Here is a 72,089-nt window from a genome sequence, read left to right on the forward strand (position 1 = left end):
TTCTAGTCCTAGCTCAAGTGGTAAAAATGGCACTAGGGTAGCTGCTTTGTATAAAATGTACAGTCACTAGCTACCATATAAATTAATAGAGTGACTGCCCTCTGCTGGAAACAAAAGAAATACTTATAATATAATATATATAATATTTATTTACTTTTTATACCAGGAATGTACATTTTGGGTGATTTCAACTTGAATAAAGTCATAAAGCAATTAAACTGAAGGCAAAACAAACAAACAAACAATAAAAATAAGTCTTGGATAATCCTTAAACAGTGTTGTAACACCAGAAAATTAGTTGTGTTTTTTGTAGACTGACTCACACATGGTCCGCAATTTAGCCAGCAGCTCGTAATTACACAGCTAATCTTGTAATCAGATTAAGAACGAATCTCATGTCTAGAATTTAAATCTTAGTGTTGTAAGCTACAGTCTTTAAGCTAGTTCACAAGTTCACATTTTAAGAATGACTTTGATCTAATTAAGTTGATAAAAAGCTGATATGTATATATATATATTGTATTTTTAAATATATTTGACCTGGGCTTCCTGCCGGTCTGTACAGCCATTAGAAGGATGGGTCTTGGTGCGAAGACCCCAAACAAAGTGACGGACGTAAAGTAGCTGGCGGTATATACTGTCCTCCACACAATCACTCTCCAGGTCCACCTTAAATCCAGCACTCGGCAGCACAATAGGAGGGTGGTTCTCAAAACTCTCCAGTAGATCAACTATTGAAAAGACACACATTCACAATGTACACTAGCATACACAAAGTCTCTGGAAATCAGATCGAGAGTAATCCCATTCATATACATACCTGTTCTGTAGATATAGGCCTCATCTTCGCTGCTGGGTTGCCAGATTGGTAGAGGACCGAGCTCAGCCATAAGCTGGTACTGTGTGAGGATTCTGTGTAGCTGGACAGGCTTCAGGGACGGGTGCTCGGCACACAAAGCTTTCCAACTCATCTACAGACAAAAACACACACAAGAGCAGTTAATGTCCTCTGCATGGGGATTGGTGTTTGATAATGCTTCTTTTAAAACTGTAGCTTGTCAAGCAACAGTCTACACGGCAAGCTACAACAAAATGTACTATTTATTCATTTATTAAATAATTTTTTATTTATATCTCTTTACTTGTATAACCAGATAACAAAATAATAGAATCAAAACATGTTACTCTAAATATTATACAAAAAATAAATATATGCAACCAAATTTTTAATTCAAATAAATAAATCAAATCAAATCAAATCAAGCTTTATTTCTATAGCACTTTACAGCAGCCACCAGGTGTCCAAAGTGCTTCACATGGTGTAAATATCGCAACATCCAACACAACACAACATTCGAAAAAAAAGGAAAATGTAGAAAAGAAAACATGAAGCATAAATGTTACACAACTACTGCGTAACAAAAGCCTTTTTAAACAAATAAGTTTTAAGTTTTACTTTAAAAAGAACAACATTTGTTATAGTACGCATATCAGGGGGGAGCTTGTTCCAAAGTTTAGGGCCAGCTACAGCAAAGGCCCTGTCGCCCCACTTTGTATACCTCGACTTAGGAACCTGTAAAATGCGTTGATCCGAAATAAATAAGCTGGAACTTCCAGACATACTGCCTGGTGATTTTTTTTTTTAACATGAACACTGAAATTGACAGATTGAAAATGAATTTAAAAATATTTAAAAAGTCTATGTTTGTTTAGTTTATGTGCCTCTGTAATCATTAATCAGAATAACTAACACTCAACAAACTTAGCCAGTTCAGATATTTCAAGTGTTCTAGCTCAAGCACACCTGGTGCAACTAATGAAGCCCTTGATTCGTTGAATCAGGTGTGCTTGACACAACACCTGTTTTGCAGAATTGTGCCGTTGTGAGGGATTCTATTCAGGGGGTTGAATAATTTTGAGACAGCGGAAGATACATTTTCAGTTAAATTTGGGGAAACCGCTTGAAACATTTGTTGTGTTGAGCTGAAAGTCTGTACATTTTGCCAATAAACCTGATTTGCAATGGGGCTTGAATAATTTAGAATACAACTGTACATTACAATAGAGAAGAAAAGGCTATCACATTCCCCATTTTTTTGCCGACTCGTGCGTTTCATGCCGACTTTAATAGGTACACAAAACCTATGTAAACAACATCCCAACACACCTAGCTTCCCTGCATTACCTGTGAGAGCTGTTGTGGTGTTGTGGCCAGGATGCTCACAGCACTACAGGCCTTGGCAAAGAATTTCTGTGCAAGATGATTATGTCCCACCCCTTTAGCCCAGTCCAGTAGCATCTTCACACTAGCCTGGATCTGCAGGACCCGAGAACGCTGAAACCAGCCACGTGCAGGGCCTAAGAACATACAATCACAACAAACCCCTTTTTCAGAATCATAATATAGCAAATTGTAATACTTGTAATAAGACTATGATTAATTATTGTACCTAATTAAAGTGAAGAGTTTACTGCAGTACTTGTGTGCTATAGTACTAAGTCAAGTCAAAACCACTCTTCACACTTTGTGTGAGTATATGTGCATGTTTGTGTGTAAGACCAGCTCTTATCCTCTGTCTGTTATGACATAAAGAGGATTATGGGTGTCTGAAGAAATAATCTTCACCTGACCATGAGTAATGCGCACATGTACACGCAGAAATGACATGTGTCTCGCGCTGCCCTTTAAAAAAGAAAACTGATGGTAGTTTTGCAGCATGCAATACAAAACAAAATATTTTAAAAAAGCAACTATGGTTGATTGGGGTCAGTAAGATTATTTTTTGTAAGAAATGTACACACTTACACAGCAAGGATTTGCATTAAATTGATCAAAAGTGACAGCAAATACATTTATACTGTTTATACTGTTTTCCATTTCAACTAAATGCTGTTCTTTTGAGAGAAAAAAATTATTCATCAAAGAATCCTGAAAAAATGCATCAGTTTTCACAAAAATATTAAGCAGCACAACTGTTTTTAACATTGATAATAATAATAATACATGTTTCTTGAGCATCAAATCGGCATATTAGAATGATTTCTGAAGGATCATGTGACACTGAAAACTGGAGTAATGATGCTGAAAATTCAGCTTTGCCATCACAGAAATTAATTACATTTTACGATATATTCAAATAGAAACAAGTTATCTTAAATTAAGCTATTTTGAAAATCTTCCCTAATACATAAATCAGTAATTGAATTACATTGAATAAAATTCAAATTAGGCACGTTTTTCACTGAACAATGACTTAAAAGCTATCTTACAGCTTTAGTGGAATATATAGGCTACTTGGAATATATAGCACACAAGTTGTAATTCCTTGTACCTTGAAAAAACATAATTTGGAACAAAATGAAGTAAATATGTATTCCCTAAGAAAAGAACCGATGGAGGAAGTCCATTGGCTCAGTCAGAGTATATCCAACACTAGAGGGCAGAAAAAAATACTTTGCTCCAGTTCATCAGTGTCTCCATTCTGATATCTTGTTTCAATCTTTGTATATCTCTCACCCCTTTTTTCTTCTGCCTGCAATTGCTGACACATTACCTGTGTCCTGTTGTTGCCATAGCAGCACTGGCTGCTTAATGAAAATATATCAAAGGATGTGTGTGTGTGTGTGTGTGTGTGTGTGTGTGTGTGTGTGTGTGTGTGTGTGTGTGTGTGTGTGTGTGCGTGCGTGCGTGTGTGTGTGTGTGTGTGTTTGTCTCACCTTTATCGATGAGTTGATTGAAGAGTGAGACATTGGTGAAGAAGAAGAGGTAGGCGAACATTTGACTCTGAATCTCTGCATGAACCTGGTACTGCTGCAGCAGGTCTGATGTAGTCTGAAACACACTCACCACCCTGCGAACCGCCTCTGGCATCACACACACAGCACACACACACACTCCAACACCCCGCCGGCACTGCTCTGATGAAGACTCTGTCCCAAACGGGTTACAGTCCAACAGGCCAGGCATCACAACGTACAACGTCTGAAATGCAAACAACAGACATTTGTTAAGACATGGATAACCAGACACCAACAAATATACATTAATTATAGGGCTGTCAATTAAAAAATGTATTAGTGTTATTATTTTAAAAGTGTCACTAATGAAGGATTTAGGACCATTTCCTTTTTTTTTTTTGTTGCCATTAGTGTAGGCATGTTCCTGTGGCTCTAGGGGTTATTACTTATAGTCACATGGCAATTATGGCTCAGCTGATTGGCTCAAAAATGCAAAATGAAGCACCTGAGATGTCGCAAAACTACATGACATCTTGTATGAAAAGAATCACTGACAAACTTGTCAATAAGTTGGGATAGGTATGATTTTCTTACGTTTTTGAAAGAAATCTCTTATGCTCATCTTATGCTTACAAAGGCTGCATTTGTTTGATTAAAAACACTATTTTTTTTTCTATTTTAAAATGTAATTTATTCTTGTGATGCCAAAGTAGAATTTTCAGCATAGTTACTCCAGTCTTTAGTGTCACACATGATCCTATTACGCTGATTTGCCGCTTTTTTCATTATCTATATTGAAAACTGTTGTGCCGCTTAATATTTTTGTGGCAACTGTGATCTTTTTTATTTTTATTTTAGGATTCTTTAAAGAATAGAAAGTTCAAAAGAAAAACATGTATTTGAAATAGAAGGAGGTAGAGGAGAGGAAGACCTACAACACATACAAGAAGCCACACACACATTAAATAATTAATTCCCAGCAGCCCTGGTAACATCTTAGAAAGGTGGCGCCACACATATAACGTAATACTAGCCTTTACCTTAGTGATGTAGTAGACACACTGCTGAAAGGTGTACATGATCACTTCCTCCAGTATGGTCATAGCCTCTTCATTTGCTGATATTGTTGCTGAGAGGAGAGATTCTTTAGATCCTGCAGCAATTAGAAACCCAAAAAATAAATAATTACAATTAGACCACATGTATTGCATTTAACATTTGATGTGTCTTTTATAACCTCTAATCCTCCTGTCTAGTTAATCTTGTTTTTCATTTTGTCTATATTGGGCCCCGTAGACCCAATCCATAATGGGCATTGCAGCTTTGAAAGTCTAGTCTAAAAACAATTGAGAAGGACTTTTCACACTGCATTTAACCCCCGGGTTACCGTTGTTTTAAACCCCGCTTTTAACGTCTGATGGAGGTACGTTTCACACTTAGCACTGCTTTTTACTCAAGGATATGAAACCCTGCTCCTGAGCTTTTCCAGTGTTAACCAGTGTTGCTAAATGTGTGTTGTGCAACAATGTGGTGTTAGAATGTTATGACTATAGATACTTTGCAACTGACAACCAATCACGTGCCTCATATTCATGTGCTTTGGACAGTCACGGAGATGTATAAACAGTCGTTTTAGCATTTGATGAGGAAAAATGTCAAATGCAGATGGAAGACGGGTCAGTTACAGTGAAGAAGAGAGCGTTTCATTCTTAACTTTATAGTCAGAAAAGTCCATTCAGGAAAACTTGATAATAGGCAATGCATGAGGACATCCAACTTGTAAATAAACAGGTTGTGCACTGCGCTTGTCCAATCAATGACACTAACACCGCAAATAAGAATGCTTTCCTGTAGCTCAAACAGTAGAGCGTGGTTCGATTCCCAGGGAAAGCAAGAACTGATAAGAACGTTAATGTGTACCTTGAAATGCAATGTAAGTCACTTTGGATAAAAGCGTCTGCCAAATGCGTAAATGTAAGAACATTCACCAAGGCTTTAGGAATGTACAGTGTGAAACGGCAGTTTATGAATACACAGGATTAAAGGCAGGTTAGACGATTTGTTCCAGAAAAGTTTTTTTGTTATGCTGGTTGAATGTTTCATCACATCCAGATAGCAATCACTAAGTTAAGTGGTCTAAAAGTATTTATATGTATATCGTCTGTGGAAGGCGTAGGACCATAAAATGTTCGTCCAATCATTGCATTCGGTTCAAATGCAATGTTACGATGTCCTACCTGCCTGTCAACTTATGTATTTCCATACAATCGAGCACCTGCTCGCGCAGACATCACATCAGTGTGTTTCATGCTATGCATAGTTAGCATTCACCTTTTACAGTTCCTCCTAATACAAAACAATGAGCTTATGCTGCGTTCATGCCATAACTACTGTAATTAGGAATGGAAGAGGTTTCCATACCCGTGACATTATATTTGGAGTGGTTTGTGACTCCAATTTAAGTGTTTCAATGGCAACACTATCAATGCGGAAATGAATCTGCAGCAGTCAGGTGGTACAGGTCAGTGCTCTTTAAGTTGTTTATGTTCATTATTATTGTAATGTTATGTGCTTTGAGACATGAGGTAGTTTAACACCGTCCCTCGTGATGCTTTTGTTTGCTCCCTGCTGTAAGTGTTCATGTGTTTTGGAGGAAGCGTGGCTTTGGAGACGCTCTGAAGGGAGGATGAGATCTTGCGGGCAATTTCCACCAACTGCGGAACGGCTGCGGATCCGCTCCGGTACGGCGGCGGAGTCAATAGGTTTCTATTAAAGTCAATGTGTGCATTTTCACTGACTGTGGAACGGCTGCGTTCCGACTGCGTCCCAGCTCCGGCGATCCGCAGCCCTTCGGAGCAGATACACAATTTTTGCCGGATGCCGGAGAGCTCTGCAGCATTTCAGCACAGGGCAGATTGTGCGGGACAGGTTATATCAGGCGATCATACGTGACTTCGCGAGATCTCGTGGGTCCTCATGACTTCAGCTGTCAGTCATGGCCGCAGCCGTTCCGCAACAAATCCGGACCTGGTAGGCATTGAAGGACGGCGGAGCATGGAGCCGATCCGCAGCCGTTGCGCAGTTGGTGGAAATCCGGGGTTATGCTTTCAAAAATAGCTCGCTATTGCTAGCCTCTCCGAAAATTGCCTATCCCACCTTTAAATTGTTAATCCTGGGTAAAGTATGAGCAGTGTGAAACGTAAAGCACAAGAAAACCCAGAATTCCGTTAACTGTTTAGAAACTATTTTAAGTGGAAAAAGCCTAGAGCGTTTCATACCTTTATCGTCCATGAGCTCAATAGTCTGCATGTATGCAGGGGACTTCTGCTGGATAAAATACAGTATTTCTATGGCATTGGACATCCAGAAGAAAATGAACTGGAGATCAGGTACTAGGTCTGAGATGCTGAGCAGAGACAGGGAGGCAGGATCTTGACTGTATAACCATACAAAAACACACACACAGACACACATTCAATGGTTTGACTCAGTGGCAATGCTTTCAGAATTGGTGACAGCCTATTCAGCGGCAAGTGACCTTAGAGTGTCACACATTCAAAGTGCACGCATGTGCGTATTATAAGGGGGAACATGATACTCACTGCTGAGCTTGCTTCTGTGCCAACTCCTTTGTCTTCTCCTGCGAGACACAGACACGGACGGCAATTAATGTCATCAAATTTTGAATAGCTGCATGTGGGAGGTATAATACATTGGAGTCTTTTTTTTTCAACCTTTTCTTTCTTGCTCTGTTCTTTGGCTGGTTAATATTGGGGCTGATGGTTGACCTTCTAAAATTGGATTTTAATAATGAATGAGTTCAAAGACGGTCATTAAATGCATGGTTTCATTGGGGCAAGATTAAAGGGACATTCACATATTTCTGTAGTGTTGAAATCAGCAAAGGAAAATGCATTTGTCAACAAAGACAAAAGGCCATGTGAGGTGAATACAGTACTGACCCTCACAGCAGAAAATCAATCAATGGGTCTTCTGGGACTGATCCTCTTCATGCAAATGCTATTGCTATGCATTTTGTATAAAAGAAACACGCTTGCACTTGGACATTGTGCACATGCAGAAAACTCAAAATTGTAAAACAAGAAATTTTTCCATCATTGCATCATTTGATGCCATTCCATCATTTTCTTCTCCCATACTGAAACACAATCTCAGTGACAGTGGGAGGAGCCAGAGGAATTGTGGGAAATGTAGTTTGATGGGTGACAAACAATTGGATTTATGCCCAGCTGCACTACTTCCTGAACTTCAGCCAGCTCCTTTGTTTCCTGTCTGCCATTATTGGACAAACTGATTAATCCAGGTGTGTCTGATTATTGTTACTGAGGTCAGGCACACCTGGATTAATCAGTTTGTCCAATAATGGCAGACAGGAAACAAAGGAGCTGGCTGAAGTTCAGGAAGTAGTGCAGCTGGGCATAAAGCCAATTGAGTGGGCCAAGTATGCATGAACCAGGGTATCTGCTGCATGAAATGAAAAGTTTTAAACAAGACTTCTCTTAAAGGTAGGGTAGGTCAGAATTGTCTAAAAAAAACTTTTATTCAAATTTGTTTAAACTGTCTTTATATACCAATGCATAATTAAAATGCAAGTACTCTGAAATAGAGAGTATAAAAAACAGAGTGGCTCTAGTGTATTTAATCTTCAATAAACACAGCTCATTAATTCCATTCACTCCCACCTAAAAACGGGTGCGCGACTGCGCGCACGTGGGCAGAGCCAGTAATAGCGGCGGTAGTCATGGCGACGGAGAGTGACAGTCGCGCAAGCCAATCCTGTGATTCGTCCCGAATGGAAATAATGAGCTGTGTTTAATGAAGATTAAACGGTCTAGAGTCACTCGATTTTTATACTCTTTTTATCAGAGTACTTACATTTTAATTATGCATTGATATATATAGAAAGTTTAATCAAATTTGGTAAAAAGTTTTTATATAAATCCTACCTACCCTACCTTTAAAGGTAAATTGTGTAATTCCCTAAAAGCTAAAATCAAATGTTTTAAATACTACAAGTGAATTTAGAAATCAAAACATTAAAATGTACGGTGAAAACGTTACATTTAACATTATTATTTTATTTAATTATTAGAGTTTTTAAAGATTCATTTTAAGTTAGCATTAGATGATAGCAAAGGTAAGATATTGACAGATATTGATTAATTAAATACCCAATATGGCACCAATATATTGCACATCCCAACTTTGTAAATTAAATATGCAATCTAAAATTGGGATAGAAGTATTTGCACATGGAAAAAAAATGCATATTTCAGCTTTAAATACATCTAAACTGTTGACTTGAGTACTAACCCATGCGATGGTTTGAATCCTCTTGGACATTTTCAGCAATAGTTTACCAAAGCTGCCAGGTGGAAATGTATTAGCTGAGTGCTTGATGCATAGACAAAGCAAATATGCTGGTGTCAGCTTGTGGTCATCCCCGCTCGGCTCAATAAGTGTCAGCACCCGGTTCACCAGCGCATCCTCGTGAGCCCGCTCAAATTCCAACGCGAGCTTTCTCTTCTGTGCACCTCGCGCTGGAGCCTTAGAGCTGCGCCGAGACGCCACTGGTTCATGTAATACGGCCCCACACATACGACATGCCTCTCCTTTCTCAGGCACACCCCCCGACTCGCTATCGCAAAGTCGTGCCAGCGCCCGAAGTCGAGTGAGAGTTTGGACAGGAAGAGGTTTCGCACTCAGTGGGTCTTTGTACAGGAAGATGTAATGAGCACCAAAGGACAGCAAATCCCCATGACGTAGTGGAGTGGGTCGCTCAATACGCATGAAGTTAACCAGAACATTGCCATGGGCGACAGGTTCTAGAAGTAACCGCTGGTCCGAGGAAGAACGCCGTTGCACAGCACGACGTATTCGGCAGTGAAGTGGAAGCACATCCGGAGACGACAGGCAGATATTTGGCCGTGCTGATGCTGTTTCCTGACCAACTGTGTGTTGCTCTCGATTCAACAGGTAAACCAGGCAATCCTGACAAACAAAAGCAAATCAAACAATAAATACAACTCCAGTAGAGTAATAAAATTAAACTATGTTTTATTATATCATGTTTTCACTTATGTTTTCATGTTATATGTACCATTCAAAATTTGGTTAAGATTTTTTGATGTTTTTGAAAGATGTGTCTTCTGCTCATCAAGGTTGCAGGTATTTGATCAAAAATACAGTAAAAAAACTGTAATATTGTAAAATATTATTACAATTTAAAATAATAGTTTTCTAACTGAATATAATGTAAAATGCAATTCATTTATGTAATGGAATACATACAATGAAATTTCAGCATTATTCCTCCAGTCTTCAGTGTCACATAATCCTTATTAGACATTATATGCTAATTTGGTGCACAAGAAACATTTCTGATTATCATCAATGTTGAAAACAGTTGTGCTGCTTCATATTTTTGTGAAAACCATGAATCTTTTCATATTTCTTTCCTGATGAATAGGAAATTCATAAGAACGGTATTTATAGAAATCTTTTGTAATGTTATAAATGTATTTACTGTCACTTTTGATCTGCTTAATGCAACCTTACTGACTAGAAGAATTAATTTCTTTTAAAAAAATGACTGACCCCAAACTTTTGAATAGTATATACATTTTATATTAGTGATTTTGCTTACCTGTTGGTTGTACCCTTGAAGGAGAAGCAGGTGTGGTGATTGGTAGAGAGAGTGTTTAACTCCGCCACCATCTTGTTCTTTACGGATCTCAGCGCCTCGTGCAGAGCGTGTTCTGATTGGCCCTGGGAGGGTGGAGTAGTACCGTTTAGGTTCCTCACCAGGCAGTCCCACCAAGTTAAGGCTGGTTTCACTGAGGCTGCGGCAAAATGAGGATCCGTGCTGGAGTGTCATTGTTCCTTTAGCACGGTTTCTTTGCAGCTTCCTTGCTTGAGCATTGATATCTGTTGTAGAGAGAAAACCACTTAGGCAATAGTCACTCATTGTCCTTAGCCACAAACTAACCTTATCTGGTTTAAATGAAATGACAAGTTTAGCCAAGTAAATGGACTAAAAAAAATAAAAAATCATATATATAACTGGAAATTTCATAAAATACGTTTAACCTTAATTTGTGCTCTCAGAGGGTTGCAGTGATCTTAAATCATGATACAGCCAAAATGAAAACACACAAGTACACTTCGTTTCAGGCATTAAAAGACAACAGTGGATATGGAGGTGAAAAATGCAAAGCATAACAGAGATAAACATGTCAATTTTGGGTTTTATGCCATGCTTAGTAACCTCAATTTAAATTCAAACAAAGCAACTTGGAATATAGTGAATAAGTCATATTGACTCATTTTATGGTACTTTTGGTGCTTTTTGGGTAATTTTTCAAGCTCAACTGCCCGCATCCCCATTCACTGTATGGAAAAGAACAGAGCAAACATATTGCAAAAACTTCTTAATTTGTGTTTCAAGGAAGAAAAGAACAAAGTTTAGAGGCATGATAAAATAAGGGTATTGTGGGATGAGGGATAAATGGGGTAGTACATGGGCATAGGAAGTCAACACTTGACGGGTGCATGGAGGAATACAGTAAATTATGGGTCTGCAAAATAATGGTACTGTATATGGAGGTGGGGCTGGTGGCTGACACCATACCTGAGGACAGTCCCCACCTTTTACAATAGTTGTACAGGGCTGTATCAAACGCCAGCCCCGGGGGGAGCTCCGATGGCATCTACCATGCCCGCTTCTACTCAAGGTGGAAGATAGCACAGGGGAGTTTGTGTGGGTCCCTGGGCATGGGTAAACACCACAACAAATATAAATCACCAACAAAACCATGAAAATACACACATAATTCTATTTATTCACTCACTCACTCACTCACTCACTCACTCACTCACTCAAGTAAGCTGTTCAAGCAAATCATGCCATTATCCACCATCTAAATGTTCCTGTGATGCATAAAAGCATAGATGTAGAATATGAGCCCCATTATGCTTTTTTGGATATTACCTTTCATAAAGTGTGTAATATAGCTGTTTGTGAATGTAAAAGGTCTGCAAAGTTTCATAGATCAAAGTGCACGATAAATTAATGCATGAGTTATTGTTTCCCAAAATAAATAACAGATTCTGAACTGCCTGAAACTAGTCGTCAGTCTTACTTCCTGCACAAACCTATGTAGGTTTGTAACAAAATCGCATAATGCCAGCCTATGGTCTTCGTTGGCTGCTGGCAAACAAACTTTGACCCGCCCTCAAATACTGTAGTTGTAATTGGGGCCTGGAGTTTGGTTAGCGTTGTCGACATGCACATCCAAAGGATGAGGACTTGGGCTTGAATTGACACGGTAAAACCGACGCCATCATTACTGTATGTATCACTGTGTAGCAAGAGCTGAGGAAGCCTCCAAAATTAAGATTTCTGACACTCTGTAAGCAGCAGACCAATCACAACAGACTGGGCAATCCGAGCAATCAGAGCAGAGTAGGCTCACAGAAAGGAGGGCTTCAGGGAGACTGAATCCTCTATCGAACCGTTTCATACTGTAAAGAAAAAGAAGGTAATTCTGCAATGTATATTATGAGAAAATTAAAGTGTTTTTGACTTTGGATGCATGTGAACCTATTGTAGGAGTCTTCCAAATCAAAATTAGCAACATTTAAAATAGTATAAAAGGGGCACTTTAACTAGCATTTCATGTGGTTGTGGTTGTATAATAGATTCTACATTTATTTTTTTACAGGTTATTCAAGAAACTGTGTATAGGACTGGACTGGGAAGAGTTAAATTTAAATACAGTTCTGCAATATTCTGACATGGTGCTCATGCAGACATAACTGCCAATTCCAAACCTGCCATAAAACGTGCATGTGTTGGTAAATACCTAGACACTATCCATGAAGCCCCCAAGTAGCATCTGTCGCTGAGTAATATGTGTGTGTGTGCAGATGGTGGTGTTGACTTGCAAATGTAATCCCCCATCCCTTCTTCACCTTTTCTCATCCATGACCTTCCTAAACCCTTGATCTATGTATATGCCTCCATCTTCCTTACCATCACTGCCCTTTTGAATGACTATGAAAAGCACTAGACGCATGCATTTTTGAGAACAGTCCCAATGTGAGCGTCTCTTCTCATGAAGATACAGCAGGACGCTAAACCAAGTTTAAGAAGACCACTTTGAACATGCTTAAGGACTAAGATCCTCTGATAAGCCTGCCACATTTTCATTAATTAAAATGTAACCACATGTAGACAACAACTACAACAATTGTACATACACAACATTGAGAAATTATGCACTTAATAGCACTGTAGCAATCTCATATACAAATTCCAAAGATTCCATAATGCATTACTTGAGAATATGATCTTTCCAATAAGGCAGATTAACTGGAGCTTCTAGTTACACAGTCCAGACTAGTTTTAAAGCTAATGGGTGTAGAGTTTAGCAGTAAAGCTACACTTATAAGCACACCATGTCTATTTAGCAATCAAAATTAAGACATTTGAATTTAAATATAATTATCAATCGTACTAAATAATGCATTTTGCATTTTAGACAGAAAAATGCATTATTTTTTTTCAATTGAGAATATCCCCAAAGGAAGGTTTGTCAGATTAACACACTTCTGGGGATATTTTTTCCCCAAATACATCTACACTTCGAATCCAATACACGCGTACATTCTTTCTATCCCACCAGGAAGAAAAGCAGTTCAACCTGAGGATAAATTATCCTGAGTAATGTGCCTGCTGATATTGATTTAACTTCCACCCTGTGTTTTGGCTCAATGGCCACCTTGTTGAATTTGTAATTTAGTACAACAGCATTCAGGCACAAACAGAAAGAGCGAGACAGTGAGGGAAAGATGTTATGACTAGTCTGCAATAAAAGTGCACAAATAAAATAGTGAAACTGAGGCCTCAATTCAACTACTGGAGGCCGGCCATACTACGGCAGACCCAGTCGTGCATTTATCTCTGGCACTTGCTCTGACATCTGCGTGCCGGCATTGGCAAACCTGAGCAGCCCTGAATGACAACGAACAATGAAGATCTAGTGCCAGTTATCACAACATCTATACCACAGTGTTGATAGGAGTGATACGTTCAGCACAACTTTTATCTTCAGATAGCACTGAAAAGGAGTGATGTGACACTGATAGCTGATTTTAAGCCTCTGTTTCGCAAATGTGGGCAAACAAATGTTTAAAAACATGATAATTCAAAACAAGTAAGGCAATATTTCATTTTTGTTTTCATTTTAACAATTGCTACGTTCAAAATCGCATACTGTATAGTAGGTACTACAACTGGTTTGAAACTAGTGCACTATGAATGTGTACTACATTCACCATGTTGTCACTGTCATGTGACCTACGGCGGCAGTTGCGCCGCTTCACTGCCATTCACAAATCCTCTCCTGTGGCTTCTTGGGATAAAGTGTCCATTGGATGCACACTACCAAATCTCTCTGGATAGTTGTCATTGGAGTACTTTTCCCCAACTATTTTATGAATACTAAATTGACCCTCATGCTTGAAAATTATGGGTGCTTCTCAATACTCAAATTGATGCTTCCTCGTTTCCTCGCTCCATACGTCCTCAAGCCCGTGACCCGGGAAACCAATTGAACTCAGCCAACTTAGAGGACATCTCAATTCTTTAATTGCACCGCGAGGAGGTGAGGAACGAGGAAGCTTCCTGAGGAGTCATGAGCGAGGATACACAGGTTTATCCTTCCGAGGATGCACAAATAAGAAATGAGAAGAAGCACCTTATGACTGGAGCGATACTCAAAGTCGGAAATCCATTCAACCCCGATCTCAGAGAGAAGTGTCAATTGACTTTATATCAAAGATGGTGGCGACTGAAGGCCATTCAACAAAATTAAATTTGTAACGTAATATATAACGATACCTTACTTTTTGCTTTTTAGGCTGTTTTTAAAACTAATGCAAACATTTTGAGTTCACGACTTTTGTCTTTGCCATAATTGACATTATAACGCTAGAAAAATGGTACCATCTTGTGGCGTAGGTCAGGAGATCACATTTCGAATGTCCCACTTCCGACATTTTCTGGAATCGGCCAAAAATATCCAACAATACTCAACAATTGAGCAGTCAAACCTTTTTGGAAGCTAACAGTTAGCTTAATACTGATCTGATCACGACAGTCATGCTAATGCTGCATTCCAGCTTGGAACTATAAAATCTTGTTCTTTGAAAATAATGACTGAAACAATGCTTGAAATCAGACATCTGATTAGCGCAATGCAAAAAAAATTTTTTTTAATTATAATTTATTATATTAAAATTTGTTGTTAAAATTGGTTTATTTTTTATTACAGTTACAATTTTTATAATTTGTATGTATTTATTTTAAAACATCTATGAACATTCCATATGACATCAAATGATCAAATAGTGAAATGTATTTGTCATTTGTCATTGTATTAGTAATTGTAAAATTTAAAAAAAATCATTCAGATGTCTGGAAAAGGTAAATAAATACTGAAATAAGGTAAACACTGATAAAAGATTACTTAAAGGAATAGTTCACTTCAAAATGAAAATTCTGTCATAATTTACTCACCCTCAAGTTGTTTCAAATCTGTATGAATTTCTTTCTTCTACTAAACACAAAGGAGGATATTTTGAAGAATGTCGGTAACCAGACAGTTGATGTATGACTTCCATAGTAGGAAAAAATAAATACTATGGAAGTCAATGGGGTCCATCGACTGTTTGGTTACCGACATTCTTCAAAATATCTTCTTTTGTGTTCAGCAGAAGAAAGAAATTCATACAGGTTTGAGACAACTTGAGGGTGAGTAAATTATGACAGAATTCTCATTTTGAAGTGAACTGTTCCTTTAACAGAAGGAAGAGTGTGCTTTCATGCCTTTTTTTTTTGCCCTGTTCAATTCAATTCCCTGTTCGATTCATTAGGAAATAAAATCATGTGACAAGAACATCCTCTCCTGTTTCTCAATGAATGCATTTGTGCATTACCTGCCGTGACTGTATCCTTCTCTTTTGCTGCCAGTTCCTCAACCTCGACTCTTCTCCTGAGCTCAAAGCGGCGAGAGAAACCCTCCTTTGGCTTCCAGAGGTCCTGCAAGAGAAGAGGCTTTTCGTTGTTCCCTAGCGCCCGAAGGCACTCAGTCCGCCACCGTCGGTCTGGGCCCTCAAACCGTCCAATCACATCACACAACACATAGCTACAGACCGAGGCCTTGTTTAGAGAATAGCGATCAAGCGCCTCTTTGATCAACTCTTGGGCGCTGGAACGAGGTGTGGCTAGGACGCTTTTGTAGTTAGCGCCAGCACTGATTTCATCACCAAATATCTTCAGCACACCTGGTGCAGATGATTGGGTGGAAAGCTCAGCTGGATCGTCCCGTACCTGCTCAGGTAGGTCGGTCACAGAGCGACGATCCCGATAACTCAGTGTCCGGTAAAGAACCTGCGTAAAAGTGCGACTCTGTCGCTTCAGGCGGTTCTTGGATGGCAGAGACATGCTGGCAGATGAGGAACCGTAGAACATGGTGCCGGAAAGTGCATTGGTTAAAAAAACCTAGAACTGAGAAAACAGCAAATTGTAACAAACGGCAACAGTGTTACAATTCACAACCTTACATGTGTATACAAATATATATATATATATTGCATCTAACATAAATGTGTGTGTGTGTGTGTGTGTGTGTGTGCTTTTGTTTATATTACATTGTGGGAACCAAATGTCCCCACAAGGATAGTAAAACCTGAAATCACCTCCATTGTGGGGACCAGCCAGCGGTCCCCATGAGGGGAATAGGTTAATAAACATACTAAATTATATTTTTTCGAAAATGTAAAAATGCAGAATGTCTCCTGTGATGGGTAGGTTTAGGGATAGGGGCAGTGTAAGGGGATAGAATATACAGTTTGTACAGTATAAAAACCATTACGCCTATGGAATGTCCTCACAAGGGTAGCAAAACACCCTTGTGTGTGTGTGTGTGTGTGTGTGTGTACACATACATAAATTATATAAACAAACTTTATATAGCGATTCAATTGATTTGACAGCAGATATATAAACAATTGTATAAATGATATTATAATTATTATAATGCTAATAAATTATTATTATATAACATATAATAATATATAAATTATAATGTTTTAAATATAAAATAAAATAAAAATATACATTTATATATTATAAATTTTTATTTATAAATATATTACAGTTAGATAAGCAATAAAATATGGCAATAAATTCAACTCAATTATATAATATTGGTAGCAATTAGAGACACATGGCAATATGTATAACTGGAGATACAGATGAGTTTACAGTAATATACACAGAGTAAGTTTCAGAGAGACAGACAGAAATAGACAGGATGGGCAAGGCTGAATTTTTGAGTAAAGCAAACAGGGATGTTGGCAAATGTATGATGGAAAATACGACGAATAGTTCTGGACAGCTATGATACAATAATTTATTTTATCAATAACCCCCATATTAATTTTCAATAACCCACTATAGAACAAAATAATTTACATTACACAGTGGTTAGAGATTATGGATGGCTGGGTGGATGAATAGACAGACAGACAGACAGACAGACAGACAGACAGACAGACAGACAGACAGACAGACAGACAGACAGACAGACAGACAGATAGATAGATAGATAGATAGATAGATAGATAGATAGATAGATAGATAGATAGACTGCAGAGATGAGTGTCTCCAATCCTGCAGACATGAGAAACACCTTCTAACAGTAGGCTGTGTGAGAGAGAGAGAGAGAGAGAGAGAGAGAGAGAGAGAGAGAGAGAGAGAGAGAGAGAGAGAGAGAGAGAGAGAGAGAGAGACTGCATCAGCTAAAATCCCCACTACTCGGCAGTCTAAACGGAGACCATCTGCTCGTGCGTGAAAATACTTCACCGTGCTCCTGAAGCCTATTCACAAACTGCATGCAGTTGACATGCTGCGTCTTATTGAAATAATCTATCAGTCTACAGGTACTGTACGTAGGCCTACATCTAAAGTGTTCGTATGTTTGCATCCTATGCGCACAATTATTTAAACAAAACGTTATATGATTCTTAAAGGTACAGGGCATTAAAAGAGAATGAATAATGTAACCTTCATAAACATTTTACACTATACTGTAATGTACCTGCGCGTGCATAAGATCAGCACTTTTTAACTGGCGTGTATAGCCTGCAATAAAGTTTCTTTTTGGTTCTTAAAAAGGAAAAACAGCAAACACAAGGTTGCAAAATAGTTCTTACCTGTCAAGCACGTTTTATTCCTCGTGTGCTGAAGAGAAGCTCATTTGAAGGCATTAATTTTAAAGGAGCGCGTCGGGCTACTGCGGGTCTCCACTAGCAACGGCGCGAGCCAACAAAGGCACCTGCTCGCGAGTCCTAATCCGCTTGTGCGTCTTAACGGGTCTCCGCCAGCCAGTCTCAGTCAGAGCTCTGATCCCTCACAAGCCGCTCGCCTGACTCCTGTTATTGACATTTGCCAGTATTTCTTCTTGTTCATAGGTTAAATTAGCTCTACGGGCCGGTGGGATACAGTTTTAGGTTCGCCCAGTCACTGTCATGGAATGCGACAACGTCTACCTGTACAGTAATAGTGAGGTGTCAAACATAGATTTCAATGTAGAGAAATCTATTGTTGGTATGCTCGGAATGCCTTACCTGCTGGGTTTATTTTTCGGCGCTGCTCCTGGGTAGCCGTCGGAGCTGTTTATCCCTTTCCTCTTCTTTTATTTGCCCGTCTCCACTGACTACACTATAGTCTGCTTGCTTCGGTGTCTGCATTCCCTCAGCCGACTGCAGCCGGAAACAGCCGAACCGAGAAATTGAAGCTCTCGTGTTGTTACGCGTGGACGTTTAGGCAGGGTGTAGGCTATGCATGCCAAATAGGCTATGTAATATTTCGCGAATTAAACCGAGGCTGTATGAGATAGACATACAGTCTGTGTGTTGAATGGGTCGTAATTTAACTTTATTTTCGAATTGAAATTTAGCCACGAATTGATGCATCTATCCGTCATCCTCGTTTTAATTCTTCTTCTTATCCTGAATACGTGCTATAATAAAGCCACCTCTAAGTTATTTTATTTTTCTAAATATGTGTTTTTTGTAAAAACAAATATAGGCTAGGCTATAGGCTAGGCTACTGACTAAAATTGTCAAAGTTGAGTTGATGAACTACTAGCACTTGGGGTCCTCGAGAATAGAAGAGCACTTATTTTCTTTCTTTATTGAATGTAGTGCAGTTCAAAACTGTGCATGCAAATTATAATAATGCTGAAATTAAAGTCCACTAGGCAATAATTTAAAGAGGGTGCACTTTGGTTTCACTTTTTTAAAAAGTGCACTGTAATAATGCAAATTAAAGTTTTTTTTTAACTTAAAGTAGGCTACTGAGTAACATACTAAAGCACATGTAGCTATCATGATTAATGTTGTTATTTTTTAACAAAAAAGCGCTCTTAAATTCAACTAATGCATTGTAATATGAATACAAATTGCAAATAACATGAAATTAAGTGTCAGTATCAGTTCAGTATGCTAAAGTGTGCTTAATAATTTGTTACATTTATAACACTTCTCCTCGACCATGCACCACCAATGTGCAGCATCCATCTGGAAGATGCGCCAGAACTCCCTGCACACACCAGCTTATTGGTGGAGAGGAGACAGAGTGATGAAGTCAATCATATGGGGATGATTAGGAGGCCAATGGGCAACTTGGTCAGGAAGCCGGGGTTACACCCTACTTTTTTTAAAAGGACATCCTGGGATTTTTAATGACCACAGAGTCAGGAACATCCGAAGGATGGGGCTTTTTGACAGTATTGTGTCCCCATTATTGTATACTGGACCCACACAGACCACAGGGAGAGCGCCCTCTACTGGTCTCACTGACACCTCTTCCAGCAGCAATAGTTTTCCCAGGAGGTCTCCGTCTCCCATCCAGGTACTGACCACCAGGCTCAACCCTGCGTGCTTAGCTTCAGTGGGCAACCAGTCTTGTGAGAAGCTATCACCCTGTAGCCAAAGGGGGACTTTATACATCATCTAAAAATGCACACCAGTTGATGAAAATTCATTGCAATATTTGGATATACTTTTTTTTTTTGTCCCTGTGTGCATATGAATAGCTTAGTTCAGCTCCAGTGAGCTATATTCAGATGGCAATGATCTATATTTTTTCTACACACTGATTCTGAAAAAATAAGGCGAGAACACCCATGAAAGAACATTCATTCAGAACATTAACTATAGCCTAGCCCTAGGCCTACTAATTATAGGAATACAATGCATTTTAATATCATGTAGAATGTTAGAGCCGTACCCATTAATCTTTCTGGGGATTGAGTTAATGTAGGCCTATTTATTTTGTATTATATGACAGTTTGTTTCTAAATTTATTTTGGCTATAATTCTTGGTTTAAGAGAAATTGCAGTTAAAATAATGTTCAATGCTTAAAAAATAAATGTTATGCAAATGTTCGGGGTGACTGGGAATAGCAATTTAATGTAATTTGGGCACTTTACTGATAATCTCTGTTAAGAACATGGCAGATCTCTATGAATAATTAATTCCAGAGGAATGACTAATAGATCTGAAGTCTCCTGAGGGTGTAAAGTGGGGGCCTCTACTGGGACATCCGGCAGCTAAGAAAGAGGCATACACTCATTCAAATCCCAGGATGTTTTTGGCTCACATTTGTAGGCCTACATTACAAATGTCAGTGTTTAAATCTGTATTGGTATAATGGATTGATCCATGGCATAACAATGAACGATCCTTGAAAGTAGACAGCTCATTTTGTACATTCAAAACATTCTTTTAAAGCCTGTACGGAAAAACAGAAAATGATCACAAAGTAAAACCAAACTAGAATTGTGACATCTGGTGGTTTGGTGGTGGAACTGATGGCTGAGAAATACTGACAATGATCTAATACAGCCATTTGTTGGTTGTAAATTCCATTTCGAATTTTGTCTTGACAATTAAAACGTGACTTAAAGCCAAATCTATTTGTATAGACAGTAAAGAGCATGCATTTTATATGGAACATCTTAGTTCAAATGTGAAAACTGTCCTGCAGCATGACTGTATTCAACATTAACTGCAATTTCAGTAAATAAAGCAATACATTAATGAATAATTGGGTTCAAAATGGTGTTTATTCTTTTGTGTGTATTGATTAACCCACAGACAAAAGAAACTGCACAATGCAGGACTCAAATTATGCTTCAGAGAGAAGGAAGTTTCCTTGATAAAAAGCATTGGTATGAAATAACATGTTAATACAAATACAAAAACTGGGGCAATACAAACGTTGCAGCGAAATCACAATCAAAAATACCTTCATGTGAAAGGTTCAAAAGACATTTTTATATGCAGAATGGCCAACAACACAAAGCCTTGAACTGTTCTGAAACACACCCAAACTAGAAAAGGCACAAATGATATTTACAGCGAGGTCAGGGTTAGGTTTCAAGTGGATTTAGTTAAAATAGAGGATCCAGTCATTTTACTGAATTCATATTTTTCACAATTCTCCCCAGAATTAAGGGCAGGTATAGGCAAGCCTGATGTTTTGTGAAGTTTGGTGTCCGATATCATGAACAGACGCTAAATTCTACATTATTTAAAGGTTTAGTTCACACAAAAATGAAAATTATGTTGTTTCAAACCTCTATACATTTCTTTCTTCTGCTGAACAGAGGAAAACATTTAGAAGAATGTGGGTAACCAAACATTTCATGGTAGCCATTGTCTTTTTTTTTGTCGTACTACGGAAGTCAGTGGCTACCGTCAACTGTTTTGTTACCCACAATCTTCAAAATACTTCTGTGTTTAGCAAAGAAAGAAATTCATACAGGTTTGGGTGAGTAAATGATGACAGAATAATAAAAATAAAAAAATGGGTGAACTATCCCTTTAAGAAAGATTTGTCAGGGCAAAATAGCATTAAATTGTGTGATAACTATTTTATAATTTGGTTTGTCCATTTTCGGTTGGCTTTGAGTCAGAGGTAAACTATAAGCTTTCTATCGTTTCAACATGTTAAAACACCATAATTAATCACAGCATTTATCAAACATCTGCCATCCAGCATATTCTAGTGACTTTGTGAGAGGAAGGAGATTTTTGTACATTCAATATGCACACAATATAAGTTATAATAAATAGTGTTGTTTTCATTCAAGGTCAAAGAAAATCTAAATGTATAATCTCAGGCTGAGTGGCAGTGAAAGCTGTGGTGGATGTAAACTGTAACTGCTCCTTTTAGTAAACACATTTGTCATAAAGCAGAATACACCAAACAAAGATTTGAAAAAAGCAGTCAAAAGCAGGGAACACTTAATGAACAAAAGTCATTAACACATTTTAAAATAATTTAGAAACAGTTAAACTCATTCTACAATTGTGTTAAAAAAGGTATAGATTTAGATATTATACTGAACATTAGAACTGAACATTATAGGAAACAGCATCCGTAACATCAACACTTACTTGGTTAATAAAATATCCTTAGGGTCTCATGTATTTACAGAAAATTACATTGTCAGTACAACTCAAAAGTCTCGGTAAAGCAAAAAAAAAAAAAAAAAAAAAAAAATGAGAGCAGAAGCAATTTCAAGTTCAAACTGAAACCTTAAGTCACAAACAGCCCTTACTTTCAACTAAAACCCTGCAAGGGTGTAAAAACGTACCTGACAGTCACTGTGTTTGCAAGGTCACAGTGATTTTGCCAAGTAAGACATGTTCCTGGATCAACATATTTTGTTGAATGAATGTGAATAACATTGATGTAGAAGCACCTGGTTGTAAGCCTAAACTTGACATTAACTGTAAACTTATCCTTCAAATCTGATTGGTTGATTTGAATGTTGTTCCAGGACCAACAATGATGTTGATCCAGGAACATGTCGTACTTGGTGAAATCACATTCACCTTGTTGGTCCACTAAAAGCGTAAATCTTCACTGACTAAGGCGATGTGTTTCAATAGCATACACATTTCAGCTGAAATTCACTCATCATGAAATAAAACTTAGAAGAAAAAAAAAATACTTTTCCAAAAAACACTAATGAAATCCTTATGAAATGTATAGTCTTAACAGAGCAAACATAAATATCAACATTAGAATGCATTTATAGCTAAATATGATTATGTACATGTGGAATACAACTATTGACTAAACACTTTCTATATTCATAATACATTAAATATCAGTTATTTTAAGATGTAAAACAATAACAAATGCACATTTTGGGAAAAATTATGTTATTCTGACATTTAAGAGCTTTACGTTATTGTAAAGGCCATATTTAAATACTTTTTAAATAGACTTTAGTTTATTAGTTGGAGAAATACGAAGCAGACTGTTTGTGTGTAAGCGTGCCCATGTTTCATTTTACTTGACAATGGTTGTGACAGCAAGAGTGCCCCTGATCACCTATTAGCCCTGATCAACATGACAATAAACCAATGTTCAATTTATTTTCAACGTTAAAATGTTATTAAAATATGAATGGGCTAAGGGAGCGCAACAAAAATGGATTGTGATTACCAGCCAGTGATTTAGCAACCCTGAGAGGAAGAGCTTTGGCTGATCAGTCCAATGGAAGACGGCTAATTTACAAACCTTGACCATTGGGAATCAGAAGTTGAAGCTGAGATGGTACTAAAAACCATCTTATATTATGTCTTATATGTGTCTTTTGGATAATTAATCCAAAAATGAAAATTCTGCCATTATTTACATCCTCATATTGTTCCGAACCGCTATGATTTTCTTTCTCGCATAGAACAAAAAATGAGGAACCTTTTTATGGCATTTTATTGTTGCAGTTTTAGTATTTATGAAGTTGGAAAGCCCATATTTAGACTGAAAAATCTGCATTTAGTAATCTACAGAAGAAAGACAAAACATAAGAGTTTGGAACTAAGGCCCTGTTTACACCTGGTATTAAGATGCGTTTTGGTAGATTGGAACACAAGTGGACAACACTAAATACAGGTGTACACAGGATTTAAAACGTTTTGAGCTTGTCCACTTTCAACCACTTCTAGAGGTAGTCGAAAACGCATTTGACCGGAATGTTTTCGTAGTGTAAACGTTCATGTGGTCCAATGTGTTCAAACAGATTGATCAGATCGCAAGACCATCTACTCTCCGCCTACTCACCTAATGCGTAAACATTATGGGAAGCGTGCTAGCCAGACGGGATTTAAACTTTGTCGGCTGTCGGCCCAAGTTTGGTTTTAAGACAAAAAACGTACCAAGCACAATGTTCTCTCAACATTCCTGATATCTAACACACACTCACATTGTTTACAGCGTGGTCTTGCGGATGTCAGAGCAGAAACGAAAGCTGCTGCTCTCCGTATGTTTTTCTCTCGTCTCCGGGGGTGTTCATAAAAACTTATTTTGTCCATTAGATAGAAATATCTGGAAAAAAAATCATACATTTACCCGCCCATAGACCCTCCCTTCGAAGAAATCAGGACAGAAGTGGTTGAAAATGGACAAAAGAGACTTCCTTGTGATCCAATCAACCAAAAGTATCTTAACACCAGGTGTAAACGGCCTAAATAATGACAGAATTTTCAGTTTTTGTGTAGCCTAACTGTTCCTTTATTGAGTTAAAAGAGATCAAAAGGTGAACCTAACCAAAAATCTGTGTAATTTTTTCTCCTGTTCATGAAACCTTTAAATGATGAAGGCAAATAGCTGGCGATTTTCAGTGTATATCTGTTTTTCATATCCTGTAAAGCATGATTGTAATATAATATCTACAACAGCTGAAATTTTTTATAAATAAATAAAATAAAACATTTTCACTGGAATTGAGAGCAGTAAAATGGGCAAAAGCCTTTAAAGTGCCCCTATTATGCTATTTTAAAGGTTCCTAACTTTGGGGCTCTCCTTCAATAGATTTACATGCATCCAAAATTAAAAAATTAGACGAAATTTTCAGACGGCCCAGTCTGATGTGATTGGTCAACAGCTTACAGCACATGTCGGAAACGAAACGCCTATTTCAGCTTTGTAGGCTTCCTCAGCGCTTGAATAAACAGTGATACGAAAGATGTAACAATGTCGTATCAATTCCAGCGCGAGTCCTCATCCTTTTGTGTAAGTGCATGCAAAGTGGATTCGCAGCGCTGAAAACAGAATCTTTTCGACATGTCGACAACACGAACCAAACTCTTCCAGGCCTCAGCTACAACTACAGTGTTTAAGGGCGGGTCAGACGTTGTTCGCGAGCAACCAATGAAGACCATTACATTGTAACACATTTTAATGGAAGTGAGCCTGGAATCGCAGACGACTCGTTTCGGCAGTTCAGAATCAAACCTTTCTCAAAGAAGACAATCATTTTTATTTGTCATGCACTTTGATCTTTAAAACTTTGCAGACCTTTTACATTCACAAACAGCTATGTTACTCGAAGGTATTATTCGAAAAAGCATATAGGGGCACTTTAAAATCCCATGCAAGTCATGAAACAGTGAGCTGTGACCTAACCCTTAAATTGTGTTGTTGTTGCTGAAACCCTATTGTAGTCGAGTTGATTAAATAATTGTATATTATTTAAAATGTTGAATTCTATTTTAGTACATTAAATTAAGCAAGTTTTGAAAAACACAATCATAATGTGGTATGAGTAAAAAAAAACTAAACTTTTCCTTTAAGCCATGAGATCTTTAAGCAAATCTTTCCCTGGACATTGTCATCAAGCACTTGTGGCATTTTCCAAAGACATTACACATCCAAAAATGCAACAAACTTGCACTAGACTAGAAGCATGGAGAATCGATACTGTGTACAGTAATAGGAAATGTACTCATATTTCTGACAGAAATAAGAATATCTCCCCACTGGCAGTGGCAGAATTGGCAGAATAATATTACATCAATTTAAAAAAAACACTACAGAAATACCTTTAAACTGTAGTCAAGTAATTACTATCCAGGATGAGTGTTTTTACAAATATCTGGCAGTGATTTACATTTGCTCAGTATATACCTTTTAAAAAATTGTAAACCGTCATGTAATACGTCCATAGACTTTTCCAGAAATATTCATGTTCTGGATCCTTTATCAGTCACAGGATTGCACACGGCTTCAGGTCCAAAATGACCCCTGCTGTCTGTAGTCTCACAAAGGCTAGTTGTAATTTCTGTGCTAGTTAAAGACCTATTAATAAGTGACAAGAGTTACATCAGTCAAACTGTTCGCTAGCCAAAACACAAGAGAAAAAAACAAACAATATTGTTTATGCTTTAGTCGAATTTTAGCACTGTAGTGGCAAATATATATTCAAATGATATTATTCAAATGATTTGTGGTTAGGTGTATGCATAGGTGTGTCACCGGGCCGTACTGGTTGGTTGATTGAGAGGTGTGTACAGGTACTTCCAGATGGCATAGTAATGGATGCTTGCTCCCATTGCAACAAAGAGATGCCATATAGCGTGAGCAAAGGGCACTATTCCATCACTTTTAAAGAACACAATGCCCAACACATAACACCCGCCACCAACCAGCAGCTCACACAGACCTGACCTGTCTGCCTATAAGGAAAACAGACAGATATTTCATTTTTATTCTAATTAGTCTGCCATGACATTTTCACCTGAAAGCGTTCATTTTCTTACCATAGAGAGGATGACAAGGGCGGGAAAAACACCCATTGCTATGTAACAAATCAGCTCTACAACTTTAAACCTGTAACACAAAGGACACAAGAAACATCTGTAGCACAGAAAATGTACCAAAGTGAAAATGTAAGTAGAAATAAACACTATTTGTAATTTGTCAAACACGTGCTCACCTTTCATGGAAAAAGAATACATAGGCAGTTCCTACAGTGGCCATCACCCAGACAACCCAACGCATGTGGGCAGCCCATGGACCAAGCTCCCGCAGCGTCAGCCTGCCATAAAGCCATTACATCCTTAATTAATGGTGCTTCGGACACCAACTATCTGCGAAAGTCTCACAGTTTGATTCCCAGGGAATATAAACTCTAAATGTTCATTCAGAATGCACTGTAAATCCATTAGGATAACATAAATGTAAAAGTACAATTGAGATTCATAACTCAAGGCTATGCACCTGGGTCACAAATAGGAAAACAACTATACTCAAAGCACTGAAAAGACTAATTCAACATCTGACTTCTTAGTAATTGATCAAAACAAGTACATTATTTTACTATAACTAAACATGTCTGTTGAATAAAATGTGAGTTGGGCTGAGAATTGTTTTCAGTTATATCAGTTTAACATACTTCAGAAAATGATCGCTATTTCTCCGAATACTTGTTTGCCTTGAAATTAAATTTTAAATCAAGTCAATACAACTAAGTGTCAAAATATTGCAAGTTTAAAGTCGGCATGATATAGAATTCGCGACCTTCTTTACCCTCGTGCATCAATAAGCCTTGCCCAACACCCTGTCGCCGGTTTGTGGTTTGTTCCTCCTCGTAACACTGTTGGTAAATTCTCACCACTGCTGACAGGGAGTAGCCTTGCCATTTCAGAGATACTCTGAGCCAGTCTCCTTGCCATTACAATTTTGACCTTGTCAAAGTCGCTCATATCTTTATTCCTGCTCATTTCTCCTGCCTCCAACACGTTAATTACAGGAACTGATTGTTTGCTTACCATCTAATCTACCCAGACCTTAATATGTAGTCTTATTAGAAGATGATAGACAATATTCTCTTCATCTGTGACTGGTCATAATGTTTTGGCTCATCAGTGTATATCAGAGTGAAACAGGTTCTTGAACAAGAGAAAATGTAGGTCCAGTAAATTCGCGCCAGTAAACATGTCATCAGAGAACAAAAATCATATAATTTTGTGACTTTAAGCAACACATCCTTTTATAGAATTAATGCTGCTCCAAAATAAGGAACATTTTTCTGTGTTAACAGAATCTATGGCACCATCAGTATTTCTGCTAAAACAGATGCGTTTTGGTCGATTGGAACACAAGTGGACAACGCTAAATACAGCCTACAGGTGTAAATGGGATCTAAAATTTCTTGAGCTTGTCCACTTTCAACCACTTCCAGAGGTAGTTGAAAACTCATTTGACCAGATTGCTGTAGTAGTGTAGACGCTCATGAGGTCTAATGAGTTCAAACAGCGCAAAAGACCGCTCACTCACTGCCTAAATGCATAAACATTATGGGAAGCGTGCTGGACAGACAGGATTTAAACTTTGTTGGGTAAAGACCCAAGTTTGGTTTGAAGACGAAAAACGTACCAAGCACAATGTTCTCTCACCATTCCTGATTTCTAACACACACTCACTGCGTGTCCAGGCATGGTCAGAGCAAAAACGAAAGCTACCTACTGCTCTCCGTATGATTTTCTGTTTTCCATGGTTATGTTCATATGTAAATTGTGTGAGCTAATTTCGTTCATTACATCGAAAGATCTGAAAAAGTCCATTAATTTACCCGCCTATAGACCCTCTCCTCGAAGAAATCAGGACAGAAGTGGTTGAAAGTTGACAAAAGAGATGTATTAAAACACCAGGTGTAATCGGGAATGTGTTTCCCTCGTCTACTTGTGATCTGATCGACCAAAACACATCTTAATACCAGGTGTAAACAGGGCCTCAGTCCTGTATTTGAGTCCTTAATACAGTTACGTTCACACAGTGATTAATGGGAGTGACAACCGCATTCTATAACCCGCGCTGTGTGAACACAACCGGACTGGACAACTACTCTGTCACATCACAGTCCAAGTGAGCCGCTCTGCGCTGCACAAACGGGCATCTACCGTATGTTGTGGGTTTTTATGTGTGGTTTCGGTATCTTACAGCGACAGAGATATACTTGTAACACACGGCACTTTTGCCTGTAAATAAATGCGGTTGACAATCCCAAAAACTGACAGTGTGAGCGTAGCCCTAACTACCAACCTGCACTTCTAACTGTGTCAATTTATGAAAGCCAACAACAAAACCATTAATCCTTAATGCAGACTTAAAACTTTAAAAATTAAATTGATGCATAAACAACATTCACTCAGTACATGAGCTCACCATGGTGTGTAGGATGCAGCAATGAAGAAATAGATCACCATCCTGTCGCACATGTGGAAACAGTGTTCAACCGATCTAAAAAAGTAAAGTAACATATCACTTCTCAAGCACATGTGTATATAAATATTAAGATGGATAATCAGTTAGGCCTAAAAGGTTTTTCAAGCTACACTCGCTGGAATTCACAAAATGAAAACGAAATCACATTCATGTTCAAGTGTCTGAATTGACCTACGGCTAAGCCACGCCCCCTCCACTCACTCGGACAAACAGTCCACACTCGGCGACAGGCGCTATGGCAGCTGTCACAGTAGGAGACATTTCACAGGAGGCAATTGATGATTTTTGGACACAGAAAGATAAGATTATATATCATCTCGAAGTCACCAAAGGGGCCTTAACTATGCATTGGAGGTTTATATTAATAATTTTATTGTTGAGAAGGACGATGAAAACCTTCAGCTCCAGGCAAAAATGTATAGGTCACAGTGTAAACGTGATAAACCGCAAAAAACACAAAGTTCCCCAGTTGTTTTGGTAGAAAGTTGTCTAAAAATGTTGTGCTTCAATATGTAATTAATGGTTCATGATCAAATAAAAAATGCACAGGTATAAGTTGCATACGTTTCCAGGACAAGCCTGTTTACCATCTTTACCAAGAGTAGCTTACCTCTCCGTTAGTTTGGTGCTTCAGTATTTACATGAATCATTCAGCACAACATTGCTAACATTTGTTATCTCGGTTATTTACAGATATGTTAATGAAGCTAAGTGACATGATGTACAACGCAGCTAGAAGCTAACGTTAACGTTTTCTAATGTTAGGCTAACGTTACATTAGAGATGTTAAAGATAACGTTCAAATACGTTGTTGACTTTCCTTAGAACAGATGTAGACATCCTTGTTTAATTTATCCACGTTTAGTTGGTGTTGTGGTCTAACGTTACCGCATAACTTAATCCAGAGCAGACACTTTACTCGGAGATGTGGCTTGGGAAAGGGTAAAAAATACACACCATCTCCCAGCCTCTCGGGATACCTAGTGTTGGAGTTGCATGTACCCCATGCACACTGTTTGACCATTTTAAACTTAAAATGACAACAACAACAAAAAACATATAAAAACGAATTAAATGAATGTGGAAGCAGAGAATGTTCGAGTGTATTGGGTTAGCTATGCGCACTGTGATTGGCTCATCGCGTTTGGGGGCGTGGCTTAGCCATAGGTCAATTCCCAGTACACAAATTGAACAATATTCTAATAAAAAAAGTGTATTTAGCTCATATCAAAGTCTTACCGGAGATGACTCTTTTTCCAGGAGACAGTATGGAAAACTGTGGATATGATGAAAAGACTTGATAGTCCTGCCCCATAAAGCCATGCTGAAATCTCCTCCCAGTGGTCATCAGATAAGAAGTACAACAAGATCCCACCCACAATGCTGGGAATGATCCAGAGCTGAGAATAAAATATAATCACAGATTATTTAAATAGAACAATATGTGCAGTAAACTATAGGAAATAAATTCAAAACAAATGTATGGCATTTATTTAGTATATGTATACTCATGCTCAAGTATGGACCTCTTGGATCTCTCCTCTCCTCCATATACACTACATCACTGGGACCCATTATACAGGCACATGGTTTCTCCAATCATTGCTGATGACACACAGCTATTCTTTTCAGAGCTTCTCGTCTTCCCAGCCACCCCGTCAGTACAGCACAACTTTATTATCCAGCTAGCTTCAACAACAATAATCACATCAAGTTCGGCCAGGAATCTTGGGGTAATCTTTGATGACCAGATGACCTTCAAAGACCACATTGCTACTACACCATGATCATGTAAGTTTGCACAGTACAACACCAGGAAGATCAGGCTTTTCCTAACTGAGCATGCAACTTCTCACCCAGGGCCTGTCATTTCTAGGCTGGACTACTGCAATGCTCTTCTCGCTGGAATTCCAACATGTGCAATCAAACCCCTACAAATGATCCAGAATGCAGCAACTCAACTGGGGCCGTATTCACAAAGAATTTTAAGGCTAAAAGTAGCTCCTAACTGGCGAATTTAGGAGCAACTCCTAAAAATAATGGGCGTGTCACTCCTAACTTTAGGACTCCTCATTTTTTTCACTAAGAGTAATTCACGAAGCATTTTAGCCCTAAAAGTAGCACCTAAGTCTGGGACAGCTTAAAAGAAGTCGAGAGGACTCCTAACTCACTAAGACCTATTCACAAAGGATCTTAAAATCGCCGCGCGACACAGTGTGTTGGAGACAGCCAATGACACGGAGTTATTACAAAGACACCGCCTTAACCGTGAGGGGATACTGATTGTTGTGGATCTTGTGAGGGATGCAATAACAGCGCCAACTAATCGCAACAACCCAATCAGTGCCGAATTTAAATGTTTGATAATACTTCGCTACCTGGCAACGGGGAAAATGCAATTGTGTAATGCCGACGATCTAGCGATATCCCAGCCATCGGTAAATATCCACCAAACCATCAATGCACTCTGTAGACCCCATATTATTCGACAGTTCATAAGTTTTCCTTTGTATTGGACATTCGCCAATCCAAAGAAACAAAGCCAGCTTTATGGATATTGTCGGTGTGCCCGGAGTGGTCGGTGCTATAGACACATATTAAAATAATTGCACCACGTCAGGATGAGGACGTGTTTGTGAATAGAAAGAAAACCCACTCCATCAATACCCAGATTGTGTTCGATGCAAACTTCACAATTCTCGATGTTGTATCCCAGTGCCGAATTTCCCTTTTATTATGTTTTTTTTTCCTGCACCAACTGGGCCAGCAGCAGTAACTGATCCTGCGTCCAGTTGGGGTTGCTTTTCCGTTTTGGCGAGTTCATAATCCAACGTCATTCAACTATTACATTACTTAATAGGAGCAATATTTCCTTGCTTTAAGTAGTCTATTTAGGCTAATAGGATGTCAATTAACCAAGCAAGTGTTAATGCAAGTGTCGTTTTTCATTATTAGGCAAGTGGCGGTTTTCATTAGGGTATTAGGCTACCTTGATTTAATTTAATTTAATTCACAACTTTTCTCTCTCTCTCTCTCTCTCTCTGCCTTTTTAGAATTACACTTCACTGGAGCCTGCACAAACATGTCATTATATATGCATTTCGATGACATTATTATTATTATTTTGTGTAGGACACAGACATATTTAGATGTCGTAATTCCATGATTTGGTGCGTCTGTGTTATGGTTCGCATGATGGCCCTGTCATCTCACAACCAATCACCGTGATCATTGCGAGGAAGCTCGTGCATGAGAATTGACGTCATCCATAGCAACGAAGACTCACTCTTAGTTTAGGAGTTGTCATTTTTCCTTACTAAGAGTAGGTCTGAAAGGCGTTGTGAATAACTTTTAAGAGAACACTCCTAGCTAAAATCTTTTAGTGCGATTTAGGAGTACTCCTAGTGATAAGATAAAATTCTTTGTGAATACGGCCCCTGGTCTTTAACAAGCCCACGTCACACCACTGTTTATCTCTTTGCACTGGCTTCCGGTTGTGTCTCGCATCAAGTTCACGACATTGGTTCTTGCCTACAGGACGGCCACGGGCTCAGCACCCTCCAACCTCCACTCTCTCTTATGAGTGATGTGCCTTCAAGGAGCTTCCGGTCTGCAGAGGTGGAAAGTCCAGGGGTCAGAAAGTAAAAGTCCTGCCATATGTTTATTCCACCCATGAACTCAGTCAGCTGATTTCACTAATTAGTTCTATCTCCTGGCTGAAAAACTGTGCTAATTAGCAAATCCAGGTGATTGGAACAAAATACTGAGGAGGACTTTTACTTTCTGAACCTGGACTTTCCACCTCTGCCGGTCTGTAAGTGAACATTGCATGGTACCATCACAGAGAAGCACACAATTAATCTCAAGAACGTTTTTGTTCACTGTTCCTTGCTAGTGGAAGGATCTTCCCAACCCTCTTCATTTGAAGGCCACATTTCTAGCATCTGTAAAATATTTTTCCATCTTAAAAATCTATCTAAATTACGACATATGTTTTCAATGACAAATGCACTAAAGTTAGTTCAGTGTTCATGACCTCAAGGATAGATTATTGTAATGGTCTATTGGGTGGTTGCCCTGCACACTTAATAAACAAACTCTGATCCAAAATGGACTAGTTCTTCTAGAACCAGGAAGTATGACCATATTAGCCCGGTTCTGTCAACAATGCATTGGCTGGCTCCCTATTAAACATTGCATACATTTTAAAATCTTGCTAATTACTTACAAAGCATTAAATGGTTTAGCTCCTCAGTACTTTAGTGAGATCTTAACACATTAGAGTCCTTCACGTCTATTGCAATCTCAAAATGATGGCCAGTTGATAATACAACATCAAAATCAAGAGGCAGGAGTTAGATCTTTTTCTTATTTAGCACCCAAACTCTGGAATAGTCTTCCTAGCATTGTTTGGGAAGCAGAAACACTCTGTCAGTTTAAATCTAGACTAAAAACATGTCTCTTTAACCTGGCATACATTTAACACATTATCAATTTCTATTCTATTTCTATTCAAATCAGTTAAAAGATTTTTAGGCTGCATAAATTAGGTAAACCCGAAACGGGAACATTTTCTATAACACCTGATGTACTTGTTACATCGTAAGAATGGCAAATACGCTAATATTAGTCTGTTTGTCTCATCCTTATCCCAAAGTTACCGTAGTCAGCTGGATCCGGTCCATATCCAGATCAGATGGTGGACCTGCACCTAGACACGACCAAAACGCAGCCCTGAATGTCAGCAGAGACCGTGTCTACTAGACAATCCCCTGTGAAAGCCTCGCCGACATGACAGCCATCGGCACAGATCCTCAGCAAAGACCACAAGAACCAGACAGGTCCTCCTCAGAGACCCTATGGCCAGCTTTGGCTCCATATTGGCGTGATGAATCCGATCTTCAAGCAAAAGGAACGGGATGAATATTTGAATGCTACAGATCCCGATCTGAATTGTGACTTGTGATGCAGCCTGAATCATAATCACACTGTGTTCGTTCATTGGCCAGCGGAGCACTGGCCCCTGGTGCCTGGTTTCTCCCAAGGTTTCTCTATTCTGTCACCTAATGGAGTTTGGCTTCCTTGCCACTGTCGCCTATGGCTTAGTTGGGGACACTTAATATTCAACAATATTATTGATCTGGCTGTACTGACGCTGTTGTATGAGAACGATGATGACATAATTTTTTGCAGAACTGCATTATAGATTAAATAAACTAATTTAATAATTGATGATCTTTACAACGGAACTGAATCAACACTGAACTGACTTCAGCAGAACAACAACCAAAATACATACTTTTCCTTTTATCGCTTTAAAGCTGCTTTAAACAATCTATATTGTATAAAGGGGTATATGAATAAAAGTGACTTGACTTCACTTGACAGCCAAATCCCTGACAATTGCCAAGAAACAGCTTAAAACTCATCTCTTCCATGAGCACTTCACGAGTTCACATATAATCGGATATAGTAGGCTAAAAGTATGCATAGTTGGCATGCTGAATTTGGTCCGAACCCAGAGTACTCCTCCATTTCTGGTTGGGATAGGAAATATTTAAGATTGAGGAGTTGAGGTGGTGAAGGGATGCTGGAAAACTGTCATGGGATAGAGGTAGGCCGGCTATATATACCTCCTCTCGTGCTAAATAGGTTGATTATTTGAAGTGCTCTGCCTGAACTTTGTTAATAAAACATAATTTAAAGGTGCAGTAAGCTAATTCTGAAAAAAACCTGTTGATATTTGAAATCACCAAAACAAACACGACCCTACCCAAAAGATTCACACCCCTATCTTGATAGCTCCACCCCTAAATTCACAAACACACTGCAACACAGGCACCTCCCCCATCATGAGTGTATACACCCCTTACTCCTGATTAGCTGCAAGTGTGTTTTAGTGCTCGGTCCGTTCCACTTTCAACAGTGTTTTTCAGAAATTGATTACTGCACTACTAGAGGGATTCTTTAATCCCTCCCTATTCTAGCTTATTCTAATTCTAAACACACAACTCACCGCATGTGTGGCACAGTTAGCAGCGTGTTCATATTCTGTTGGCTGATATCTCTTGTTCGATGGTACACGATTGTTCATAAATCTGAAAGCAAAAAGAAAGAGTTTGAAAATCCAGGATTAGGTAAAGCTAATTACTTATAAACTGAAAAATAAATAGATAACATTCTATTACCTACCTGCTTACCTAAAGCTACGGTAATGATGCTCTTGACATTTGAGTTTGTATGTAGTTTAACAAAGTTAATTATTTTAAACTGGTGGTTTCTACAAAATGTTTTGATTAAATAAACAATTCCGCAACTCAACATATAGGCTACTGTTACTGTTAAAGTAACAGTACTATATGCTGTTCAGTAAAACACACCACAAATGTAACCACACATTTCACTCACTCTTATACAAACATGTTGTACAGCATGAACAAAAAAAAGCCTTTTTCAATGAAATTTCAATACAAATTATGAATAGTTATTGGGTATGATTAAGGGATGTAGAACATGGTCATGCAGAATAAGGCATTAATATGTGCTTTATAAGTACTAATAGCCAATATCCTAGTAATATCCTAGCCTCATGCTAATGACCCTAAACAAAAGTGTTAGAAAAAATAATCAAATGCATTATTGCATTGTTTTATTATAATTGCTGATGAGTTAATAATCACCATATAGGTCAACTGATCATGTGACAGATAATAACTTTTGCAGTTGGCTGGCAGTGGCTGGTAACCATGGAGAACCACAGCAGAGGGGTCTTTCATCCTTACACATCCCTGCACTGTGCTGATGTCACTGTTGGCATGGAAACATATGCGACTGTGACGGAAAAGGAATGAGGCTGTGTGTGGTTTCTTTTCTTCTTCTTTTGTACCACAAAAGTGACACTTTTAATTCAAGACCACTAATTTACGTTATAGTTTTGCTGCCAAATAGAGAAACTTAGAAATGTGATGCAGAGACAGACATTATGTGCCAATTCAGTAGTAATGAGGTATAAATTACTGCACATTACTCAGAAGGACGATACGAGTACATATTTTTCCCAAATGTTTATGTTCGGAGGAGTTGAATTCAAAAATGAGATTGATGGAGCAGATATTTGCTAGAACAAAAATAACAGATTTGTTTGACCACACAGCAGGATCATGATGGTTAATAAAGACTGAAATAAGCAATGGTTGTGGTTGTGCTATGATTGTTTCTTAATGACCACATCTAGTTCAAGGCATAACCCACATCTGTCCTAATTTCTATTGTTAGTAACCCAAATAACGTGGCCTAAATTTGTTCTAGTATTCATTATAATGGTCAACACTTACTAAAACTCATGCACCCCACAAAAAAGAAATCCTGACCTGTTGATAATTTCTTTGTGATGTTGGCTCATTATTTTGTTTAAAACACTGAAGAAACTATTGTAAAAACATAAAAATAAAAATTCATAAAAGGATCCAAATAGCCTATATATTTAAATATATATATATGACACAGTCATGGTGCTCTGCTGTTTATGCCACAGTGAAACTTTAGACAAAAGTTTCTGATATATTAATGATATTTTTTTAAAAGACAAAAAAAGAAAATACTATTTGGACGACTTTTTTTCAAGAATTTCAGCCTTTTCATTTTTTTTTCTTGTTTATAATTTCTGGAGTAGGCTACTGTAAGCCACATAAAATAAAAAACAATATTGAAATTTAAAAAATGTTCCTGGTATTAGTGGGGAATCCAAGTGGCTGTCCGTATTAGCTAAATTATCAAAGTATTTTTAATAATTTAATAGATTTTGGAGGGAAATTAAAGTTACGTCATGAAGCCATAAACAACAATAGAGCCTTAACAACTTGAAACCAAACCGTACGGTAGAGCCAGTCCAGCATCACTCACAATGTGTCCTCTTCCCATTAGCACTTGCTATCAGCAGCACATCCTCGGATAATGATCCGAACAGATCCAGATGTCAACTTTTCGTAGGCTAGACGGCAATGAATCCCCGAGAGCTCAATCGTACATGCTCCCGCGGTTTACGTTTACAGTCAAATCTGAAAAATGGTCATTGGTCACAGTTCTACGCAAACAAGCATTAAAACACCGTGTTTTTCAACCACTCCCATAAACATCAGTCAGGCAGCACGCAAATCTGTTCAGGGAGCATCTAACACTCGAAATTACCATCATGTTAACAGTACAACGTAACTTTCAAGAATCGACACGCACAGGTTTAAATATAAACATATATTACCCACGCAAACGAGTAACGTTTAGTTTCTCTTTGTGGCGCGTGGGTATCATATCACAAAAGACAGCTAGACAGAAAAACGACAGCATTGACAATACCCTCGCCTCTCTATTCATAACAGTCGCTAATTTAATCTCTCTATTTTCTTTCATCTCCAGCGTCGCCACAATTAACGTTACTCACCTTATAAGTTTCATTTAAACGCGTGAAATCCAACAGTTGCGCGAGTCTATAAAAACGTCGTAGATTCAGTTCAGAGCTCATCACTCAGCGACACACGAATGTATTAACGTTTTTTTCTCTCCGAAACATCATTCGGGTGTTGAACTACACAACGAAGCGATCATTATGAGCGATAATCCGGAAGTAGAGAGCATGTAACGGCCTCAGGAAACCGGTCTTCCTGTCGTCACAAATGCCTAGTGGATCAGGATGATGTTTATTCGGTGTATTGTCCATCAGATCACTCAAGATCTTAACGTATACAATATTAGGTTTAAGCATTTCTCAGTTTTAAAAGGCTATATGACAGCATTAGATTTCAATTGATCCATCTATGGTGTCCTAAACTTGAGCTTATAGAAACTACATAAATATATATTTTTAATTATAGAAACTGCATGCTATTTTTTAATTATAGAAACTAAACTTACAAAGGGGCTAAAAAGAAAAATCAAAAGGTTTTGTTCACACTTTTATTGAAACAAACAAATACATCAAACATGTAATTTGAAGTGCATAATGGTATATTTAGGGTTTCAAAAATGCATGCATTTCCAGTACAATTACACAAACAGGAGATCGGATTCCAAACTGTATGCCACCAGATGATTTATTGGTCCTCACACCTGCAAATAACAAAAAGTAGCATGAAAAGCTGCATCATATACAAGCATACATTGAGCTGGCTATGCCTTGCAGCCTCAACCAGTCCAGAGGAATGCATAGTAGTATGAAGTTAACTGCTCAGAGAGAGTTCACAATCAGACCCAAAACCCTAAAATAAGTCACATGCAAGAGCCTCAGATTAGATTGTATAATCAGGTGCTGAATACAGCATTCATACGAGGTGTCAGAAAAGTAATTGAAGTCATCACTGGCTCAACTTTTTTTTTATTAAATAAAGTGTAAACCAGAGTCCATTGTCTAAGGTTCACTTACCGCCATTTCTTGATCGCATTTATGGCGTTTTAGAATCAACGCATCAAGCACAGATGTTCTCAAATGCCAATGATTACATCATCCAAGGCCATGTTTCTGTTCTCCAAAATGATTCAGACTCGAGACTCTACAAAAAAAAAAATGAGTTCATATGCGGTTCACATGTAAACCCTATTCAAGTCCTCAAAACGGAAACCTTGCAGGAGATTTAGGGGTTTAATGTAATTTAAACAAAGTCATTGGAAACGTTACGGTCACCCAAGTCATATAAAGGTGGGTCTTAAGCCATTATAGAACCATATTATATTAAGCCGCGTTTCCACCGCGGGAACTTTCCCCAGGAACTAGGAACTTTGGGGTGGTACTCGGTGTGTTTACACCGCAGGAACCAGGGTCTAAACGAAGTTCCGGGTAAATCTTTCCCCCTCCGAAAGTCCCTGCTGGCGAGGTAGTACTTTTTAAAAGTTCAGGAACTTTCGGGGGCGGGACTTGTGCGCTGAACATGCGGATTGGTTGTGTTCACGCCGCATTTTGACTGGATGACTCCACGCAGCATTCTATTTTAACAAGCATTTTAAAAAATCTATTGCGGTTCGTGGCTTCATGCATTAAGAGTTGTCTGTCTGCAAATATGGAATTTAATTAAAAATAAATAAAAAAACACAGCTGGACTGGACAGACGACGAGGTTCAGGCTTTATTAAGCGTATTGTAACAGGAAATTTTCTGCGCGTTCGTCCTAGCCATCTCATGTCCGCAATACATCAAAAACACAACTACAACACAGCTTGAATCTCCTACATACTTATTATAAATGTGGCGCTCAAAACTGATTACTGTCCGTCGCAGACTGGGAGGAGCAGCCGCGCGCAGTTTATAATCTTCCCGGTACTTTAGACCGCGGTGTAAACGCAGAAAGCAACCGGTCTGGGGCAAAAAAAGTTCCTGGGAAAAAAGTTCCTGGGACAAATTGTTCCGGGTAATTTCGGTGGAAACGCGGCTTTAGTATACACGCACTTTAAATGATTTTAACAAGGGACCTGAAAGCAAGTAGGCTTTGAAATTACAAAAAAAGGGTTATTAGCAAAATAGTAGTATCTTTCACACTAAACATTCACTACAAATGCATTAAAATAAATAGTGTGTGAACGTGGGAAACCTAAAAGTCGCATTTATTAGGTCAAGCAAGAGCCTCAGACTAGATTGTATAATCAGCTGCTGAAAACAGCGTTCATACGAGGTGTCAGAAAAGTAATAGAAGTCATCACCGGCTCAATATTTTATTAAATAAAGTGTAAACCAGAGTCCATTGTCTAAGGTTCACTTACCGCCATTTCTTCATCACATTTATGGCATTTTAGAATCAACGCATCAGCCACAGATGTTCTACTCGTTCAAATGCCAATAGTTACATCCAAGGCCATGCTTCGGTTCTCCCAAAAATTATTCAGACTGGAGACTCTGCAAGCAAAAAAAACCAAAAAAAAAACAAAGATGAGTTCATGCGGTTCACATGTAAGTCCTCAAAACGAAAACCTTGCAGGAGATTTAGGGGTTTAATGTAATTTACACAAAGTCATTGGAAACGTTATGGTCACCCAAGTCATATAAAGGTGAGTCTTAAGCCATTATAGAATAATATTATATTAGTATACACGCACTTTAAATGATTTTAACAAGGGACCTGAAAGCAAGTAGGCTTTGAAATTACAAAAAAAGGGTTATTAGCAAAATAGTAGTATCTTTCACACTAAACATTCACTACAAATGCATTAAAATAAATAGTGTGTGAACGTGGGAAACCTAAAAGTCGCATTTATTAGGTCAAGCAAGAGCCTCAGACTAGATTGTATAATCAGCTGCTGAAAACAGCGTTCATACGAGGTGTCAGAAAAGTAATAGAAGTCATCACCGGCTCAATATTTTATTAAATAAAGTGTAAACCAGAGTCCATTGTCTAAGGTTCACTTACCGCCATTTCTTCATCACATTTATGGCATTTTAGAATCAACGCATCAGCCACAGATGTTCTACTCGTTCAAATGCCAATAGTTACATCATCCAAGGCCATGCTTCGGTTCTCCCAAAAATTATTCAGACTGGAGACTCTGCAAGCAAAAAAAACAAAACAAAAAACAAAGATGAGTTCATGCGGTTCACATGTAAGTCCTCAAAACGAAAACCTTGCAGGAGATTTAGGGGTTTAACCCTTTAGGCGCCAGAGTTTTTTTCCCTAAAACGTTTGATTTTGACATCTTAACTTCAAAAGGCTATATCTTAAAAGTGATAAAAGATAGAGACTTTCTGTAAATTAGAGAAATATTAAGGATGACCCAAAGTTTATGTAGAGATTACATTTTCCCATCTAATTTGCATATTATGACGTCATATGGTGGCGGCTATCTTGGATTATAGAATTTTCATGAAAAGTCACAAGTTTAAATGATAAAATGCAGCACTTCTTTCCCCCCAAAATGTCCCTCACCTTCTGTATGCTATATTGCACAATACTGAATGCTCAGGTAAATAGTGAGTAGTAAACAAACTGTGTAAATCATTACTAATAAATGGTAGAAACAAACCGAATGCAGGTAGTGGTTGGCCTTTTGCTGTAGAGATTTTCCATTTACTACATACAGTAGGCACTCTGATTATATATATATATATATATATATATATATATATATATATATAACATATATATATTATTCATATGACACACAAACACAAGTAGACAAGACCTGTTTAGTTGCCCCGTGTCACATCGCCTCTGCTCCTGCTACAAGCAGCGCGGGCGCGGCCAGATCTGCCTCGCGCGCGCGCGCGCGCCGAGTGCGCACAGCTCGGACTACTGTCATTGTCACCACTGCGTGGCAAAGATGTACCGGGAGAAGCGCGAGCTGCACCATTTCGCGGCAAAGATGTACCGGGAGAAGCGCGAGCTGCACCATTTCGCGGCAAAGATGTACCGGGAGAAGCGCGATCGTCATTTTCAAAAGGCAAATATTCCCCTTCAGAGTCAGAATCGGCGAATAACATTTGCAACACATCCTCACGATACAAGTTTTTATTAGCCATTTGATGATTTTCTCTCACAAATCTCACAATTTACTCAGACGCTCTGAACTGAACTGCTTCCGCATCAATGACACGGGCGCTCACTTGCTCTGCTGTTTTCTCCAATACTTTGAATAGGAACATGACGTCATTTTGGTCTTGAATCAAAGTATTACATGTCTGCCATCTAGTGGTAGGGAATACAAACGAGATATTACACCATATTAGGATCTACAGCCTGTTTTATTAAGTATGACGTCTTGTCGCAATTTTGCGACTTTGGCGCTTTGTAATTTACACAAAGTCATTGGAAACGTTATGGTCACCCAAGTCATATAAAGGTGAGTCTTAAGCCATTATAGAACAATATATTATGTTAGTATGCACTTTAAATGTTTTTAACAAAGTAGGCTTTGAAATTACAAAAAAAAAAAGGGTTACTAGCAAAATAGTATCTTTCACACTAAACATTCACTACAAATGCATTCAAATAAACTAGTGCGTGACCGTGGGAAACCTAAAAGTTGCATTTATTAGGTCAAGCAAGAGCCTCAGACTAGATAGTATAATCAGCTGCTGAAAACAGCGTTCATACGAGGTGTCAGAAAAGTAATAGAAGTCATCAGCGGCTCAACAATCATTGTATTCAAAAACGATGCATATCAGAATCTATGGTCTAAGTTTCACTTACCGCCATCTCTAGATCGCATTCATTGCAATTTAGGATCAATGCATCCAGTGCAGATTTTCTACTCGTTCAAACGCCAATGGCGAACATCATCCAAGGCCACGTGTTTCTGTTCTCCCAACATGATTCAGACTGGAGACTCTACACCCGGAAAACAAAGAGAAGTTCATTTGCGGTTCACATGTAAACCCCATTTAAGCCCTTAAACGAAAACCTGGCGGGAGATTTAAGGGTTTAATGCAAATTACACGCAATTAAGTCATTGGAAACGTTGATAGTGTCACTCAAATCATCAATGCAGAAAAAGTTAAGCTAATATTGTAATCTTACGCTAGTATTGGGGTTCTGAACACAATACTTACACGCTTGCAAACACAAAGCGGGTTTCTGAAGACACGCACTTGTTACACCGCCACATCTTGATCACTCAAAGGTTGTCTGAGGAAAGAGACAGGACGAGTGTTGTACCACGGATTTTATATACTCTCTTCTTTGCGACATCCACCAGCGTATTAAACTGTTTAAAGCTCATACGTGCCCTCTGCTGGTTGGCCTGGCCCTTTGCATACAAATACCGAGGGACACAGACTACATATTACCATTACAGAAGAAGAAGACTACAGAAAAAGAGTAGTTGCAACAACACATTTTATTTCCAAGTAGCAGGAAGAGCTGGTTTACATCTAGCTCGAAGCCAAGGAATACACAATTCCCTTTTAGTTGAATGAATGTTAAATGACCAAATGTGAATTATCATGCATCTTATTTAATTTAATATGCTACCATTCACTATGCAGACACACACACACACACACACACACACACACACACACACACACACACACACACGTTGCATCAGTTTGGTTATTTAAGAAATTCATACTAAATAATAATAAAGGCTACCCTGTTGAAATATGTGAGATGTGGGGTTTAAATAAACTACAAAGGTAAAGTATAAATTAAATCTATTGTGACCGATGTGAAGGGGGAGGAGAATTTATACGTGATCAAAGATCAAGTGGGCCAGATCTGTTCTGGATCTAGTCCATAATCATGCCGGATCAGGGCCAACTCATTTTATTGACAGTACACACACACACACACACTAGACAGTACACACACACACACACACACACACACACACACACACACACACACACACACACACACACACACACACACACTAGAAATCTAGAATTTCAAGAACTTTTTTACACTAAAATACCACCTGCTAATCTAGTTTTAGCACTAACTTACTTCACAGTAAACAAACATGCATTCAAAAAATATATATTTGGACAGTAAATTTGACATATTCAAGGGCTTTATCTTTTGATCCATTTTCTATTTATTTAGCATATTACAGTTTTTTTCGATTGCTAAACGACACAACTGGAGCTACATGTGCAAAACTCTAACTACAGTCTGCACAGCAGCAGTTCATGTGGACCAAACTCTAGTTTGTTTTTCATTGCTTGAACACAGTTTTCAAAACTCTACACACTTATCCCATGACTTTAACCACAACCTGCGCAACACTGTGGATTTACAGCACTTTGTTCAAATGCTAACACACAGCTGTCAAAACTGTGAACCACACATTCAAAACAGAATACTGTAGATTTCAGCCTTGTGCCTTTCAAACCCTGCTGATTGCAATTTCAGCTGAAAGGCTAAGCAGGTGTCTTGTTTTAGACTTGCTAGTGAACGGTGAACACACACACACACACACACACACACACACATATATATATATATATATATATATATATATAGGTAGAGCTCAGAAAGACTAATTTTGGAAATGGAACCAGGAAGACGGGTTCGTGGAGGGAGAAGGGCAGGGAGAGGGTGGATGCATGGAGGAAGACAAAGAAGACAAAGAGCTGTTATTTCAGATGAAATAAGGGCTACACTTATAGACCATGTCGTGAACCATGGTCTCTCATTGAGAGAGGCAGGAATGAAGGTGCAACCCAATCTGCAAAGATCCGCAGTGGCATATGTAATGCGAATTTTCCATCAGAGTTACATCCTTACAGTAAATGAAAACATTACAGGAATTTATTTTGTATTGCAATTATATTTACACAGATATATATTACAGTAAGTTTGACTGTAAAATATATTTTACAACAGGACCCAAAGGCTGGCCCCAACAGGAGTAAGATAATAAAATATTGTAAGATGCGCAGGAAAATGCTATTGTTGACATGGTTGTTGTCAACAATGCAATAAAACTGCGGGAGATTCAAGATAGAGTGCTGGCTGATAATGATATATTTGAAAATTTTACAGTAATTCTGTCAGCACAACAACTATTGCTCGAGTCCTACAGAAACAACAAGTTACAATGAACCAGTTACACTGTATCGTTCGAGAGAAACAGTGAACGGGTAAAAGAGCAAAGATACCAATATGTCCAGGTAAGACGTCTGAGGTTACATACACAGATAAAAAATATGTACAGTAAAAAAAAACACTGTAGCATTACTACAGTAAAACTGTGCACTTACTGTTTTTCAGAGAGTAATGGAGGTGGAAGCACTGGAAACACCACATTCATTTGTGTTTATCAATGAAGCTGGGTTTAACCTTGCCAAAACACGGCGCAGAGGAAGGAATGTTGTAGGTCAAAGGGCCACTGTGGAGGTTCCAGGTCATGTGGGATATGATATCACCATGTGTGCTGCAATGGCCAATGATGGTTTGCTTCTCAACACACCACTCATTGGCTCATACAACACAGAAAGGCTTATAGCTTTCCTAGAACAGCTCTATGCTCCGCTAGTGCCAGCAGAACAGGGGGAGCCAGTTAGAAACCCCCAAGTTTTTGTCATAGTTTGCGATAACGTTGCTTTTCACCACTCCGCAGCACATCACAGATTTATGGTTTTGTACCTGCCTACATATTCACCCTTCCTCAACCCAATAGAGGAGTTTTTCTCTGCCTGGAGGTGGAAAGTGTTTGGTCACCACCACCCACATGACCAAATGTCTCTTTTGGAAGCCATGCGTGCCGGATGTGAGGACACGAGTCCAGAGGACAGGGATGGATAAGGCACTCCAGAAGGTTCTTCCCCAGGTGCATGGCAAGAGAGAACATTAGATGTAATGTTGATGAACACCTGTGGCCTGATGCTAGAGAGAGGCAGGATTATCCCCTCAATTATTTGTTTGAATTACATGTACTTTTAGTTTTAGTAGCCTATGTAATTCCGTAAATTACTACAGACTATTTAAGCAAACTGCTAATTTTCATTTACCTTAAAGAATTATGTTCTAAAAATTTTTATAAATCATGTGAAAGAATGTCACTCTTTTCTTTGAAGAAAATATTACTTTGTATAAAGTCACTGAAATTGTTCAAACTGTAAAGATGAAAAGTTTGTATTTTCTGTATTGGTGTTTGATGCTAGTGTTTTTACTCTCAGTGTGTTCTGAGTGACAGTGTGTGTTATCTCAGTGAGGATTGTGCACAGTGTTTGGCTGCACTAAGCGTGTTTTGAGCCATGTGTTAAGAGTTGTGTTGCTTGGAATGAGTTTTGCAGGTGATGTGAACTGTTTAGCTCAGGTGACTGTTGGTAGTGCAGACTGTAGTTAGAGTTTTGCACATGTAGCTCTAGTTGTGCTCACTGTCGTTTAGCAATCGGGAAAAAAAACTGTAAAACAAATACGCAAAACATTGCCACTGTGCATAGGTAATCAAAGGTTATAGAAAACACTGAAGTCTCTACTTGCTGTTAAAGAGATAGTTCACACAAAAATTTTAATTCTGTCATAATTACTCACTCTCATGTCGTTCCAAACCCGTAAGACTTCCGTACCTCTTCTGAACACAAATTAATTGAGATATTTTTAATGAAATCTGAGAGATTTCTGTCCCTACATTAACAGCTACGCGACTGTTGAGTTGAGCAGTAAATACATTTGTTAGCTGAAATGTGGTCCTTGGTGATTCGTATAATGCAAGTCAATGGCTACAGTGAGTCAAAAAAACATATTACAGGCAAAACAAAATTAATATCCGTGGCTCCTGGCGATTCATTGAGGTCTTATAAAGCAAAACAATTGGTCTGTCCAAGAAACTGAACATTATTTACAACATTATTATCTGTAATCCACAGCCTCTGCAAACAGTTATGAGTGTCACGGCATAGTCTTGTTTTGCCTGTGATATTTATTTTACTCTCAAAGTGACAGTAGCCATGAATTGCATTATACGAATCACCAAAGACCACGGTTTCAGCAAAAAATCTTCTTTACTGTTCAACTGAAAAACAGTCACCTCTTGGATGGCTTGAGGGTGGGTAAATTAACAGCAAATTTAAAATTTTCAGTGAACTTTCCCTTTGAAACAGTGATACACACAAATAGTTAAACAATCTCAGAACTTTTCTCAATGTTTATTTGAAAGAAAGCTTTTGAATAGTATTCATGTTGTGTAGTGACATAAGCCTCATGAATTTATTATTTATCCCAAAAAATGTGGCATTGATCAAAGAGGCAGCAAAAAGCTGCAAAGAAAAGGGAAAAAAAACATACAAAAAAATAATGGTTACACTACAAAAATGTTAATTAGGTTAACATTAGTTAATGTATTAACTAACATTAGTTAATGCACTGTGAACTAACATGAACAAACAATGATCAGCTGTATTTTTATAATATTAACAAAAATGAATAAATACTGTAACAGATGTTTTGGTCATTGTTAGGTCATGTTAGTTTTTAAAAAAAACTCGATTGGAGAATCCAGACTGTGAAAACTTGATTTTCACAGCCAGCCGCTTACTTCGCTTATGCCTCGGGCCGGCCCTGCGTGAGTATTTGGAGCACACATGTGTTGTAAAACTGATGATGTTTTCTTAATGTGTGGGTGTTTTTTCTATTTGCATGCATTTTCTTCAGTTGCAGCGCGTTGAGCTCTCTCGGCCACCGTAAAAAAAAAAAATGTTTTGAATAATCTAAAAAACAAATGTGTCACTGCATTATTCCCACATTACTTATTTAATGTTGTTAAATGTAGAAAGATTTTACATCATAACTTTTCCTTTCTTAAAAAAAAAAAAATCTGAATATTTCTATTCCTTTTCAGGTTTGAGACCCAGACTTTCATTTGAACCCCGCTGTACAAATATTTGTAAAACTAAAAACAAAACAATCCTCTCAATATTAATTTGAATCCACAAAATGATGTTCCTGTGATAAAGAAAATGTATCACAATCAAAGACCCACATTTCAAATGCAATATATGTGATTTTTATCAGCTTTGAATGTCCACCAATATATCATCAGCAATCTGAACAATCTGTTCAAGTGCCTTTAATATTAGAACATCAATGTCATCCTCCGTGTCAATCTCATCATGGTAGTTCTTCACTGGAAAGATGTTTGACAATGGCACACCAACTTTGTCACTGCACATCTGAATCTGGACAGGAACAGAATGTTAGGTCAGAAAATTAGATGTGGATATTAGACAGAATCAGATCAACATGGCCAATATATAGTTGCAAAATGTAAAATTGAAACATGTGTATGTCTTTGGATGACATCACATACCTTCTCTTTGATCTTCTTGCTAGTGTAGATCTTCCTTAGATCCTTTTTGACCAGCGGACATGCTTCATCCACTTTGGTCATCACAACCACTTGAGGAATCCCTACAGCAAATGCAGAGGCAATGTAAAGGTTCTAAAACAAGTTTTTTTCTCCTCAAAAAAAAATGGCAGTTTGTTGTACATATCTACATAACTGACCCACATACATTGTCTGGATCATATAAATAATTAAGCAGAAAAGTTGAGCCATGCCCTGTTTTAATACATTAAAATACAGCCTGTATCTGGATTTTCTCCATCTATGCATTGAAAGAACTCACTCAAACCCAATTATGGCCACTTCTCTCTCGTGTAATGTAATGTGAACTCATGAATAAATCATAATCAAACATTCAGGGGTCAGATTTACCCTTATCACTGATTGTCCGGCGGACGATCTTCAGCTTGTCAATAAGTTTATCATCTGTGAATTGGACAGTATCTGCAGCTATGACGTACACCAGGCAGAAAGACTGATCGGAAAGTTTGGGGTCACTGGTGTAATGTTGATCCTTATGAGTGAGTGCCTTCTCCTCATTGAACTAAGATTGGAAATTCAGCAAAATATGTTTAACATTAAACGTCAAACCTATTGCACACACACAAACTTTGTTAAAAAGTTCATGTAGGGATTATTACTTTATAGCCGTCCTTCACGTGGCCAAATACAGCATTGATGATGTCATCTGTTTGTGACCCAGCCAATGCATCAGCTTCTAAGCCCATTATGTCCTTGAAGACGAAGGGCAGAGGTTTTTCCCCATTTCTGATGGTGAATCCTTTTAGCTTTTGAAGACCAAAAATATAGAGGCATAAATATTTGTAAACAATTTCCAAGAAATCCTCATTTGATTAACTAAACCGATCAATGCTCAAGAGTAGGTCAAATTACATTTCTAGATCTTTTAGAAAACTGTATAAGTGACAAATACTTACATTTCTTGTGAAACTACGACTGGCACCAGCAGATGAATCAACTAGCGCTCTAGCGGAGATCCGTCCTTGAAAGGCACTATTGATGGAGTTAATAAAGCTGGACTTTCCTGCTCCAACTTGTCCAGCTACCAGAATCTTGATTTCCTGTACAGCTGAAGAACTCGGTGAGAAGTTTTCCAGCTTTTCTTTTATGGCTTCTTTTTGTCTGTCAAATCAAAATCAAAATTTACAGAACTTCATATAAAGCTTCTGTCACCACACGTGATTTTGCCATATGTACGCCATTCCCAGTGGAGCTATTGCACTTAAATAACTCAGAGTCTTCCCTAGTAAAAAAAAAAAAAAGTATACTTTATTGTATTTGAAAAATATTCCTTTTTTCAATAGTACATAGTAAAAAAACAAACAAATTGTTAGTATATTTGCAATCTTTAAATATACTAAAAGTATAAGCATCATACTTTTACCTATTTTCACAATACAACTTTTAACACACTTTAAAATAATTGTACTTTAGTATATTTTCTACAAATATATTTTAGAAAAATATACTTGAAGTGAAATTTCAGTTTATCTTTTAAAAGTTTATTTATTTGCACTTTATAAAAATATATTTTAGGTATATTTAACTGTGCACTGGAAATGATCATTGTAACAATGTGTTGAAAGTATACTTTCAAAACACATTATAGTATACAATAGTATTTTGTACAAAGTATAGCCAAGTATTTTTTGTTTATTAATGTGCATTTGTTATTGAAAACAAAGTGTGCAATTTGTAGTATTTTGAATAAGTCAAAGGTATTACTGAGCAGCATATACTTTTTATATTCTACATCCCAATAAAAGGCAAAATACCAAAATTAAATATTTTATAAATAAAAATATACATATATAAATATAAATACACTTATGGCATATTGCTTGTATGTTTCGAAGACACTCATAATGAATTTGTAATGTACTTGTAACACAAATAATATCACTAATCAAGCATGTAATTAGTCCCTACACAGGCATATAAGTATACTTGAAGTTATTCCAATTTAGCCCACATAAGTACACTTAAAGTTATGCTTTACTACAATTTAATTACAATTAAAATATACTCAGTACAAAATTAATTGTTTCAAAATAGCACACTTCAAGTTAACTAATAAATAACACTTGAAGTATAATACATTAGTCTGGCTGCAAGTATACTCAGCATTGTTTTTTTTCACCAGGGTTTACCCTCCTTTATTTCCTTGACTAATCCCTGTGAAACCTGCAACAGGAAAAATGTGCTTTGCGTTCAGTCCTTCTCATAGGAATAGAAAGATTCGACACTTCTCCACATGCATCTGCCAGGATGCTTTCCAACCTTTCCAGCCCATAATTCAATGCACAGTGCCCCAATCTTAGTCTAGTAATATACTCTCCTTCCTAAATCTATATTTATTGAATGTTTCCCTATTGGCTGAAGAGAAAAATAATGTCTGCCTTTTGTCCCTCTTCCCATTATTTTTGCCATTTTTATCAATCCTTGCTGAATAATATATTTCACTCAACCCATCCATACATTACTTCCAATATTACTTAAATATTTATATTCAGCTCTCTTTTTTGTCATTTTATCAGCCGCTTGTTCCCCTGCACTCCTAATAGCTGGAACCCAAAGAAATCCCTCTGTATTCCCCAATTATTTGATTCAATGTTACTAGTATTTCTACCATTAAAGGAACACTCCACTTTTTTTTTTGGAAATACGCTTATTTTCCAACTCCCCTAGAGTTAAACAATTGAATTTTACCGTTTTCGAATCCATTCAGCCGATCTCCGGGTCTGGCGGTAGCACTTTTAGCATAGATCATTGAATCTGATTAGACCGTTAGAAACTCTCTCAAAAAGAAAAAAAAGACCAAAGAGTTTTGACATTTTTCCCATTTAAAACTTGACTCTTCTGTTGTTACACCGCGTACTAAGAAAATTTGCGATTTTCTTGGCCAATATGACTAGGAACTATAATCTCAATCCTGCATAATAATCAAGGAACTGCGCTGTCGTACCAGCAGGTGCAATGGTATTACAAACTTAGTGCCGGTCACGTTGGAAGTTACCGAGCTGGGGACTATTTTCAGGCGCTGCGTAATATCATTGCGCCTGCTGCACCCATGGTACGGCAGCACAGTTGCCCTCCGACCCTCCGTGGCTAGCAGCGCTTGGGTGGTGTAGCCCATTTCTTCTCTTGGCTTTGGCGTTAGGTAACGGTGTTAAAAATCAGCACATATTTATAAGTGAATTTAAAGCAAAGGAGGAGCTGGAGCTCTAGCGCCTCCCATTTGGCTCGCGCCCAATGTCATCGCGTTTCTTTCCACTGTCCAATCGAATAAACGGAGAGGCGGGCCTTCCGTTGAAGTGATGAAAGCTACTGTTGCTTTAAATGCCCGGGAAGAGTACGATGATGGAGGATAAACTTGTGGTGCTCTCGCGGGTTACCAGCAGGTGCTAACGACTTCACGGACCATAACTGCCACAATGTTAACAGAAAGTACATAAAGTTAATAAAAAGCTGGTATGACGTTTACTTGATTGACAGGACAGCGGTTTTGGTGGTTGCCTTGCAACATAATGAACGCAGCGCACTGCTCGTTCTGTGTGATATGGGCAGTGCTGTGCGCCTCGTGTTTTCGAACCTGAAAAACACGTTTGGTGTTTGCATTTCGCCCCCTAGTGTCAGTCGCACGGAACTTTGAAATTGGTCGCGAAGCAACCGTTACCCTCGGCTATTCACAATGGTAAAATTAATGATTTTAATGAATGTAATGCAAGCATGAATATATCCACACAAAACAAATCACCCTTAATACATCTAAAATAAAAACAGTAGATTGTATAGAGCTAATAAATGTAAATATTGATTTAATAATTAAATCAGAATAAAAAAAATCTGCAATATTTATTATTAACCGACATTTTACAGAAATAGCGTTTACAGAATAACATTAAAGAGTTAAAATATTGGTAGCTAATTCTAGCCTCGCGCGGGTAAAATTGGGCATTTGTGCGGTCGTTTAATCGGCTCTCCTTAAAGGAACACTCCACCATTTTTTGAAATAGGGCTTATTCACTGTCTTTCCTACATTTAGATAGGTGGGCAAATGCATTTTTGTCTCAGTGCATGCATTGTTTTAGTTTGGCAGGGTCGCCGCTAGCTTAGCATAATGAATGGAATCCTTTGTTGCCAGCAACATGTCCTGAGTAAAAGTGATAAAAAAAACAAAACAAAAAAAACCTAATTACTTCTTGGCCTGCGTATTCACAACGAGTACAAATAGCGATGCAGATTGAGACTAGGCGATTTCCTAGGCAGATATTGTCTTGGGACTATATTAGGGTGAAGCACAGGCGAAGCACTGCTACCTGGGCGCAGAGATATCACGCAGCACCTGAAATCCGTCAACATACCGGCGTGACCTGCACCGAGTATCTTCGCTTTTGGATTTTTGCAACCGAGAAATCCTCGGTAGCTGTGACAACTGCAGGCACGCTCATCTTGATCTGACATGTTGAGATGGTGTTGAGCGATCGCAACATCCTCCTCCTGTCGTTCTATTTCCAAAGCACACAGCTCCTCTTCTGAAAACTCTGGCTCATAGAGGTATGGTTCTTGATCTTGACTGTCTGAGAAGTCACCCTTTTCTTCTCTCACAAAATCAGCCATGTTCATCGCCATTCACTATGTCTACTGCAAATATCCAGCTACTATTCACGCCGGTATGTTGTTGACGGAAGTTGTGGGATTTCACGTGTTGTATGATATCTCTGCGCCCAAGTAGCAGTGCTTTGCCTATGCTTCACCCTAATATAGTCCCAATCAATATCTGCCTAGGAAATCGCCTAGTCTTAATCTGCATCGCTATTTGTACTCGTTGTGAATACGCAGGCCACAAGTAATTAGGTGGGGCAACAAAGGATTCCATTCATTATGCTATGCTAAGCTAGCAGCGACCTTGCCAAACTAAAACAATGCATGCACTGAGACAAAAAATTTACCCACCTATCTAAATGTAGGAAAGACAGTGAATAAGCCCTATTTCAAAAAACGGTGGAGTGTTCCTTTAAGGTGTTTGGGATTTCTCCCCTGTCTGGTTTCAGTATCAGGTGTTTGGTCGGCGTCGAGGAATCGCTGTTGTCTTTCATTTACTTAAAGGGGTCATATAATGTCATTTTTGTACAAGCTAATATGATTATTTAGGGTCTAAATTAAAAGTTTGTAATATACTTAAAAAATTCTCATTAGTATTGTAAGAAAACGCTAATTTTACCTGATCAAAAACAGCTCTGTTTTCAGCACGCCGTTTTAGTGCATATGTCTTTAAATGATAATGAGCTTTACTCACCCCGCCCCTCTGTTCTGTGGTGAGTTTTTTTACACAACACACGTGGAGTGTTGCCTTGACAACAGTTGAGGCTATATTTTGAAGAATGGCAGCGGGAGTCTCTGAGGATAACATAACTATAACGCATTGTTCAGTATAAACGTGGAATTATTAATTATATTGAGAACGTCGTAAAAACATGACATAATGTAACGTTACCCTGAGTGTAAACATTAAGTTAGCCGTATTCATCGTGAAGCGTGCTAGCGATTAATATAAGGATTAATATAAAGGTTAATAAAACGTTACACTCACTTCTTCTGGAGGTTCAGCAGGAACACGAATAGTTGGTACAGATCCTTTTTTCAGGAGCAGCTTCTTAGCAAAACCAGCTATTGACCCTCATTTGTAAAGCAGTCTGGTGAAAAATTATTTGTGCAAAAAAAAATAAAAATAATTTGTCCTGGGGAATATTCCCTTCAAAAGCAAAACTCAGCCACTGCGTCTTCAGCGGTTCTGATCTAGGAACATTAAAATGACTGCTGTGTTCCTTATTGCACCCGAGAACAGAACACCACAATCGCTTAGACGCCATTCTGCTCATCGACAGTGCTCCAGCGTATGTCAACAATGACGCGCGGACTATGATTGACAGCTCGCGAGGGCGGGTCTGTGTTGAAACGCTGCTGTCAATCAACAATCGTGGGAGGGGCGTCGATTTTGTGACGTCACAAAATCGAACAGCACAATTTGAGACATGGTAAAACATATAAGGAGATTTAAAAAAAAAAACACTGGATGGATTTTTATCATTTTATGATGGTTGTGTACAGGCACTGCCAACACACATTTCAGTGCAATCAACTTGTAAAAGTGCATGTACCATTATATGACCCCTTTAAGAAACATTTTAGCCTTTAAATAAAGGCCCTGGTCTCACTCCTTCATTTCTAATCGTCTTCATCCAACATTGCGGCCGATAGATACATTTTATTGAACACGTTTAAAAAAGTCCTCTGCATTAACTTTTTCATTTAATGTGGTTGGTCAACTTTGACTGCGAACAGCCAAGAAGTGACTTTTTTTAATGACCATTTAATGACAGACTCATCAAACGTAATGCAGTTTTTATTTTTCAGATTGCATAGGCCTATATATAACATTATTGAATCACTCAAAATGAGGAATCCATTTTTATAAGCATATTCATAATTTATTAGGCATGGCCAAACTGAATGAAGGGATTGATATCAGGTATTGTTACCAAATCACTTATCTGACAGTTTCAATGCCAATATTGCCATTAATGATATCAACTTCTGAGGAAAAATATGCTTCGATATGTTATGCACAAGATTGTGGTCCTTCTTAAGACAACAAATAATTATAGTCTGTAAAATGTTTGGGGAGAGATACCAATCATATTTTACAGGGAAATACATTTTTACGTTACACAGTATTTGCAGTTTTATCTAAACAGATCAGTTGTACACAAAGACATAGCCTGCACATAAAAATTAAATAAAGTAGGCTACTGATCTGCATACAGAATAGCTTACATGGCTTACCTCCAATCAAATTTCCTCCATGGTTTATCCAGTTCTATGGAAAAACATATAGCAATTAAGTTTAACAATAATTTGGTAGCATCTCTCTGAGAATGTATAGGTATATGGTGTGTTCATGTGTTCTGTATATATTAAAAAAATATATATGGAAGAAAGTCCCTCTCACCTGGATTTGGTTTTGGTGTTGGTTGATGCACTACGCAACGCGCTGATCTTGAGCCTGATGATCCCATTTTTGTTTTTGGTTTTCACCCCCTTCAATATATTTATATCAGCTCTCTCCTGGAGTATGTATTGAACTTTTTCCTTACTCAAAGCAGACCAGGAGATGTTGGGATCGCGTTGAAACCGAAGTTATTCTTTTATTGAGAACTCTGTGCGTGGCTGCAGGTCCGTCCAACAGTCTGAATACTAAAGCAGTATACATTGTAATGTACATATATTCCAAGGGGGAGGTATTTACATTGTGATGAGAACAAAGTCTGTAAATGCAGTGGCCTGCATGAGTCAGCTTATTTACAAAGAGATTTTTTGATCTCATCAGTCAAATGATCCAATCAGCTAAACTAGTCAACGAGATTGGGCCAGGGCAAAGGGCGAGATTTAAGTAATCTGACTCATTTAACTCACAACAGAGAGAACCAATGGCCACTAAAGCGCTTTACATTTTGCCTCACATTCACTCACTCATTTATACACAGACGGCGGTGGCAGCCATGCAAGGTGCCATCCAGCTCGTCGGGAGCTGATGGGGTTAGGTGTCTTGCTCATGGACACCTCGACACTTGGTCAGATGGAACCGGGGATTGAACCACCAACCTTACGGTTTGTAGACAACCTACATGAACCACTGCCGCCCCATATTTAAATTTCACTTGAATTTTTGCAAGCTTACATGCATAATAAAAAATGTCCACACCCATTATTGTTTTGTTTTTTGAGTTGTCTATGCTGTTGACCATATTGACATGCATATTATTTCAAACATTAGATACCACACATAATCTTAAGGTAATTAGGGTTGTGGACTCGAGTTTTGTTGTTACAATTACACCGCAAAAGTTCAGTGACATTTTTATTTGTGCATGGTAGAAAGCAAATACTACTGACATACAATAAAGATTGAAAATTAAACTACACGATTCAGGGAGCAGGCTACACAGTGAACTCAGAGAAATGCACACAGAGAAAACACTACGCTTGAGCAAACAGTTTGTGAATAGGATACTACAAATGATGGCCGTGAATAAAATAGTCAGAAGTAAACAGTGTAGCTGACTTAATGTTTAGCTGACAGAGTGTAGAATGTTTAATTCTAAACCCCAACCTTTAAGTGCTTCTTTTAGCTATATATTTGCCGATATCTTTAGCATTTCTAATCCAAACAACATCAAACTTAGCACTGTACTTAATCGTGTCCGCACCGGTCAAGTTTAAAAGCCATCGGACTGACGGTTCGAGAGATACGCGATTAACAGACAGACAGACACACAGACGGACATAGAGACAAAGACAGACATTCCTGTAATTTATATTATGTGTAACAAATCACATTTAATTTTCCCAATGAATAGTTACTTTTATTTTTAAATCTGCATTGCAAAAAAAAAAAAAAAGCCTTCCTGAGATAAATTAGTATACATTTAATTTACTACAGTAATTAACACCGAGACACTAATTTGTGCAAAAACTACTAATGACTTGTTTAAGACTTGAAGCTTATAATCAAGGACTTGCAACTTGACTTGGACTTGCCTGTCTTGACTCGGTAGGCTACTTGACTCGAGACTTACTTGTGACTTAGCAAAACAATGACTTGGTCCCACCTCTGGTAATTAGCTCCTAAAGCAATGCGAAGCTGCAGATAATTCTGAATGCACCTTGGATGCTGTGATAGGCATCGTAATCCAATAGAACTAATATATGCTTGATGATGGCTGACGCGAAACAGTCGTTCCGAAGCTTTGCGAGATCCCGAAGCGCAGATGTTTCGAAACACTAGGCTTGTTTGAGATGAGCAAAATCTGCGCAGAACCGATCACCGGTGATCAGCGCGAGATGCATGCCGGTTAGAAAAGTGTCCGAGTGCGGTCGGCCTGGCTCTGATGTCATGCTGACGTATGTGAAAAAACTCTTGCGATCGCAAGGCGCACGTGTTGGATTCTGCAGTTGCGTATAGAGGCCAAAAGAGACAAAACGTGTGAAACTGACGCGTTAACATGCATTTACGCGTTAACACGCAATTTACGCATTAACACGCAATTTACGCATTAACGCGTAATTACGTGTTAACACGTAAATTGCGTGTTAACGTGTAAAAACATTTTTGGGACATTAGCACCACCTACTGGTTTGGTGCTGCTCTTGCTCAAACACAGAGAAAGCTTGTAAATACCCGTTTTTAATGTGAAATACATGTTCAACAATGTACTTAGGTTAAAACCATTTTCCATGACCATTCCATGACCACCATGACCATTTTCACAATCACAAAGTTTTTTTTGGATAATTACACATTTCCTTCAAATAATATTTTCATGTAGCCTACACTCCTATTGTAGCATATTTCTAAAGCATCTTTTTATAATGCGTTCACACAAACATATCACACGTTTTGTCTCTTTTGGCCTTCCATAGTTGCGCGCAGTTGCTCTCCACCGACTGCGCTGATCAAAAGCATGATGGGAAACGACTTGCTGACGACACAGCTTAATGCTCATTGGTTTAAACAACCGTGATGTATTGTTCTCGTTTAAAATGTTTGAATTTTTTCAACTGATTTCGTGTTTTTATGTGTATAAATTGTGAGTATTATGTGTGAGTATTTCCAAACTCTCTGACAGTGCGATCTCTATGGATTATGTGATTATGTAATTTTTTATCAAAAATAGCTAGCCTATATAAAAACACATGTCTGTATTAAAGAAAAATAAAGAAAAAAAGAGATTGAGATCAAAAAAAGATTGATAAACACGTATTTGGAATGGGATTTACACATTGACTGATAGGCTAGAGACAGACGGAGTAGCCTACATATAGTGACACATTAATAGATGCATAGATAGAAATATATATATAGACAGATAGATTAATAGATAGATATATAGATACATACATACATAGATTCATAGATAGATAGGCTTCCTCATTTGTATGTCCTTGCCAAAAAATATATGTGTATGCCAACAACAAGTGTCCCTTGTGAGAGGATATTTTCAAAGGCTGGAGAAATTATCTGTAAAAAAAGGAGGAGGCTAAGTCCTTCCACAGCAGAGAAATGAATATTTTTGAATAAAAATCTATTAAAAAAGTTAGACATTGTGAATCAGGCTTGATTTATTTTATTAATAGGCCTATTAATTTTTCAAGACCAAAATAGCATTATGCACAGTGATGATGAGCCTACAGGTTACAAGCTTCACATATTAGAAAAATACAATAATTAAAAAAAAACAAATTTTTTAATAGATGATGTGAGACATGTTGGGGCATCTTGTTTAAATTCCTTAATAGCCATGCTGTCCATTACAACCTCTTAAGCAGCCTTGATACTGACTCGCTCCTGATGGCTCTTAGATGCTATACATCATGCAGAGGAAAATCTTCAGAATTACTTTCAGATCAAGGCACAAACTTTAAAGGTGGTGAAAGAGAGCTACAAGTCATTCAAAACATTGGGTCCTACCCTGCAGAGGGAGCTGGCCAAACAGCAAATACAATTCAGATTTAATCCTCCCAGTAGTCCATTTTGGAGGAGTTTGGGAACGTGAGATCAGATCCATCATGTCTTCCCTGTATGCAACTTTACAAGGGCAAAGTATGACTGAGGAGGTCCTGAATTCTGAAGTCTAAACCTCTGGGTTACATCTCCACAGATATTGCTGACCCAAACCCTTTGACTCCAAACGTTCTTCTCATGGGGCGACCTGCATCTCCCACAGACCTACATCATGAAACGGAACTCTAAAGCCACCCTAGATGGAGACACTCTCAAGAGCTTGCTGATCAGTTCTGGACACACTTTACAAAGTACTACCTGCCCAACCTACAAATATGTGCCGGACATGATCGGTATGATTGTGGACCCACAGTTACCTAGAGCCCTCTGGCCTCAAGGCAGGATCACTTATGTTTTCCTCAGGACTGACGGACGAATCAGTAAAGATGAAGTGAAAATTGAGGACAGGGACATATATCAAAATTCGAGCATGTCTTTGCGTCATTACGTCACATCTGTACACATAAAGAAGATGTCCCAGCTATATTGCCTTTGAGGATGTTAGAGGTGGAGATTTATAGACTTTTCTCACAGCACTTGATATAATTAAACGTATTCATTTGATGCCGGATCCAGAAAGGTTCAAACACCAATCAACAGTGACAATCGGAGATTCACCTGTTGTAAAATGCAAAAGACTTCAGACTTTGGTGTGGCTACAGAAAAAAAGAGACTGCAACCAGTCCCATGCTAAAACAAGGATAAATATCGGAAGGTCATTAAACGTACTCACGCAATGCTGATGTTGTTAACAGTAACAATTTGAGAACAAAGTATAATTTGCACGGTTTGACGTGATATGATAAGCGACCATTAAATTTAACTAGCGGGATTTACTGCAATGCTTTTTCCCCCTCAATTGGTCAGAACAAAATTAGATGTTACTTACTTATTCAGATGACATTTTCCCGTGAAAATTATTATGTTGGTCATACTTCCAAAAAGTAGAATCTGTGATTGCGAATGACAGTATCCACACCGGCGCGGTGACTGACAGCCGCACTTTCTCCAAAAAACATTGGATTCATCTGCGCTGTGCTGTGCCGTGCCGAGGCACAACCCAGGTAAAGTTGATAGTTCCGCGAATAACTGCAATTGCAGATTTCAAACAGAGATGGCGACAAAGAGGAAAAACTGCGGACTGCAGCTTTAATTGTGTGCGTGGATCTAAAAACCATGCATGCACCCAACTAAACCTATGAGCTTCTTTATTGCGTCCTGTTCAGACATACCACAGTGATTAATTTAACTCAAACCACATTAGTTACTACATAGCAGTAATGTTTTCTCAATAAAATCAGATGATTTCCTATTAATTCAATAGAATGTGAGGGAATACAAGGGAATACCAATATGGCGACGTGGTGGCTTCACTTTTTGTCATAGCAATCCAGTCGTTTATATAGATCACTGGTGCACCGTCTTTAATAGGCCAAAGTCTTTGATAAAAGGTGTTTTATCAATAATGTATATCACAATTCTGTCAAAAATCAGAAACACAAAATTTGGTCCCACTTTATATTAAGTGGCTTTAAGTACTATGTACTTGCATCGAAAAATAAGTACAATGTACTTATTGTGTTCATGTTGTATTGTAAAACACTTTTGCTGCTATTGAGATGTAATACGGGTAAGGTTAGGGACAGGTGTGGTGGTATGGTTAAGTGTAAGGGTGGGTTAAGGTGTAATTACATGCAGGTATTTTCAATATATAAGTACAATGTAAAAACATGTATGTACACAATAAGTCCATTGTATCAAATTAGTAATTTCAATGCAAGTACATAGTACTTAAAGCCACTTAATATAAAGTGGGACCCAAAATTTAAACTGATTATTCTGCCTTATTTCCTCAGAATTGAAAATGTATATCCTGCAATCCTGACTTTTTTCCATAAGAATTGAGATATGAACTTGCAATTGTCAGTTATAAAGTCCGAATTGTGAGGTAAATATTCATAGGTTTAAATGCCTATGTAAATTGTTTTTAAATATTATATCACGCAGTAACTATACAATATGTATAGTGTATGTGCATATGTATATGCAGAATTCATTAAGCCTATTTGAAAGAAAAGGAAAGCCAATGCTCTTAAATGGTGTAAAGGTAAGGACAGTCAGTTAATAATCAAATTACAGAGAAACACAAAACAAGTCCAAAGTCTCAAGCGCTTTCAACCAACCAGCCAATCAACCAACCAACCAACCAACCAACCAACCAACCAACCAACCAACCAATCAACCAACCAACCAACCAACCAACCAATCAACCAACCAACCAACCAACCAACCAGCCAACCAACCAACCAACCAACCAACCAACCAATCAATTACTGGCTTTCATTCTGCATTGCAACCAATCAGTCAATTGTAGCCTACATTAATATCAAATTAAACACTATGGAGAGCTTTGACCTGTTGAAAAGAGGTGAACATGCATGCAGCCCTGTCTGAGCATAATTTAAAAAGGAAAGGTGATGTGACAGTGATAATCATGTCACAGTAGGGAGACGAGAGGCGTGGATTCAATCGCAGAGAATTTATTTGGATGACAAACAAGTAAGGTATAACTTCCAAGGCACGGAAACGAACGGGAGGGTAACACGGAAACACGTAACATGAACAACGAACCAGCACAGGACAGCAAACAGGAAGACTAAATAGGGAGGCAAACAAGGAGGGTAACGAGCAGGACAGGTGGGACAACTAAACCAATAATCAGATAACAAGGGACCAGACAATGACAAGAGCACATGGCCCCAAAATAACAAAACACCCATGTGCATCACAAGACAGGACAGACGTGTGACAAATCATGCCTCTGTCCATAAAGTGTGCCATCAAAATCCAATTGTTTGCATCAGCATCTGCGAGCTCAAACAGGTGTAAATACCGATCTTTTATACGCAAGTATTAGGACATGATTGAATAGATGTGAAGGCAATAAGTGACGTAGTAATTGAGTCTTACTGGCAGAACTTATGCTAAAGCTTTCATTTCAGATCATGAAAAATGGGGGCAAAAACAAAAGTGTTGTGTTTATAATTTTGTTCAGTGTATACAGTATATAGGCTAAAGTCTTTGATAAAAGGTGTTTTCACAATTCTGTAAAAAATTCTGCCTTATTTCCTCAGAATTCCGAGTTTATATCCTGCAATTCTGACTTTTTTTTTCCTCAGAATTGTGATATGAACTTGCAATTGTGAGTTATAAAGTCTGAATTGTGAGATAAATATGCTTTAAATGATAAAGGTTAAAATGTTACCTATGTAAAATGTTACTGTTTTTAAATATTATATCACGCAGTAACTATACAATAAGTATAGTGTATGTGCATATGTATATGTATAATTCATTAAGCCTATTTGAAAGAAAAGGAAAGTCAATGCTCTTAAAAGGTCTAAGGTAAGGACAGTCAGTTAATAATCAAATTACAGAGAAACACAAAACAAGTCCAAAGTCTCAAGCGCTTTCAACCAACCAACCAATCAATTACTGGCTTTCATTCTGCATTATAAGAAACAGAAACAGAAACTGTTCATAACAAGTTTACAAGATCAGGCAGCATTTATCGTAAATAGAAACTGGAAGTGATTTGGAAGTAAATCTTAAATTGGACATGACTTTACAAATTAATTTCCCCTGCAGGTCATAAAATGAAGATGGGCTCAAAAAAAGAAAAAGAAAAAAAAAGATAGATAAAGTGTGTTATAGCAAAAGTATTCAATATGATTATGTAGGGGTGATGGTTCTACCCCTTAATGTTGATACTTCTGTGTTTCATAGATGAAATTGGGGGAAGTAAATGACAAACACTTACATTAAAAAAAAGAAGGAAAAAACTTTGGGGTGAATTATTCACTTAATATTAATAAATTTAACTAAATGAAAAGCCTTAGCCAAACAAACCGTCTACCATTTTTTATGTTGCAATTCTGCTAAGCTCTCTAAGGGTTAAACATTGGATAAAGGGTTAAAAATAAAACATTCAGTCATTTTCCTGTGCATAAAGAAAACAAAGCCACCATCTCACACACACACACACACACACACACACACACACACACACACACACACACACACACACACACACACACACACACACACACACACACACACACACAAACAATGCATTCAATGAGCCTATGACAGAGCTGGGCTTTTTTTTTTTTTTTTTACTCACACATACAAAAACAAAGAATTGAACAGGCACACTTCAGTCAGAGTTTCTCTTTTCCTTATAGCATGGTCATATTTATCTAAGCTTATTTTGGCATCTTTGTATAGTCTCACCTAACACACATATATATATATATTTTTTTTTTATTACAATTTTAATTTGTGATAGTCAAAAACTTAAGAGGTCAAAATCATTTAATACAGTGGTTCATATAGTTCAGCTATATGCAGCCATTGAGTACTACAGCCATTTAGTGGTTATTGATATTATGGCTTTTTTGTTAATTTAATGCCAATATAAGACACCAGATGCCAGCAAAGACACTTCATCTTTAGGTTTTAACTATCGGAACTTAGTGGAATTATATTTTTTATGTAGTTAAAGAAATGTTAAATATAACATAAAAATAAGCATAATTGACATAGAAAATGTGGTGCTTTTAGACGTAAATAAATATAAAAATATCCCCAATTTAAAAAAAAAAAACATAAATGGATAGTATAAATTTGATCGAAGACGAAAAATTAAGGGCTATTATGTGAATAGGGCATGAGGGTTTAAGGGATAATTCACACAGAAATTAAAATGTATTCCTCCTCACCTAAATGTTTGGGTCATCTGCCCCTTTAATTGAATCTGTTAGGGTGTACCGGTACCGGGGGTGAAGGTGTAAAATCAGTGACAAAAAAAAAAAGAATATATATTCATAGTAGACAATGCCAGATTTATTCAAGTTAGACAAGCTAGAGTGGTGCATGCAGAGAATACATTTCAACATGAATTTCAAGAAAGGTATGCTTTCTCTCAGTCTGATTGTTCCAGATACCTAGCCTGGCTAACGCCAGACCCTATTCTCGTTGAGACTTGGGTCTGGGAACCACATGTGCATTTTCTCGTATTTGAGGCGTGGTTTACGAATGCCCGGCGCCGTTTATTGGGTGCTAAGACTGTCTATCAAATGCGCCTGTACGTAGCTCATAGCCAATCGTTTCCATTATACCAGATGACGCATGTAGAGCGACAGAAATTAGACAAGGAAGAAGACGATGGGTAAGATATTTTTTTGTAAACAATGACGTTCAGCGACTATTGCCGTTTGTGCAAGATAAACATGAGGGTCGAAGGTATATATGGTATATATGGCAAACTGCTTAGTTGTGTCGCATAGATGTCGTCATCGTCTTGCTGCTACCTCCCCGTTCTGTGATTGGTTCTCTAGATGAGGCGAAAATCTGGTCCATGGTATCCAGACTGCCTTTCAGCGTGAATAAAATCGCGCTGCGCAAAGGCAGTATGGGGAAACCCAGGCCAGAGAATGTCTAATAAGGGGAGAAGGTTCACTCTCGCTACACTTCCGGCTTCTGACTGGTTGCAGTTCCACTCTGATTCCATATGAGGGCGCTCACAGGACGAGTGCAGAATGAATGGAGGTCTATGGAGCTATACCCCTCAAAATCCACTTTTCTCAAGATAGAATTTTTTTGTCTAGTAATTTGAATGTTGTATTCGAAAGGAGATGCAAAGAAATTGCACATTGCTGGGTGTTAGATTTTTTAGAGTCACTTATTTGCTTTAAAAAAAAAAACTAATTCTGAATCTTTCTATTAATTTTCAGGTTTACATAAGATTAAGAGTCCCAGATTTTCATTGACTTCGAACCCCTCTGAACATATATTTGTAAAAACTAAACACAAAACATAATCCTCTCAAAACTAGTTTTAATCCACAATCTTCTTAAAATTATGTTCCTGTGATAAAGAAAATGTATCGCAATCAAAGAATGATCCACTCCAAATGCATTATACTGTATGTGATTTCAGTCAGGACCACAGTTTGCAATTATAGCATACAGTTAGTGTTGGCGGTATGGTTCTGTTCTGGGCAAAACTCCCACGCCTGTCCGTGCAGCTACAGTATGCCTGGACAGAATGGGGAGAGCAGCAAGTCAAACATGCATACATAATTACAATTCTCAATTACATGAGTTGTGAAAATACAAATACATGATAGAAAAGCTTGCAATGTATGGGAAAAACAAAATAGTCAGAATGATTAAAAGTTTTAAGGTTGGAAGAGGGAGTTTAAATGCGAGCAGCAATGCTATGGAGGAAATGCTGAAGGAATGGGAGTTTATATGTGCCGCTGTGATAGATGTCGACACTGGATTGGTATTGGTACACGCCAGGAACAGCTGGCTATCAGCTGATGCGAGCTTGGCTGACGTGGCCTGCCTGAACTAACGCAATGCTTGATTTTGATCAGGAGCTTTGAATGTCCACCAGTCTATCATCAGCATTCTGAACAATCTGTTCAAGTGCCTTTAGTATCAGAACATCAATGTCACCCTGCGTGTCCGTCTCTTTATTGTAGTTCTTCACTGGGAAGATGTTTGACAATGGCAAACCAATTTTGGCACTGCACAAATCCATCTGGACAGGAACAGAATGTCAGGTCAGAAAATTAGATTAGATTGATCAATTTAAACATGTGTATGTCTTTGGATGATATCACACACCTTCTCTTTGATCTTCTTGCTAGTGTAGATCTTCCTTAGATCCTCGTTGACCAGCGGACATGCTTCATCCACTTTGGTCATCACAACCACTTGAGGAATCCCTACAGCAAATACAGAGGCAATGTAAAGGTTCTATAACAAGTTTTTCTATTTATTATTATGTCTAAAAAAAATTAGCACATTTAAGGCAGTTTGTTGTAGCCAGTTGTAACTGAGAGTGGGTCTGGGGAAGGTTCATTCACAGCCCATTTCCAAAGGGCCAAAAATTGGAAATGGGCTTGAATGGGCTCTTCTCAAATTTGCTGGAAGTTTGTCCGGGTTTTCCCAGGTTAAGTTTGTTGCACTAATCTACAAAACTGACCCACATAATTGTCTGGGTCATAAATAATTAAGCAGAAAAGTTTAGTTTTGCAACATGCCCTGTTTGCACTTGGCATTAAAATGCAGCCTGTATCTGGATTTTGTCCATATACGCATTGAAAACACACACACACGCACACAAACCCAACTTTATGTCCACTTCTCTATCATGTAATGTGTAAACCAGAGGTGTAAAGTCCAGGTTCAGAAAGTGAAAGTCCTCCTCTGTATTTTGTTCCGAATAAACTGGATTTGTTAATTAGGACAGTTTTTTAAACAGGAGATAGAACTAATTAGTGAATTCAGCTGGCTAAGTTCATGGGTGGCATAAACATATGGCAGGACTTTCTGGACTTTACACCTCGGTAAACTCATGAATGAAAATCATAATCAAACATTCAGGGGTCAGATTTACCCTTATCACTGATTGCCCGGCGGATGATCTTCAGCTTGTCAATAAGTTTATCATCTATATTTTGGATTAGATCTGCAGCTATGACGTACACCAGGCAGAAAGACTGATCGGAGAGTTTAGGGTCACTGGTGTAATGTTGATCCTTATGAGTGAGTGCCTTCTCCTCATTGAACTAAGATTGGAAATTCAGCAAAATATTTTTAACGTCAAACCTATTGCACACACACAAACTTTGTTGAAATGTTATTATCACAATATAGGGGTTTATTACTTTATAGCCGTCCTTTACATGGCCAAACACAGCATTGATGATGTCATCTGTTTGTGACCCAGCCATTACTTGAGCTTCTAAGCCCATTATGTCCTTGAAGACGAAGGGCAAAGATTTGTTCCCACTTCTAATGACATATCCTTTGAGCTAGTGAAGAACAAAAATATAGAGGCATAAATATTTGTAAACAATTTCCAATAAATCCTCATATATGATTAACTACAATGCTCAAAGAGTAGGTCAACTGGACATCTCTAGGTCTTTTAGAAAACATGCAACTGTAGTAACAAATACCTACATTTTGTGTGAAACTACGACTGCCACCAGCAGCTGTATCAACTAGCGCTCTAGAGGTGATCCGTCCTTGAAAGACATTATTGACGGAGTTAATAAAGCTGGACTTTCCTGCTCCAACTTGTCCAGCAACCAGAATCTTGATGTCCTTTACATCTGGAGAACTTGAGGAGAAGTTTTCCAGCTTTTCTTTTAGGGCTTCTTTTTGTCTGTCAAATCAAAACAACATTTTACAGAACTTCATAAAGCTTCTGTCACCACATGTGATTTTGCCATATGTACGCCATTCCCACTGGAGCTATTGAACTTCTAAATAACTCAGTTGAGTCTTTACCCTCCTTTATTTCCTTGACTAATCCCTGTAAACAGCAATAGTTGTCCTAACTATGTGCTTTGAATTCAGTCCCTCTCACGGGGATAGAAAGATTCAACACTTCTCCACATATGCATCTGTCATCTGGATGCTTTACAACTATTGCCAGCACATAATTCAATGTGCAGTGCCCCAATCTTAGTCAAGTAATAACCACACTATCCCTCCTTCCTAAACCTATATTTATTGAATTTCTCACTATTGCCTGAAAAAAAAAAAAAATGCCTGAAAAACTATTGCCTGAAAAAAATTGAGCGTCAGCGTCAGTTCTGGCAGGCCAGGTAGTCAAGACGCTGCCTCGCTATTTGCTAACAACACAGCCTCATCAGCTGATCTGCTCCAGCTGAGCTGCATTAGCTGGTTAACTCACCTCGAAGCTAAATGGCTCGCTCAAACAGGGCGCCCTATTTAAAGCACTTCAGTTGCATCCCGTCTACTTGCTTGCTGTTTGCTTTGCTGCTGCCCGCCACCTCCCCTGCTCCTCCTTGTTGCTTATAACATGGCATTTGCTTATGTCATTGCTGCCTGCTCTGTTCATGGGGGAATAATTTAGCTTTCCCAGTTCTAAACTGTGTGAGCGTTCCCTATGCTGCTGCTGGCCTCTGACTCTCTGCTATTTCATGGTGCTCATGAAAGGTCAGAGGACTCCCTGAACAGAGCCATACCGCCAAATTTAATGAAGAATTATCAACTTGAATTGCAATTTATTCAATAGAAATTCTTAATAATTTTTATTGTCTGTGTGTTCTTGACTTTATGGACCTGACAGAAATTATGTCTGCCTTTATTTCCCTCTTCTCATTCTTTTTGCCATCATTTTTTTTAATCCTTGCTTTCAAATTATTCATTAAAATCAATTCTTAGTACTAAGGAGGACTATGAGAAAAAAAGTTGTTGTCAACTGTTTGCATCGGAATGGACTATATAATAGCCTATAAAGGACATAATTTATTAAGTGGAGTTCTTCAAGTGATCTGTGGAGGGCAGCGCGTGCAGTCTGCCGCAATAACAAAAGAAGAAGGAGAAGAATAACTCCCACCTCTATCTTGAATGAAGTGCTACAAGCAATTCGGAGAATCTCTGCTTATTTACGATGCAAGTAGGCTACCGTAAATAAAGAACTGCTTCTTTCAATAAGTAACGTTACAGAGTTGTCTTTACTTAGTTCAAGTTCATATAGCACATTTACAACAGCCACTAGGCTGACCAAAGTGCTTTACAAAACAACAGGATTAAAAGAAGATATAGCCTAACATGCATAACAACTAATAAAACAAAACAAAAATAGAGCAACATAGAGTAGGCTAACCATTAAACAGGAATAGCAAAACAGTATCACTCAAATATAAATGAGTAAAACCAACCGAAGAAAAGAATCAGTAGCCTATACTAAACAAAATATGTAGGTTTTTAAAAGAGACTTGAAAGCAGACCGTTCTAATCTCTAGAGGCAGCTGGCGTTACGGAGTCGTGACCCTGTAATGCACGATCCACTCTACGCTTAGTTTTTGGAATGAGAAAGCCTTTGATTTTAGACAGTACGACCATAATAGAAGCTGGACCGGATTACGGAGGAAATAGCCTTGCCAAATTTTAAAGTCTGGTCAACAAGTACACCTTAAAGGGACAATAAGTAGGAATTACTCCCATCTAGTGGTGAATTTGTATTTTGCATTCAAACTAATTTTGCTCTCCATCAGATATTTTGAAGAATGTTGGTGACCAGACAGTTGCTGGACCCCATTGACTTCCATAGTATCTTTTTTTCCTACTATGGAAGTCAATGGGGTCCAGCAACTGTCTGTTCACCAACATTCTTCAAAATATCTTATTTTGTGTTCAACAGAAGAAAGAAACTCATACAGGTTTGAAATAACTTGAGGGTGAGTAAATTATGACAGAATTTTCATTTTTGGGTGAACTATCCCTTTAAAGCCTGTTTTATGCTTCTGCGTTGTTTTATGCTACCCCTCTCCGCCGTTGCTCGACGTGCACCTCCAAAAAATTGTAACTAGGCTACGCGTCGAGGCGACGCAGACCACAAGGGCTGTGATTGGTCAGATTATACATCATTTCCGGAGTGTAGTTTTTCCGGTTTCCCCTTCTTCTTCTTCTTCTTCTTTTTAAATTTATTGGCGGTTGGCATACCAATTTGGTGCATTACCGCCCGGTTTCCCCCTCCCGCTATAGCGCCATTTTTAAAGTCCACACCGGATTCTGAGGATAAAATCTTCTACTTTTTGTCATTTTCACAAGTAAAATATTTGATACATTTCCAAGCTAAAATAATTAATAATATGATTAATGTTACAATATCATGTTAAAAAGTTACATCACACATTATCATGGCCAATCATAATTTTCAACTTCCGAGTCCCATAAAAGAAAACTTGAGCAGAATTAATTCAGATATGTTATGCACAAGATTGTGGTCCTTCTTAAGACAACAAAATTCTAGTTGGTAAAATGGTTGGGGAGAGATACCAATAATATTTTACAGGGAAATAAATTATTATCCACACAGTATGCACTTTTATGAACAGATCAGTGTTTTGAATGCTGTGCACAAAGACATGCCTGTACATAAAAATGAAATAAAGTATGTCTGCATACAGAATAGCTTATGTACATATGACTTACCCCCAGTCAAATTCCCTCCATGGTCTATCCAGTTCTATGGAAACACATATAGCAATTAAGTTTAACAATAATGTGGTAGTATCTCTCTGAGAATGTATATGGTGTGTTAATGTGTTCTGTATAAAAAATATGGAAGAAAGACCCTCTCACCTGGATTTGGTGTTGGTGTTGGTGTTGGTGTTGGTGTTGGTGTTGGATGATGCACTTCGTGTTGCGCTGATTTTGATTCTGATGAGCCCATTTTGGTTTTTGGTTTTCACCCCCTTCAATATATTTATATCAGCTCTCTCCTGGAGTACAGTTGACTTGTATTACCCAAGTGAAATCAGACCCGTTATATACTGTATATTTCACTTTCACTTTCATTTTTGCAAGCTTGCATGCGTAATAAAAAATGCCCACACCCATTCTTTTTTCTTTTCGGTCTATGCTGTTGACCATATTGACATGCATATTATTTCAAACATTAGATACCACACATAATCTTAGGGTAATTAGCTCCTAAGCAATGCGAAGCTGCTGATAATACTGAATGCACATCGGATGCTGTGATAGGCATCGTATATAGATAGACGTGGATCAGCTGAGAGTCAGCCAATGTGAGCATGACTGGCATTATCTGCCAGAGCTAACGCTATATGCTTGATTTAGCTGAATACTAATAGCCTTGGTAAAATAGATTTTTTTTGTTTTTATTCTACTACTACTGACTGTATAATTAGCCTATTTAAAATAATTTTTGAGGACTTTTTACTTACAACTTTTGATAGCATATATTCTGCTGTGGTATTAAAATTGGTATCAAGAATTGACATTTTGTTGTTATCTAAATTTTAGATATCACATGCAACCTTTTTACCATAGGCCTATACCGTATGCCTACCCGAATATAAGACGACCCCCCATTTCCAGACTTATTTTTGTGGAAAAAATCTGGTTTTCAACAGAAAATAATTTTATTTGAAAATTGCACTGATAATTCCCCAGATAGCAATTACATTTGGCCCGGATCCGTTTTAAGCCCCTTTTGCCTCCGTTTCTAGCTTAGAGACGTTTTCTGATTGTGAACCAGATCCCTGCCAGATAGAGGTTTCAGCTTAAACATTCAAACTGCCATCAGTTCAGTATTTATATCATTTTACAGATCTGGCCCAGATCACTTTTCCCATAGGTAACCGAAAGACATTAGCTGTGTGTCTGACACTGATTTGGTCCAGATCTGCAATATGAATCTGAGCCGATACTGTTTTCACAAAGGCTACACTGGTGTGGCCCGAATCTGTGATACATATCTGAGCCGACTGCATTTAAAAAAGGGCTAAAAACTGCTCTGGCCCATATCTGCAAAACGGAATGATCATTCTCTCTCTTCCAGCACGCGGGCGCACCTTTCTCTCTCTCTCTCTCTCACGCACCTCTCGCGCGCACTTCTCTCTCTCTCTCTCTCTCTCTCTCTCTCTCTCTCTCTCTCTCTCTCTCTCTCTCTCTCTCTCTCTCTCTCTCTCTCTCTCTCTCTCTCTCTCTCTCTCTCTCGCTCGCTCGCTCTGCGTCTTTCGCAACAAGTCCATAAATCATTTCTGGAAGCCGGGCTACATGAGCAAGCACTGTTACAGCATTCCTGGCATGGAATGCATGTAACAGAATGCAGCCTGCAGATCGGCGTGGTCTTTCTGGGCACAGTTATCGACTCTGTAACCATGACAGCGCGGCTTACACGAGAGGCTGGAGCTGATAGCTCATTCAAGGCTGGAGAGCGCGCACCTCTAAAGAAATTTCAGAAACTTCTCTGTCTCATGGCAGCAGCATCTTCAGTAGTCCGTATGGGATTACTGCGCATGCGCCCGCTGCAGCACTGGCTCAAACGCAAAGTGCCAACCCATGCATGGAAGTCAGGCAGCCAGCGCATCATGGTGAATCACGGTTGTTTATGGACCCTAGTTCCCTGGCTGGCGGGTTCAGAACTGGTACCAAGATGGTGTGTCCATGGGAGTAGTTTCCAGGAGGAAAGTGGTTTTTAAAGACGCATCCAACCAAGGTTGGGGAGCGCTGCACGAGGGCAAACCTGCTTCCGGCCTCTGGACGAGCACGGAGCAGAGCTTACATATCAACTGTCTGGAAATTAAAGCAATTTGTTTGGCCCTCAAAACTTTTCTGTCAAACCTCAGGTGGCACCACATCTTAGTCCGCACGGACAACACGTCAGTGGTGGCCTACAAAAAATCGCCAGGGCGGCAATTAGGTCGGGCAACCTGTACGCCATAGCGAGGGACCTCCTATTTTGGGAACAGACCAACCTGAGTTCTCTGAGAGCGGTGCATATCCCTGGCATTCAGAATCTGGGTGCGGATATGCTCCCACGGGGCAACACTCCCCTGAACTCACAGATGGTCAGTCTGATATGGAGTGTGTTCGGCGAGGCCGAAGTCAACCTTTTCGCCTCGAGAACCAACACCCACTGCGCAGCATTCTTCTCGAAGAACAGGGACGCGTTGGTCGACCTCTGGCCCAGCTGTCTCCTTTATGTGTTTTCCCCCGTTTCAATGATTCCCCAGGTCATAGAACGGGTCAGGGAGAGCGGATGCGCAGTAGTGATGCAGGGGTGGCTACCCTAAAACCCTATTGGGGACAAATGTGACCAAAATTATTTTTTTATTCTTTTATTTTATACTTCCCTTAATCTGAGCGGTACAAGACTTGGCTACTTTTCCTAAGTTTGCCA

At 38.4% G+C, this 72,089-nt stretch overlaps 4 protein-coding genes and 1 long non-coding RNA gene across 11 annotated transcripts in view; all 5 read right to left on the reverse strand.

Annotated features, from left to right (window-relative positions):
- The window catches only part of radil (Ras association and DIL domains), a 24,052-nt gene extending 5,863 nt beyond the window's left edge, over positions 1-18,189 (reverse strand). Inside the window, exons 1-11 of one of the 2 annotated variants that reach the window (XM_079615032.1) lie at positions 18,040-18,189; positions 15,760-16,330; positions 10,406-10,686; positions 9,073-9,750; positions 7,341-7,378; positions 7,017-7,174; positions 4,779-4,891; positions 3,718-3,982; positions 2,186-2,358; positions 821-971; positions 541-731 (exon numbers count right to left, since the gene is read on the reverse strand). In XM_079615032.1, coding sequence (XP_079471158.1) covers positions 541-731; positions 821-971; positions 2,186-2,358; positions 3,718-3,982; positions 4,779-4,891; positions 7,017-7,174; positions 7,341-7,378; positions 9,073-9,750; positions 10,406-10,686; positions 15,760-16,294 — 2,583 coding nt within the window. In that variant the 5' untranslated portion in view covers positions 16,295-16,330; positions 18,040-18,189. The remainder of the gene's footprint in view (positions 1-540; positions 732-820; positions 972-2,185; positions 2,359-3,717; positions 3,983-4,778; positions 4,892-7,016; positions 7,175-7,340; positions 7,379-9,072; positions 9,751-10,405; positions 10,687-15,759; positions 16,331-18,039) is intronic. The other variant, XM_079615033.1, reaches the window with a different exon arrangement.
- Positions 18,190-24,673: 6,484 nt separating this feature from the next.
- LOC307001163 (monocyte to macrophage differentiation factor 2) lies at positions 24,674-37,504 on the reverse strand. 4 transcript variants are annotated; one of them, XM_079617356.1, is made up of 8 exons: positions 37,354-37,504; positions 34,933-35,014; positions 30,156-30,316; positions 28,857-28,931; positions 26,626-26,727; positions 26,450-26,519; positions 26,176-26,365; positions 24,674-25,988 (listed from the first exon to the last, which is right to left on the reverse strand). In XM_079617356.1, exons 1-8 carry the CDS (start codon positions 37,365-37,367, stop codon positions 25,981-25,983), a joined length of 702 nt encoding a protein of 233 aa, XP_079473482.1. In that variant the 5' UTR covers positions 37,368-37,504; the 3' UTR covers positions 24,674-25,980. The 4 variants fall into 4 exon arrangements, with proteins under 4 accessions (XP_079473482.1, XP_079473481.1, XP_079473483.1 ...); XM_079617355.1 differs by having other exon boundaries at positions 24,674-26,365; XM_079617357.1 differs by lacking the exon at positions 37,354-37,504 and adding an exon at positions 36,819-36,921 and having other exon boundaries at positions 24,674-26,365.
- Positions 37,505-37,854: 350 nt separating this feature from the next.
- Positions 37,855-42,572, reverse strand: LOC307001164. Its single transcript, XR_013798181.1, has 6 exons — positions 42,438-42,572; positions 42,079-42,216; positions 40,303-40,438; positions 39,659-39,791; positions 38,332-38,458; positions 37,855-38,018 (listed from the first exon to the last, which is right to left on the reverse strand). It is a non-coding gene; the product is annotated as an uncharacterized lncRNA (long non-coding RNA).
- A 4,411-nt stretch (positions 42,573-46,983) lies between these two features.
- LOC307000462 (interferon-induced protein 44-like) lies at positions 46,984-56,518 on the reverse strand. Of its 3 annotated transcripts, none has more exons than XM_079616089.1 (8): positions 56,322-56,477; positions 54,711-54,826; positions 54,545-54,578; positions 48,616-48,820; positions 48,319-48,465; positions 48,050-48,221; positions 47,642-47,742; positions 46,984-47,510 (listed from the first exon to the last, which is right to left on the reverse strand). In XM_079616089.1, the coding sequence occupies exons 2-8, from the start codon at positions 54,775-54,777 to the stop codon at positions 47,343-47,345; spliced, it is 894 nt and encodes a 297-aa protein (XP_079472215.1). In that variant the 5' UTR covers positions 54,778-54,826; positions 56,322-56,477; the 3' UTR covers positions 46,984-47,342. The 3 variants fall into 3 exon arrangements, with proteins under 3 accessions (XP_079472215.1, XP_079472217.1, XP_079472216.1); XM_079616091.1 differs by having other exon boundaries at positions 47,027-47,510; positions 54,711-54,955; positions 56,338-56,518; XM_079616090.1 differs by having other exon boundaries at positions 47,027-47,510; positions 56,385-56,477.
- A 6,684-nt stretch (positions 56,519-63,202) lies between these two features.
- LOC307000467 (interferon-induced protein 44-like) lies at positions 63,203-69,728 on the reverse strand. Its single transcript, XM_079616099.1, has 7 exons — positions 69,521-69,728; positions 69,371-69,404; positions 66,362-66,566; positions 66,064-66,210; positions 65,793-65,964; positions 65,018-65,118; positions 63,203-64,931 (listed from the first exon to the last, which is right to left on the reverse strand). The coding sequence occupies exons 1-7, from the start codon at positions 69,609-69,611 to the stop codon at positions 64,761-64,763; spliced, it is 921 nt and encodes a 306-aa protein (XP_079472225.1). The 5' UTR covers positions 69,612-69,728; the 3' UTR covers positions 63,203-64,760.
- Positions 69,729-72,089: the final 2,361 nt, after the last annotated feature.

Source organism: Phoxinus phoxinus (genome assembly GCF_949152265.1).
Source record: "Phoxinus phoxinus genome assembly, chromosome: 6".
In the NCBI taxonomy this organism is placed as follows: domain Eukaryota; kingdom Metazoa; phylum Chordata; class Actinopteri; order Cypriniformes; family Leuciscidae; genus Phoxinus; species Phoxinus phoxinus.

What these genes read in the sequence shown, in the direction of transcription:
- LOC307001163 (XM_079617355.1), bottom strand. An exon ending in CTAACTGTGCCACACATGCG is followed by an intron (nt 30,317 to 34,932) that starts GTGAGTTGTGTG and finishes TTTTATTCTCAG; the next exon opens with CTCTGGATCATTCCCAGCAT. An exon ending in GCTGCATCCTACACACCATG is followed by an intron (nt 26,728 to 28,856) that starts GTGAGCTCATGT and finishes GCTTTATGGCAG; the next exon opens with GCTGACGCTGCGGGAGCTTG.
- LOC307000462 (XM_079616089.1), bottom strand. Translation starts at nt 54,777, where the DNA reads ATGGGATCATCAGGCTCAAGATCAGCGCGTTGCGTAGTGCATCAACCA. An exon ending in AACACCAAAACCAAATCCAG is followed by an intron (nt 54,579 to 54,710) that starts GTGAGAGGGACT and finishes GTTTTTCCATAG; the next exon opens with AACTGGATAAACCATGGAGG. An exon ending in TGGAGGAAATTTGATTGGAG is followed by an intron (nt 48,821 to 54,544) that starts GTAAGCCATGTA and finishes TTGATTTGACAG; the next exon opens with ACAAAAAGAAGCCATAAAAG.
- LOC307000467 (XM_079616099.1), bottom strand. Translation starts at nt 69,611, where the DNA reads ATGGGCTCATCAGAATCAAAATCAGCGCAACACGAAGTGCATCATCCA. An exon ending in CCGGGCAATCAGTGATAAGG is followed by an intron (nt 65,119 to 65,792) that starts GTAAATCTGACC and finishes TATTTGCTGTAG; the next exon opens with GGATTCCTCAAGTGGTTGTG. An exon ending in GCAAGAAGATCAAAGAGAAG is followed by an intron (nt 64,932 to 65,017) that starts GTGTGTGATATC and finishes GTTCCTGTCCAG; the next exon opens with ATGGATTTGTGCAGTGCCAA.